Source organism: Rhinopithecus roxellana, chromosome 10, assembly GCF_007565055.1.
Source record: "Rhinopithecus roxellana isolate Shanxi Qingling chromosome 10, ASM756505v1, whole genome shotgun sequence".
In the NCBI taxonomy this organism is placed as follows: domain Eukaryota; kingdom Metazoa; phylum Chordata; class Mammalia; order Primates; family Cercopithecidae; genus Rhinopithecus; species Rhinopithecus roxellana.
The window spans coordinates 58,694,088-58,755,035 of record NC_044558.1 but is presented as its reverse complement, the minus strand read 5'-3'; the positions used below and the strand labels follow the sequence as shown (position 1 = coordinate 58,755,035).

Below are 60,948 nucleotides of genomic sequence, written 5' to 3'. Positions count from 1 at the left end.
GCTGGGAACCTTTTTCCTCAAATAGCTGCATGGTTGGATCCCTTGACTCTTCCAGGCCTTTGTTCATATGTCATCCTCTCAGCTTCTATTGGAAACTCCCTGTCCTCCCTGTACGCCTGCCCCACTTCCTTGTCTCCTTAGCATTTACAGTCATCTGAGGTCCTCTCCTTGGGTGGATTTACCTGTTGTAGTTGACTTGCCCTGGCTGAAGCAAAGCTTTAGGAGGCAGACACCACTGTGCATTTTGCTCTGTTAGGGGTCACCAGGGCTCAGAGTGGGGCACATGATGGGTATTCTGTATAGTTTCGTTGAGTGAATGGAAGAGGCTGCAAAGATTAAAAGCAGGAGGAGAAACGAACAGGGAGTATGAAGAACAGGAATTTGGACATTTGGTTTTGCAGATATTTCAGGAAAAAGAGACTCCAGGTTCCCAAATGGACAGGAATGGCCCAGGAGGGGACGGTGGTGCAGAAACTCAAGTGCTCACAGAACCAATCTGGTTTGTCCCCCAGCTCCAGCCTCTTGGGGTTTGAGCCAGGCTGCTTGAATGAAAGGGCATCCCACTCTTCTGAGGCCAGGCAAGGGGTTCCAGGAGATTGGGGCAGGGGGACCAGAGGCTGCCTGGTGGAGGTGAAAGGGGAAGGGAATGGGAAGGATGGCCTGCCTAGAGAACCCTATTGGGGACCCAGAAGATGATATCGATTTTAGAGTCAGATGGACCTGGGTGAAACTCAGATTTGTCACCAACTAGCAGTATGATCTTGAATAGTGCTATACCAAGGGCAGGGTGGTGGCCAGGTTCTGCTGCAGGTGCAGGCACTAGAGGAACTTATCTGCAGAGAACTTTAAAACCAAATACAACCAGCTTATTAACAATTTTTGGCACACATTGGCCATTCTAAATAATGTTAGTAGTCCATTCCACCACTGTGGTATACCAAAGACCTTGGGGAAATTGTTTAACCTCTAAGCCTCAGTTTCCTCACGTGTAATATGGAATATTCCCTGTTTCATAGTATGATGAGGATTGAATAGGAAGTGCCTGGGATGTGCACTGTGCAGTGCCTGGCAGCTGCTACTGTACTCCATTCCCTTCCCTTGCTCTTCCTCCCTCCCTTCCTCCCTTTTCTTCTCTGTTTTGCACAATCCTCCCTTCACTTCTACACTGTCATCCCTGTTCCCATCCACACCCACCTCCTTCCCGTTCCAGTGGCAGACACATTCATACCCCATTAGCCATTCCTGTCCCATGTCCCAGCTTCCCTCAACCCTGATCAGGCTGGGTGGGGTGGGGTTAACTGTAATTGGGACCAGTCAAGCATAGCCCTTGCTCTGTGATGAGCTGTAGCCATCAGCAATTTGCAGTTTGGAAGCAGTATTTCGCCAGACGATGCATAACACAACCCTCAGTCATTTTTTAGGGGGTGGCAGATGGGGAGAGGGGGTGGAGTTGCCCTGGCAACTCTGGGCGGGAGGTTTTGCTGCTGCAACAGTTTCTTCTTGCTGTTGTCAGTCAGCCTGAGTGTAACTCCAGAGACCTGCAGGCTGAGGCCAGGCTCCGTGGCTGCATTACTATGCCTGGTTGCTGGGTCATCAGGATGCTATCTGCGGAGCAGGGAGGAGGCAGAAATGCTGAGTAGAGGAAAGGGAGGGGAAGGGCTGCATGAGGGAGGGGGACATCCTGGTTGGCCATGCAGGTTCTGGCAACCCTGTTTGCACTGTGGCTGGGTGTGTATGTGGGAAAGGGGATGACAGGGGAAGAAGCCCAGATACTGAGAAGTCTTCAGAGGGCTTCTGTTTTGCCTGGGGACGAGTTTGTGCTGGAGAGAGGCACTGGCTGGGGAGGTTTTCATGCTGAGACCTGCTCCTGCTGGGAAAGGAAGCTTCGGAGTCCCCCAGCAGGGGTGGGTTGGGGGGCAGGGGGATGTGTGTGAAAGGCTAGGTCTACCCTTGCCAGTACCTCCTCCTCTCTCCCCTCTCAGATGAATGAACACACCTTCCCAGGGGAGATAAAGCACCCCCTTCTTGTTTTCTACCCACCCCTAACACTTCTTCTAGGAAGGATGATTTTTTCAGGTTTAATGCAATGTCTCACATTGCCCACAAGGCTGTCACCTCTCCAGAGTGAAAACGTTGCTCCTGGTAGACGTCTAGTTCAGTTTGCTTCAACACTCCTTTATTGGTTGCTAATGTGTGCCTGGTATTGCACTGAGGTGCTAGGATGGCTAGGACAGCCTCTTCCAGGTTCAGTGACCCCAAGCGCCCCTCCTTTGCTCATGGTGCCATTTCTAGAGCCATTTTCCCAATTCAAGCCCCTGCCAGGATTCTTTCTAGGTACTTGGTGACCCTGGCTGGAGCGTGGCAGTCGTGGGTGGACCTGGGACCACAGATGTGACTGGTGTGAGGAAGGGCCATTAAGGGCAGAGTCACCCAAGGGAGGGGCCAGGGGAGCAAGCAGGGGCCGTGTGGGAGGGAGAGAAACTCTGGTGAGCACTTGAGAGCTTCGGGAGGAAGAAGGCCAGGAAATGGGAGACTTTCTGTGGAGACAGGCACAGAAACACAGAGCTCCACTCCAGGTCCCCCCAGCCTCACGAGGCCTCTCTGGGCTGTTCCCCATCCTATCCTCACTGGTACATTCTGGAGGGGCTGGGGTTAGGAGACTCCAGGCCAAGCCGAGTGCAGTGAAGCTCTGGCTTCATACAGACAGTTCTCTTTCTCACCAGGGCAGGAGGCCAGGGACTGTTCCTTCTGTATCCCAGCACCCAGTGCAGGGCTGACCCCAGAAGACACTCAAGGAGGTGTTTGCTGTGTTGAATGGAATGCAGATGTCCCAGCCACCGCCAGGAGGCACTTTCGTCCCGCCTGTTTTGAATGTTTCCTCTCCTGGGGAGGAAGGGGGAATGGGGACTCAGCTACACGACGCTGGATGCTGGGGAGTCCCTGGTGGGTGTCCTGGAGGGGATGCCCTGGTCTCTGTGCTCACATCCAGGGCTGAGCGGGGGAGCACACTCCTGGGATGAGCAGTGCTTATGGGATGGCTCCAGGCAGCCTCCCTGCCCAGCAGACACTTATCAGGGGCCGGGCACTCTGGAACCAAAGTCTCAAGGGGATGGTCACCAGGCCCTGAGCCTGTCTCACTGCAGTGGACGGAGTCTTCCTTCCCTCTCCTCCTTCATTCTTATCTCAGTCCCGACACAAAGGTGGGCTGTGTCCTGGGCCTTGGGCAGCCATCTGTGAGATGGGGTGGCCAGTCTCCTTGGAATCTGTTTGCTGACTACAGGGCGGAGTGTCCCTGTGGCTCTAGGGTGCTCTGAGTTAGTCCTCAGCAGGGAGTGGAGCTGGGCCAGGGCCAGGGCCAGGGCCAGAGTGACGAGGCTTCAAGTGGGAACGAGGCTCTCAGATCCATCATTTCCTCCTCTCCTTCCCGGCATGTGGATGTGCGGCCCTGGAATCACATTCACAGGCCCCAGCCATGTGCTGCGTGCCCAGCTGGCAGCTGTGATGCCCCAGCCTGGAGCCTGCTGCCAGCATCCTGCCCAGGCAGTCCTGTGGGCCTCCAGGGCTCAGGCTTGCCTGCCTCTCCTCCTGGGAGCTTCCGGAGCCTCAGGACTAAGGCAGGACCCTCAGTTCTGTCCCCATGGCCTTCTGCTCTGCCACCATCACAACAGTCCTCACAGCTGTAATTTTGCGTCCCCGGTCTGTATTTCCTGGTAGGCTGTAAGGCCATGGGGTGTGCGGCCAGGGCCCCATTTAAAAAAATAGCCTTATTGAGATATAATTCCTATACTGTATAATTCATTCATTTAAAATGTAGGAGTCAATGGCTTTTAGAATGTGCAACCATCAGTACAGCCAATCTTAGAACATTTTCATCACCTCAGAAGAAACTTTTATTTTTTATTAAAAAAAAATGTTTTTTAAGAGACAAAGTCTTGCTCTGTCACCCAGGCTGGAGTGCAGTGGTGTGATTATAGCTCACTGTGGCCTTGAACTCCTGGGCTCAAGTGATCCTCTTGCTTCAGCCTCCCAAGTAGCTGGGACTGCAGGTGCAGCCACCACACCGGGCTGAAGAAACCTTTAGCTGTGGCTCCTATGACTCCCCTAAGCCCTGTCTTCTCCTCCTTCCAGCCCTAAGCAGCCACAGCTCTGCTTTCTCTGTGGATTTCCATATTCTGAACATTCATAGGAATGGAATTGTAAAATAGATGGCCTTTTGTGGCTGGCTTCTTGCCCTTTGCATAATGTTTCCAAGGTTCATCCATGCTGTAGCATGTATCAGCACAGGACTCCTTTATATGGCAGAGAAGATTCCATCGTGTAGGTGTGCCATATTTTGGATAGACACTGTGGCATGTCTACACAGTGTTGTTTTCACCTTTTAGTTATTAAGAATAATGTTGTGATAAATTTTCACGGGCATGTTTTTGCATGGACATAGGTTTCTGTCTCTTTCTTGGGTGTATGCCTATGAGTGACAGTGCTGACTCACCTGGTACCTCCGTGGGGACCATGCTCAGGAACTCTCAGGCTGTCTTCCACAGTGGGTGCCCCATCTTACATTGTCTACCATCGGCCCCACGTACGGTGTCTACTGCGCTTATGGGGTAAACTGGCCGTGACCAGGGCTGTCTCATTCCCCACTGTGTCTCCAGGCCCAGGGTAGCCAGCCCCATAGCAGGTGCTTGAGAGATGCAGACTGAGCCAATGAGAATGTGAAGGAATGGGTTCTGTTGACTGTGCTTGCCCACAGATCTGACTCTAGACTTCCCTTCAGTCCCTGTCCATACAGTATTCCTTGTGATCCTGTCTCTGACCCTTGCCAGGCAGTCGTGAGCTGTTTCTTGGGGCTCCCATGCTGTTTGGCACTCATTATTTATGAATCCTCCTTCCCGGAGGCTGAGCGTCCTTCCAGGGTTAAGAGGGCGTCTTAGTCATTTCTGCATCATCAGTCTCTAATGCAGGCTTGGCGCAGCATGGGTGCTCTTTGGGGAGAGTGGGGAGTCACTCCAACTCTCAGGAGAGGGAAGCCATAAGGGGGAAAGCACCCCTCCAGGAGTGGCTGTTTCAGGAGGTCAGTGAGGCAAAGAAAAGGGGACTGAGGCCTCGCAGAGGGTGGAAACGCTGCCGCCAAATCTCCAGGTCTTGGGCTCTCTAAATGGGGAGAGGAGACTAGAGTGCCCTGGTCCTCCTCAAACCATCGGTGGCCACCATCTTCACTGCTTTCCTGGAGCTGGGGGTGTCCAGGCACTGAGAATGGTTCTGGATAGGGACAGAACTCAGGGCTTGGGGGCTGCTAAGTCTAGACATGATAGAGGACCCCATGGATTTTCTCTAGGGTGTGTATAGGGCACCATGGAGTGAGGAGGCCTGTGTGCAACGGGCTCATGGTTTTTAACGTGGCAAGTGACTTGCGAACCACTGGGATGTGATGTGCAGGTTTTGAGTGTGATTTGTATGGAGCCCTATTTCTTCCACAGGCCATTTGCAAATTATTTACATGTAGTGTTTCTGTTTGTGTAATATTCTTCATTTCTGTTCCCGAACCCCCAGTCCCCAAAAGCTGCTCACCAGTTCCCCCTCAGCCTTATCACACTTTCCACAGAGCAGAGTAAATAATCCTGATTTCTATAATCCATGAACAGAGTAGGTTTATTTTGAACAGAAGCCCAGACGCTCAGGGCAGAGGCCCTGGAGCCCCAGTGGGACAGGGCTTGGCAAGAGGGACTTCTGGGAGGTGGAGTCAGCCCTCCCACTCCTCTGTCTATGAGCTCCTGAGCCCAGGGCCTCCAAGTCAGCTGGGGCAGCCACACATCACTGTCATATCAGACCCAAAGCAAGAGGAGCTAAAGGGAGGGGGAACAGGAAGGGGCTACTATGTACAGAAGGGGTTGGGTGGAGGCGGGACTGATTCCATTGACTAAATGATATCTGTTTTTGATTTTCCATCTGTCCAGTAAACATTCCATATCCCTTTGCCCTTTGTTCTAGGCATTTGCCTGACATCACCTGCTAATGTGAGCTCAGGAGAAAGATTTTTTCTCATAGTTTGAGTTCAACATACCCGAGACAGTAAATCTACTGCCCAAAGGCCACCGTTTGATTCTCTGTGCTGAGAGGACATTGGCAGGTCCTGACAGATCCTGAAATCGTGGCTCTTGACTTTGGAATTCAGAGTGGGATTTGGGGGTGTCTCTTTTTGATATTTGCAGTGGTGCATGTTTCAGGTGGTGTTAAAGGAAATTCACTCTTCTTAGGGGCATGAGAGCCTGAAGTAAGGGCAGTGTGGAGCCTGTGGTGGGAGAGGAGCTGGCTTTGTGAGGAAACTTCCATGGGATGATCCACAGAGCAGAACTGTGGTGTGTCCATTTGACCTTCTGGGGGTTATTGCCATTCTGGGGTTAGGAGCAATGCATTCTCTTTCTCTGCTGTCCATCCCCACAGTCCCGGCCTAGCTGAGGGTCTGCACACAGCTGAGTGGAAGGTGACTCATGAGGCAAAGGAGGGGTCCGAGCGGCAGCTCAGTTCCCAAGGAGGGAACACTGGAGGGGAATGTGGAGTCAATACAGGGAGGTGGGATTTTGGAACATCCTTGCCTTTAGCCCTGGTGGGAGTGTGACATCCAGGGCCATGGGGCTGGGGCCCTGTCTCCTGGATGTCTGGGATTGTGCTAACACTTGTGACTGGAGGAGCTACCCCCAGCCCCTAGTTTTGTGCTGGAGTTACGCCCGCTCCCACAGCTCAGTATCCCCTGGGGCTCGCAGGGGACATACAGTTCACCAGTGCCCACGATGCTGCAGCCCCCACTGCTCCTGAGGACGCCGGTGCTGAGGACAGGCGTGCTGACCCCACAAGGCTCGTACAGGATGGCGCCTTTGGAGCTGCTCACCGCTGTGGGAACAGGAAGGGGTGCTCAGGGTCCCACACGGTGTGGCTTTCAGTGTACTGCCCTGAAACCCCCCAGCCAGGCCGTTCTTCCCACCTGCTGCCACTCACCTCTACGGACACCCCATTCCAGCCTCCAGCTTCTGTGTCTCCCACCCTAGCCACACAAAGTATTTGCAAGGTCCCCATGCACCTCTCTCTTTTCCCTAGAGCCTGGGTGAGGCCAGGCCGGATTCAGCTTCACCCTTTCTCAGTTTCTACTGGTCCCTCCTTCCCGAGCTTGCTTCAAATCCTCTTCTTCTAGAAGAGCATCCTCTTGTCAGGGTGGTTCTTTGTGGCTTCTGGGCCCCCAAGCACTTGGACCATGCTGTTGCAAATCTGCTCCTAGTCTGACTCCCAAAATATTTGGATAGCCCTTTCCATCAGCCTGGGAGCTCACGGCAGACAGAGCTCTTCCTTTGGGGTAGGGGAGGCATCAGAGGTCTGGGAAGGGGTGGTGTGGACTGCCTGTATTGGAGTGATCAATCCCCAAGACCCCAGAGCCAGTGGGGCACAGCTCATCTACTTACAGATATTCACGGGCCCGATGCCTTCGCACAGCCTGGGGATGTGAAAAAAAAGAAGACAGGTAACTACATCAAACAGATGCAGGTAAATGCAGCATCTCCCTGCTCCTGCCCTTACTGTGGGCCATATGCTGCTGTGGGTTTTCAATGACTGGGGTGGGGGACAGGGGTGAGAGATACTAGCAGCCGCCGCCAGAGGGCTGGGTGATGGTCACACCTGGTGCCCATCTTTGCACCCCCCCCCCCCCCAGAGGAGCTCACCTGTGCTCCTCGCCCTCCAGCAGGCGCCTGTAGGTGGCGATCTCGATGTCCAGGCCCAGCTTGGAGTTCATCACCTCCTGGTACTCCTTGAGCAGGCAGGCCATGTCCTGCTTGGCCTTCTGCAGAGCCTCCTCCAGCCCTGCCAGCTTGCACTTGGCATCGTTGAGAGCCGCCTCGCCCTGCTGCTCTGCCTCGGTTATGGCACCCTCAAGCTTGCAGCGCTGTGGGAGGGGCACAGAAAAGCATCACTGGGGGCCCTGGAGCCCCAAGCCAGACTTGCAGAAGAGCAGAGAGAACATGGGGGTGGCTATGTGCCAGGCTTACATTTGCTGCAAGCTTCATCCTAGGATTGTGACATCTGGTTCCTCCAGGGAACTGGGATGGGTTTTCTGTCTAAAATACCTCCAAGAGAGCTGGGATTTTCCTCTTAAGTATGCTGAGAATTTCTGTGGGGCTACTAGGTTTTAAATGCCTAGCTGGTCTTCCCTAGCCCAGAAGAATGGAGTGGGTCTGATTTTATGAACAATTCAGAGTCACCTTGAATTTCAGGATCACAGAATCACAGTCTTGGGTCTGAAGGGACCATGGAGAACATCTTTTCTATCCTTACACCTAGTGAACCATCCTTGTTTTTCATCTTTGACGTTGGTCACCTCATTTCTGTTGGGGACCTGACTATTTCCTGTGGCTGCTCATCCTGCTGTGGGTCAGCCCTTTTGTAGAAAGGGCTTGTTTCTGCTTGAGCAAGGCAGCACAAGTTTATTCGCTCTTCAACAGCACTCACAGCAGGGCCTGAACCCGCCCTGCATGGCACAGACTGGCAGTCAGCCTAGGATGCCTCTCGCAGCGAGGAGGTCCTCCCCGGCCTCACCTGGGCTTTGACATTCTCGATTTCTTGCTGCAGCCGCTGGATCAGCTTGTTCATTTCCAGGATCTCGTTCTTACGGTTGCGGAGGTTATCACAGTGGTTCCCAGCTGTGACTCTTAGCTCCTCATACTGCCAGGACAGAGAAGTCAGAGCCACAGGCACGGTAAGGTGACATCTCCTAGCCTCCTTTCTCACTGTTCCCAGTCTTTTCTCCCATGACTTCCTAGTTCAAGTGCTCTCTGGTTCTCATACTGGTTCTGCTCCTTTACCTTCTTCCACTTCTTGGCAATTTTGGGGTCTTTATGTGGGCTGCTCCTGATTCCCATCTCACCCCATCCCCAGCTCCAGGCTTATTAGATTATTCTCCAACCTCTGAGATCCCCTCCTCTGTTTAGCTGTTCTGTGTCTGGTCCTTTTCTCTGTCTCAGAGTCCAAGTTCACCCGAGGGCTCTCTCCCTTTTAGATATGCCTCTGGACCTTGGAAGGGGTTTCTGTGCTCCACCTAGGTTGCCTAACAGACCAAGGACTGCCTATTGGGATGGGTCTGCCCATCAGGATGAAAACATTTGTATGTTTTCCCTAAAAACCATAAAAAAACAAAATGCAATTTATGTCCTACCTTGAGGTAACACTTTTTTATAAAAACCTTTGCACTCTGAATCCAATTTCTGAATAGTGTGTACAGATTACATTTGTAAGTTTTAAAAAATTAGCTGATTTTAGATTTTTCTAATAGTGGGTGGGAGTGTATTATATAGAAAATGCAAAACGAGAGATAAGCACATAATCACACTCATTGGCTCTTTTGTTATTTGGTTACAGTAGGAAAGTCTGCAGTTGCCCAATAAATATCCATTCCTCTCTTCTTAAAACAGAACCTCTGGCTGGGCACAGTGACTGGCGCCTGTAATGCCAGCATTTTGGGAGGCCGAGGCAGGCAGATCATTTGAGGTCAAGAGTTCAAGACCAGCCTGGCCAACCTGGCCAACATGGTGAAACTCCTTCGCTACTAAAAGTACACAAATTAGTTGGGCATGGTGGTGCATGCTTGTAATCCCAGCTACTTGGGAGGCTGAGGCGGGAGGATCACTTGAACTTGGGAGGCAGAGGTTGCAGTGGTGCAAGATTGCACCACTCACTGCACTCCAGCCTGGGCAATAGAGCAAGACTCCATCTCAAAAAACAAACAACAACAGCAAACAAAAAACAAACAACAGCAACAACAACAACAACAAAAACAACAAAAACCCAGAACCAGACAGAACCCTGCTTTTATTTAGGGTAACAATGAGCCCAGATAAGAGAATATTTCTCAGCTTTCCTATCAATGAGATCTATGGCCATGGCTGGGCAGGGCTTCTGGGTAAGCTCTTTAAAGGAGGGAATAACCCAGTTGGTTTTTTTCCCCTCTGTTCTCCTTGCTGCCTGGCGTAAGCATGTAAGACTGGAGGTGCTGCAGCTGTCTTGGAACGTGAGGCAACCAAGAGGATGAAGCATGTATTACAGATGGCAGAATGGTGAGCTAGAAGGATCCTGGGTCCCTGATGGTGTCACAGAACCTCTGTGTCATCCTGAGCAGTCTATTTTGTACTTCAAGCCACTTGAGAAAAAAGTAAAAATTCAATTTTAACTACTTTTTTTTTTTTTAGAATTTCTGATCCTGGTAGCCAAATGCAGTCCTTAACTAATAGAATTGTCTCTACGATTCTGACTTAGCAGGATGGGAAAATGAGGTGGTTGTAATCCTAAACCCAACCTAGCTGATGGTGGTTGCCAGGGGCAACCAGAGGACGGGCCAGCCAGAGTGAAACCTGGCCGTGGGTGGGCCACAGACGGGTTCACCAGGAGCTGACTCCAGGTCAAGGTTTCATACTTCCAACCACCATGGAGCTCCAGAAAATAGGTAGAGCATCACTTTGGGCACTCCCTGGGTAGGGGCACCTGCTGCCTTCAAAACAAAGCCAAATGACTTAGCACAGCCCTGCAGGTGTACTGTGACCTGGCCTCAAGATACCCCTCCAGCCCGGTCTCCACAGCACATGGCACTCCAGGCCCCTCACTTTCTGCTGCTGTGTCCTAGCACCCGCTGCTCAGCCTGGCACACCCTTCCCCCATCTGCCCATTGAATCTTATTTGTCCTTCAAGATTAGATCAAATGACAACATCTTTGCCTTTGCAGACACAATTTGTTCCCTCTGTCATCAAACTCCCTTTACCTGCTGCTCCACCTTTGCAATCACTTCCTGCTAGCTTGTGTTTTGGTTTGGGAAGCGCATCTTTGCTGGCCACCCTCCCTACCCTTCCCCTGGTTTATTTTCTTCCTAGCACTTGGTACCACCATCTAACAAACATCCACTGCACTTATGTGCCTTGTTTATCATCCATCCCCCTGCCCCTTCAACCCCTGGTCCCCAACTTGTCTCTGGAATGAAAGCGACATGAAGGCAAGGACTAGTGTCTATTCTGTTCCTTGCTGTGTCTCCAGCTTCTAGAACTGTGCTTGGCACGTGGTGGATGCTGAATACACATGTTGAATGAGTGGGCCAATGAGTGCATGCATGCTTGGTGCCTTTCATAGGCAGGGCAAAAGAGGCTGAGCTGATGATATTTGTTAAATCTAATTACCCTTAGGGGCCCCCTGCCCTCCAAGCAAGCCCCTAGTTATTAAGTCTGAGGCCATCTTAATCACTGTTTCTGCTCTACCATTAGTAGCCACCCCATGCCACCAGCCTCCTCCCACGCCTCGAAGCTTAGAGCCCTCTTTGCCATCACCACCAATTAGTATTTATTGAATGCTGCCTACAGGAGCACTTCCGGTGAGTCTTCAGGTACAAACAGCCAGGCGCCCTGGCACCCTGATGACAGGCCTGGGTTGTCCAGGGAAGGAGGGGTCCCCCCACGTGCTCTGCAGGGATGTGGCCTGGGGCCTGGCAGAAACAAAGCAGCTGGGCTTTATGGGATTCCCTGTGTCTGTGGCATGGCGTGGCTCTTATTAACTCCTCACCCACTTCTGCAGGGAAGGAGTCTGGGGGTCCTCCCCTCTCCTGTCTCTTTGTCACCTCTCCAGTCTCCCTGCCCCCAACCCCTGGGCCTCACCCGGCACTGGTACCAGGCCTCTGCTTCGGCTTTGCTGCGGCTGGCAACGTCGTCATACTGTGCCTTGATCTCAGCAACGATGCCATCCACGTCCAGCTCCCGGCTGTTGTCCATCTTCACAATGACCGAGGTCTCAGAGATCTGAGACTGGAGCAGGCAGATCTCCTAGGGAGAGGGCCCAGGTGAGAAGGAGTGAGCTCTCTGAGCTTCCAGGGGCAGAAGAAGGGGAGAACCAGTTCTGACCTTCCCAGAGCAGAGTGCATAGAACTCTGCTATGGCTGTTCTGGGCTTCAGTCACCAACTGACTCCTTGTCCCCACCCTCTGGTTGCCCAGAGCTTGGTGGAGACTTTCCCAGAGGGGCCTGTGAGCCATGGCCTGGATGATCCAACTTCTGTGATTCTCACTGCCTGAGAACCGTCTCTCCAGTGTGGACCTCTTCTCATGCTTGCCCTGAAATGTACCCACCGGACGGCCACTCTGCTGCCCTCTCACTCCCTTGGCTCCAGCCCAAACTAACCAAGGGCAGGGCTGTGGGTACCTCCTCATATAGGCCTTTTAGGAAGTCGATCTCCTGCACGAGTGCCTCTGCGTTGGTCTCCAGGTCAGCCTTCATCAGGAAGGCTGTGTCCACATCCTGCAGCAGAGCAGGGACAGAATGTGACCTGGCTGGGCCACCTCACAGGCAAGCTGGTGGCAGGGGGAAGGTGCGGGGCTCACCTTTCCTCACAGACCCCCCACAGGCAGTGAAGGGGTGATGGAGCCAAGATGAGAAAAAGGGGTCCCTAGTCCCGGGACTCCAGGCCTGGCTTCCTGATGGGAAAGAACCTGAAGGGGGCGGAGTTTAAATGAGCCTTGGCAACAGCCTCTCAGAGCCTGCTTTGCAGAGTCTGGGCCTGGAAATACCTGGCTACCTGTCTGAGGAACCATCGCGACTGTTGTCATATTTGGGGGCTTGCAGCACAGCTTTTGAGATTTTGTTTTGATTTGGCATTGGTGTCTGTCCCATCTCCAGCTGCTCGGGCAGGGGTAGACATGACTTTAACCCAGCTTGGGCCTGCATGAGTCGGGAAGTGGAGGCCGGGCCAATGGCTGGCCTTTTGCAAGGGGACAAGGTCAGGGGAGAGGAGGCTGGCCTTCCTCATTCTCAGGGTTAGTGGGACTGGCACAGGAGTCCGAGGGGCGAGAAACCCTTTTTCAGGGTGGGTGGGCTGCAGACACGTTTGGACTCAGTTCAGGGCTAGGTGGCCTGGGGCAAGGCATCCAGCTCAGGGGCTCTGCCTGTCTGAGCATCCTCCTCACCTTCTTCAAGGCAACAAACTCATTCTCGACACAGGGACGCAGGGAGAGCTCTTCTTCATATCTGATGGAAAGGGCAGGAAAAAAATGCTTTAGTCGGGCTTGTGGATTTTCGAAGAGATCTTGGCATCAGGCCTTTGAGGGCGACTCTGCCTGTCACTTACTGAATGCCCTGGGGAGTGCCCAGGTCCAGCCCTGTCTTGGCACCTCTAGCTCCTCCACCCACTTGAGATGGGTGAGTAGCCACTTTTCAAGCTTACTCTTCTCCCCTATTCCTCAGGAGCCTGTTCCTGCGATGAGTCCTCCTCTGGGAAGTCCTCCTTAAGGCTACCTTCATTCTATCTTGCTGCCGAGGAGGTTCACTTCACCTAGTGGCCTCCCCTGGGAAGGTGGAAGAAGGCTGTGCTGCTGGCCTGGCTGTTTTTTCTGAGTCACTGGAATTCCCGGCTGACCCGTGCATCCTCCTTGTTGGGAGGGTTCAGAGCCTGGCCTCTACCTGTGGTCCATTTGCAGAGGTAGCAATTATCCATTTTACCAGACCCACAGAGACAGCCAGGCTATTTCCTCAAGCTCCCTGGGGCTCCCCAGCCCACTCACCATTCTCCTAAGGCAGAGGGAATTGGTCAGGGGGTTCAGTTTGATGAGCAGCATCAATCCATTAAAAGCTGCTCTGCTTCATCATGCCCATCTCTATTTTTTTCCCAGCAGAACTGCTGCAGCACTGGCCCTGGACTCTGGAGCCTAGTGCCCTGGGTTTGAATCCTGGCTCTGTCCTATGCAAGCTGTAGGCAAGTTGGGTAAGTGACTTGGCCTTTCTGCCTCATTGTGCACAGCTTCATCATCCATAGATAACACTATGTCCTGCCTCACAGGGCTGTTGTGGGCTAACATGTCATATGCATTAATACCTGAAGAGCACTAGGACAGTGCCTGGCACAGGCTCTGTACTGTGAAAGTGTTTGCTATTATTCTTAAAATACCAGTTTGATCTCATCCTTCTCCGATTGTCTCATGTTTAAAAGCCAAAGTTCTCATCTTGAGCTGCAAATCCTGTCTCTTAATCTCACCTTGCTACTCACTCCTCAAGAAAGGCATTGCTTCTACTGAGAGGCTGGCCTCCACCCCTCCCACAGCCTCACTGCATCTCACCTGTCACAGTCTGCTAGAGTTGCCCCCTTCACTTGGCACGCCCTGCCTCTTCCTTGTCACCCATTCCTGTCCTTTCCCCATTTCCGAAATGGAGGATAATGCCATTGAAATGAGCCATTATCCTCCAAGGGCCAGAGTAAAGGCTACCTCCTCCAGGAAGGCTTCCTGGACTCCTGTTTTCTCCCTTTCTTGGGATTTCTCCCCCTTTTTCTCTGTTTGTGTGTAGGTGCAGGTGGTCTGTGCACACTGGACTGGGAAAGAGCTAGCCTTTCTTTTTTCCATAGCACCCACACTTTCTAGCACAGTGTCTGGCATTGAGTAGGCATGTGGTTGACACCTGCAGTGAGTGTCCCCAATGTGGTTCCACTCCACTGACCCAAACCCTTATGACCTGTTGCTCTCAGTATATTTGCCGTGTTTCTCCTCAATAAAAAGACACCTGTTTCAACTCGCCTGCCTCTAACATGCACTCCCATAGGACACTGGACTGTCACGGGGCACTGGATTCTCATGGGGCACTGGATTCCCATGGGGCACTGGGCCCAGGACCTGGTGAGACAATTTGTCTGGGCCTCAGCCTCTTGCAAGCACTTAATTACCATATGCTTATCAACCACCTACTCCAAGTTGTGAATCAGACCTGGAGCTCGTCCTCAGGGGGAGCAAGTGTAGCAGAAGAGAAAACAGGAACCCCAAAGAACTGGGAACCACAAAGAACTGGGAAGGAGCTACAGCCTGATATGCAGGGAAGGGGCAGAAGGGCTGTGCAGGAAGCCAGAGTTGGGGGTGAGAGAAAAGGTGGGCTGTGGTAGCTTGGACATGGTGCAGAGAGATGCTGTAAGGGGTGTGCCAGGCAGGAGGAGCAGCAGGAACAAAAGCCAGGAAGGAAGAGGACTGGGGATCTGTCTATGGAACAGGAAGTAGTTCAGGATCTGCAAAGGCAGAACAGGCGGTTTCAGCCGAAACCTGGAACTCCAGAAGCCACACATGAAAGAGCTTGTTTTACAGAGAGAGAGAGAGACAGTTCCTGAGGGCCTTATTTAGGTGGAGTAGTGGGGAGAGAGATGGCAATACACAGTCTCAGAGCTCCCACCGTGTGCCAAGTGGGATGCCCTGCTGACAGGATCCTACCTAACTCTTCTGCCTCCCAATGAACTAAGTTTAGGCTCCCCATTTTATAAATGGAGCCGGCCCGGACTGTTTCTGTCCCTTGCCCCAGGTCCCCCAGTAGGGTGAAAGCAGCACTGACTCACTTTTTCTTGTAGCCCTCCAGTGCATCCTGGAGGCTGCAGAGCTCTGACTCTAGCCTCACGCGGTCCCCAGACACACAATCCAGCTGCCGCCGAAGGGCGCTGATATAGCCCTCGAAGATGGGCTCGATGTTGGTCTGGCAGCACCTCTGCTGCTGCATGAAGTTCCACTTGGTCTCCAGCAGCTTGTTCTTCTGCTCCAGGTAACGGACCTGCAGCCAAGAGTGGAATGTCAACAGGCAGCAGAGATCCTGGGGACCATGGCTTAGAGAGGGCAATGGAATGAGTTTGTGCCCTCTCTCCCAACACATGACTACCAGTGCACTAGATTTGCAAAAATCAGGGTCTCTGCATAGACTGGCATCTGAGGGCATGTTTCTCTGTGTCTCCCCTGCCTGGGGGAGCCTAGTGGACTCCTGCCTTCCACTCAGAGGTTGTGTGTTGTAGTGGACAGCACTTCTCCAAGAGGCCTGGGCAATCCCTGTTTCAGCACTGCCTGCCTGCCTGTCTCTATCCTCATGACCTTGACCAAGACATCCTGTCCCTTCAAGCCTTGCTTTGCTTCCCAAAGCTCCTACTTGGGACAGTGTATGGGAAGGGACTCTGTTAACTTCACACTAATTTCAGAGGATGTGAAGATTGGGTGTCAAGGCTTTCCTTTATGACAGCCTAGGGACACTCAGTGGAAAAGTCAGATCAAGGAACTCTAAGCTCTTTTCACTTACTGTGCTGCATCCTACATGGCTGTATCTGAAAAAAAAGTCCAGGTCATGGTAACGTGGATAGCTGCTGGCCACCTCCTCCCGTTTCATGAGGTGAAAACTGAGATTAGGAGTTGAGTAAGTTGACCATGGCCACCCGGCTGGACATTGACAAAGGGAACGTCCTTGCTGTGGAATTTTCTATATTGTGCATTGTCTGTCAAGAAAACTGCAGAAGTAGCATTGCCTTACTTCTGGTCAGTGGCTACATCAACAGGAGGCTCCCAGCCTAACAGGTGGTGTGATGTTTTTGCTAATCAGGGCCCATTTGTTGGAATAAGTTTATAGCCAGAACTTAATAAGCTTTAGAAATAAAACTGTAAGTTTGACTAAACAAGTTCCTCTGTGAAGCACTTTGGCATATATTACCTCCCCTAATCTCCCACCGTCACTCCTTCCCTTCCTCACTGGGCAGCATCGTCCAGAGGCCAAGAGGTGAATGGCTTGCACAGAGATTCCAGGTATAGGAGGAGAGTCAACGCCAGTGGCCAGGGCTCCTGACCTCTGGCCCAGGACTCTTGCCCCTAAACTTTGGTGTCACTAGAAACACGAGCTCAAACTGTGGAATGAATCCTGATGCCAGGAGCCTCCCTGGGGCGTGGGATGGGCCCAGGGGCTGCTGAGGGATGGCAGGCCAGTTCAGCACCTTCTGAAGGCACGCCTTCCTAGCAGCCTTTCAGTGGCTCTGGGGTTGACAGATGTCAGACTTTCGTGACCGTCACCTTGTGCCTCTAGCTCTGACTGTCTGCTTTCCTCTCATCCCAGGCCTAAATTGATGGGAAATTCTGGGGTCACAGTGCCCATCCTCACCTTCGGGCTCAAGGGTTGTGACCCAGCTCAGGCACACAGAAGGTAGTTCTACTGTTAAAGCCTCATCAGGAAGGCATTCATTTCTCTGCCTCTCTGGTCATTCCTTTCAGTATTGCTTTAGAAGTTCCTCTTACAGTCTGACCTCAGGCAACCTTGGTGATTGGTGATTTTGTCAGATAATATTCAGAGAAAGATAATATATTTTTAAAAAGACAAGGAAGCAGAAATGTTTAGTGTGGAGTCTGATCTAACTGGCTTTCAAATGTTGGTGGTCATGGAATGTGAGAGAGGCCACTGGACAAACTGAGGCTTCCTCAATGTCAGTCTCCTCCTGGTTCCCTTGGATCAGAACGAGACCAGACCTCAGATCTGCAGTGGGTCATCCCATGGCCCTGGGCTACTGCCCCCTTACCTTGTTGATGAAAGATGCGAAGCGGTTATTGAGGCACTTGATCTGCTCCTTCTCATCCCTCTTTACCCTCTGCACGGTCGGGTCAATGTCCAGCGCCAGTGGGACCAGCAGGCTCTCATTGATGGTGACAGGGGTGATGCAGGCAGAAGGCCCACAGGTGGCCCCCAGTCGGTACCCGAAGCCAGGCAGGGTACCTCCACACCTGGAGGCTACCCGGGGCCTCCCAAAGCCCACATTGCACAGGCTCCGTGAGCCGAGGCAGCCCAGAGCTCGGAGGCCCCCACCACCCCCGGGCCGGCATGGCCCCTTGCTCACTGCATAGTGAGTGACCATCCGGGGCATGACAGCTGAGTATGAGCTGAAACTCTGACTGCCACACCTGGAGCCTGGCTGGAAGGAGTGGTACGACATGGCAGGAGAGAGAGGCAGAGAAATGGGGCCCTGGAGGAAAGAACAGGGGGCACGATGATCAAGTCATGGCTCAGCTTCCCCCCTTTTATCTGGTGGGGGGATGGAGGGCTAAACTGGGCCAAACCCCAAATCACCATTAAACTAGGTTTATGAGTTTGGGATATTGGCAGCGCTAAGTAGTAAGGTGGATAATTAGGGTAGCGAAGAGCAAAGAGAAGGGGCCAATGGTCAGTGCTGGTGGGCCCTATAAAAATCCTATTTGTCCTCCTTCCTTGATTGTGGGGGTGATGAAAGGGGCCAACCAGGCAGATATGTTCCATGTATCCAGTGGCTCAGCCTCAAGGAAAGAGAGAGCTGGGACTATGTCATTTCATAGGAGGGAGGTGTGCCTTGAATTATACACCTCGGCTTCCGTGGGATTACAGGGCAAGTCCCATACACTTGAGGATGCTCTGGCTGTGTCCCCAAGGCTGCTTCTAGTCTTTTTTGCAGATCCTCCCAACCCAAGTGTCCTCTCTGGGCTCCTAGGTGAGTCAGGAAGTTCCCAGGAGGAAGGCTTTTGGGGTGGGAGAAGCCTCCCTACAACAGGCCAGACTTTAACCCTCCTGAGCTCTAGCTCAGTGACCCACTGTCCCATGGGGATCTTGAAGGTAGACAGGCTCCAGGTGTAGATGCTTCTCTACAGGGCCCATCAATCCACAAAGGCTGTAGGGAACTCGAGAGGAGAGGCCTGGTGCTTGAGAAGGGCAGAGGAAGGGACGCTCTCCCCAACGCTTCTGGGGTCTGCAAAAGGCATGATTTCAGCATCAGGTCTCAGCTTCCATGTGGCTGTTCCTTTCCCCTTCTGCCCAACCCAGCCTGAGTGCCCCTGAGGTCAACAGAGCCAGCTTTGGCCTGAGAATGTCTCTGGGGAGAGTTGTTGCCTTTGGGAATTTTCAGGTGGATGTGGGATTCAGGCTTTCTTTCCAGCAGCAGGTCACAGACACAGATCTTTGGAGATGTCTGAAGTCCCCGCCTCACTTTCTTTCCTCCTCCTTTCCATCAATTTCATCAGTGAAACTTTTGCCATGGCCAACTGGCCTTTCCCTTCCACACTGAGACTCCTTACCAGGCCAAAATCAAGCCAATAATAATAATAATAATAACAACAATAAACATTTATTGGGCATTTACCATGTGCTGGGACCACTCCGTACTCTTTACATCCATGGTCTCATTTAATTCCCTGACCACACCATGAGGTAGTTACTAAGCCACAGACAGGAAAATGGGGAGCAGAGCAGTTAAGAGCAGCATCCCCAAGTCACACAGCTTGTGGCTGATCAGCTGGGAGTCCATCCTGTTCCTTCTGACATCACCCTGCCATGCTGCTCCAGAGCAGGGAAGTCCTAGTGAGGAATTGGGAATCTGCTGCCCATAACACATTCTGTCGTCCCTCTCCATCAACCTTCCAACCTGTGGATTAGGACACTGGGACTCAAAGGTTTCTTGAGCCTCAGAAATTCTCAGTCTCACTGTGACATTTCACACTCCCTGTCCCCTTTTTCATAGTCCTAACTGTGGGCCCCAGAGTAGTGGAGAGGGGAGGGGTGCAAGGCGAGACCACAGGCCACGATGGAAGGCAGAGGGTTGGGTGAGGGGGTTCAATTGCAGGGTGTCAGGGGAAGAAGACCACACTCTGCCCTGGACTGAGTCCACAGAGAGGGCCCAGGATGGTGTGAATGTCGATGGAGACACTCAGAGGCCCCACCAGACAGCAGATTCCCACTAGGGCGGGTGAGGGAGACAGTGGGCAGCACCGGAGGGCAGGGGTCACTGCAGCAGTGGACACAGCAGAGTCTCATGTCCAGGCCAGAGGAGGGCTTCAGTGAGCATGTTGGGTTCCTGGAGCCCAGGACCAGAGCTCAGGAGCAGTGGCCAGGGTGGTTCCTTGGATTCATTGTGGGTGGAAGGCAACTATTCCCTGAGCCCCCCGAGTCCAGGGTTGCCCTCTGAGTGTGAGCTAGGACAGGACTCAGTCAAGACCTAGAGAGCTTGGTGGCATTTTATGAAAGTGGGTTCAGGAACTAGGGGGCATAAGGGAACAGGCAGTTGAGAAGGGTGTGATTTTCTTCGGAAGCAGTGAACTCCGTCTTCACTTTGGCAGTGCAGTAGACAATCTCTACCTGCCTTTGGAATGTGTTTTGGCAGGTGTTGGTGGGGGTTGATAACTTTTCAAATTAAATACAGAAACCACCCTGTGAAGGCCTCAAAGAAGAACCCCATGCCTACCCCTTCCCCATTTCCAAGCCACCTCCTCCTGTGTCCTTCTGGGGCTCAGCAATGTGTCCCCTCAGAGTGAGGAAAACCACTAAAGAAAGAGCCACCTCTCCTCTGAGTGCACTATCCTGGGCCTCTGCTGTGGGGCAGGGAATGTGGTGTCCTGGCTTAAGGAGCTTCAGTGTCAGCCACGGCTGAAGACATGGAACAGAGATGTTCAGAGACAGGAAGATAGAAAAAGGGAGGTCGGAAGAGAAAGAGCAGGCAATATTAATAGATTGTCAAATGGAAAGAGTGGGAGAGGAAGAAGGGTGAAAAATACAGGACAGGAGGAGAAAAGGGGATTGAGAGAGAGGAGGTGCGGGGGGCGGCAGTGGGGAAAGGTGAGGAGAAAAAGAAGTGAGGGTGAAAGGTGAAAAAGGCAAGGTTAAAAGGAAGGAAAACTTTCCAGAAGAGAGATGTGGCTAGCACAAGAGAAGAGAAACAGTCCTGAGCCTGGAGGATTATTTTGCAGGAATCTCACAGGGCAGTTCTTAATGCAGGAGAATTAAAATAGGCTTTTCATGATGTATTTCTCGCAAACATATTGGGCTGAGCTGCCTTCCCACACCCTCACATGAACCTGCTTCCCTCCCACCCCTCTGTCATCGGGGCATTTCTGTTTAGGAACAGCAAGTCTAATATTGACTTAAATAAAGCAGACTTGAAAAATTTGGCTGTGAACTCTCATTCATTGCAGCTCTGGGCCATGGAGGGCTTTTGAATTCTTGATAACATCTTTCCATTCTATTATGAATAAACAAGAGTTGATCATATTTTGAAGGCTGTTGATTTCTCACTCAAATATTCTGCTGGTGGGAGTTGTCAGGGGACTTGACTGGGGCCAGGGCAGGGGGAAGAAAGGAGGTGAGGAGGTGGTGTGTGTGACAGGGTTTGCAAGACATGTCCTGGCCTGAGCGGGAAAAGTGTTCCATCTGCAATGAGAAATGTGCGTGGAAACTTGGGCCTGCACTGCACTTGACCTCTCTAGGGCACCATGGTCAGTTCTGAGGTCCTGGAAAGGACTGCATAAGAGGCCTTGTCTTGTGGTTGCTGTGGGTCTGGCTCAGACAGGAGGGGGAAGACCCTATTGCGCCCCCTATTCTGGAAGTTTCTTAAGGGCAAAGTGCTAGCCCAGGTCCTGGCACAGAGCAGTTGAGTCAGCGTTGGTTGGAATGGATGCCTGTGGACCCTGCAGGGCTCTGAGATGGGGAGTGGGTGGGGTACCTCTGTGGGGACCTTCTGGAGGCAGAGGGATGGACAGGATGACCTCACAAGCCACTCCTGCTGCCTGTGCCTCCTGCTATTGATTTTGTGTGTAGGATGTCAGCAAAGCATCAAGCCTTGGGACTGGGAAGCTTGAAGGCTTGAGGGGAGTGGCAGTGGAGGCAGGTGGGGTGTGTGGTTCCCATGACTTCTTCGTGGACCATCTCTTGGAGAAAATGAATATGGTGGAGCTGATGCCACTGCTCCTGTTGTTGTGGCAGAGGCCACTACTGCGGCCACCCCCACCCACACAGAGGACACTGCCCCCACTGGAGCCTGTGCCCCTGAAGGAAGAGACCTCAGCTGTGGAGAGAGGGCACAGGGTATGTTGGCAGGCTTTTCCCATTTCCCATGACGCCTTTCTTGGGTGTCATCCCCATGCCTGCGCCCCTCCTGCAGTGCCTTGTTCCAGGCAACCCTCCCTCCCCTGAGAGCCTTGGGGAACACCTAAGCCAGTGTGAGACAGGGTGGGCATGGACTCACCACCCTATCATACGCTACCTCCTCATGAACCTCTGCAGAGGGCATCGCCATGCTCAAGGCACATTCACAGCTGTGACCATGTGGATCTCAATGGGGCTGAGAGGACACTATTACTACAATCACTCCCATTTTGTAGAGGAAAAAATGAGGTGCAAAGAGATCAAGTGGCATACCCAAGTCCACGCCCACCAGAAGCCAAGGCTTTTAGCTCCTGTGCTCGGTTCATTCCCTTGTCTTGTAGGAGGCTCTCACATTGGATGGAAGAGGAGGCCTTGTATTCTGGAAGGGAGCCATAGACTCCTGTGTTGAAAGAGGCCCGAAGGCCACCTGGACAAGCCTCCCCCAGTACCAGAACCCCTCAATGACATTGCCAAGATGCAATTGTTCAGCTTCTGCTTCAATATTTTCAGCAACAGGGGCTCCCTACTTGGATGCATCTTTGCAAGCCAGGTAAACATTTGGAAATGTCTCATTGATTTCCCCTCTTGGCGTCTGTTTTTCCTGGTGAAGCATTCCTACCTCTCTGATGAGTTGGTTCCAGGCTCTTCCCAATCCTGGCAGGTCAACCTCTGTAATGTGATCTGACCCACACGAGTCTTAAGGGGATTCTACTCCCATGACCAGGAGTCAATGCTCCCATTAATGCCGCCTACGATGCTGAGCTTTTACACACAGCCCCAGAGCCCTGGTGGGTCACTCTGTGAGGTCATTCCTGCTCTCCCTCCTGTGAATTGAGGCCACGCTAGATCAGTCACTGTTCTATTTGTTGAATTAATATGCTTCAATTCTAAATATAGGTCTTTACATTTAATCTGTTTAATAGCCTCTCCTTATATGTGTTAGTTTGAGTTCCTGATAGCACTAGCTGAGAAATCAGGCATTCAGACTAGGCACCCATGATTATTTGAATAATCTTGTCCCATCACTGGGATCTTCTGGGACCAGCCCTGGGGGTGAGGGGTCACCTGCAGATTAATCTCCACAATTTTTGTGGAGATTAAGCCAGAGTGAGGATTAAGTTGTTGAGTTCCTTAGTGACATGGAATGTGCCCCTTTTGAGTTCTCTTGACTTCACGGGGAAGAAGGGCACAAAAAGAGTCTCCGTAGAGCCTCCAAAAGGGTCTTCATGACATCCCTGCCCTTACCTGTTCATCTTTGACCCACCAGACCCTCATGAGTGATGCTCTCAGCTTCCATTGTGCCCCCTACTTTTCTACCATTCCAAGACATTGACTCATGGGTGCTCACGGCTCTGACATCTTCAGTGAGTCTGTGACCACTGGGAAGCGAAAGAGACATTTTGTTTACTCAGAGGTTAAGGGGCCCTGAGTTCTTCGTATTTAAAGTTATCAGCACAGAGTGCTTACATGTATCAGGCACTGTGCTTGGCAAACTCTCCCCTCAGCTCGTTAGCCTTGGGAAGCTCATGTGCGTCAGTGAGGGAAATCCAGGAGATAGAGCAAGCCACAAATACAGAGAGAAATGAGAAGAGGCAGCTGTGACAGGGAGGTAGTGTGAGACTGTCAGCTTGTCGGGCAATTTCAGAGCCCCTGAGGCTTGTCCCAAGCATAGTTGCATTTGTTACAGGACTTGGGAGGAAAGGGTCTTGCTTAGAGTCCTTTCCTTGATCCCTTTGACCCTCACCCCTGCCCTGGGTCCAACAGCTGCAGGATGCAGTAAGATCCTCTATGAACTTTAGGTTGAAAATATGAAAGAATTCCCTGAAGTGGATTTAATGCAAAGGAGGTTGGAGCTTCATCATCTTTAAAAATAAGATCGATTTCTGTCCCCCTTGGATAATTTGAGACTTCGCCCCCTTGGATAATTTGAGACTTAGAATGGAGAAAATGATGTTCTGAGGTTCTTTTCTTTTCTTTTCTTTTCTTTTTTGAGATGGAGTTTTGCTCTGTCTCCCAGGTTGGAGTGCAGTGGCTCACTGCAAACCTCACCTCCCAGGTTCAAGCTATTCTCCTGCCTCAGCCTCCTGAGTAGCTGGGATTATAGGTGTGCACAACCACGCCCCACTAATTTCTGTATTTTTAGCGGAGATGGGGTTTCACCATGTTGGTCAGGCTGGTCTCGAACTCCTGACCTCAGGTGATCCGCCCGCCTCGGCCTCCCAAAGTGCTGGGATTACAGCTGTGAGCCACTGCATCCAGCCCTCTGAGGTTCTTTTCAATGCTGAGCTTTTCTAGATTGAGAGTAAGTAAAGCAAACTAAAGTTTTGCCATTTACTCCTCTAGAAGAAAATGCCTTTTTCGCATCCTTCAATCCAATCAAGTTGACAATATTAACCATTGCACTAGGTGAATGAATATTTATATTCCTGGAAGGCCCCTCGTCTGGGAGGCTCCTCTCTGCAGGAGCTGAGTGAGGCCCAGATGCAAGTCCACCTGGAGGCAGGAGCATGGATGGGAGGACACCTGGGAACTCAGCCCTACCTGCTTCTACAAGTTATCAATCTCATAGCGCAGCCTCTGCATTAACAGTTCAGCTCAGAGATCTCCATCTTGGTGGTATGGAGGTCATCCTGTGCAGGCTAGCAGAGTGCTGTAGCTCCTTGTACTAGGAGGGAGGAGAAGCAGACCTCGGATGGGGGATGCGTGCAGTGGGCAGGGACAGCCAGGCCAGGGAAGAGAAGGCTGTGGCTTCCCATAGCCCCATAGGCTTTCATGTGTGTCTGACAGCCTCCCTGCTGGGCCGCCTCTGGCCCAATCAAATTCATCTGCATTTTCTCTTGGCTCTGTCCCTCACTTTCAATGCCCACTGGCTTCACCCTACAGCTAGACAGCTGTGACTGTGTTCTTTCCCTTCTTCCTGTACCTGGTCTTTCTTCCCTCTCCCTTGACACCATGTATCTCACCCTCCCAGACTCAGTATCATGCAGGGTGCCAATCACTTTTCCTTTGTTTGTATTTTCCTTGGCATTGCAACTTATCATCCCAATGACTCCCAGGGCAGAATGTTTGCTCTCATCTGGAAAATCCCATTCTGTGACTTAGATCAAGCCTTTGTCCTCCAGCCCCTGGGCCCCAGCCATTCCTCCTTTCTTCTCTGGATCCAGAAGCCTCCTCCACAAGGAGTTAAACTTTCCTCTTGTCCCCACCCTCCCTCTCTCTTCCTCCTGTTGGCACTGATGGCTGGAACTGTCCAGCTGTCCCTTGTCTTTCTGATACAGGGCATTGGTGTTTCCATCTTCCTCTTGGCAGAGGGACTGACCACTTCTTGCCTTTAACTGGCTGTTCCCCAGGTCCTGACATGCTTCCCCCAGGTAACACAGCGTGAGCCCCAAGCTGCACTTTGATCCCTTGACCCTATCAGACTGGGACATCTGAGAGGACATGGCTCTTAACTTGTTTGTCTTTGAAATCTCAGTTTTTTTGTGCTTGTTTAATGAACTTGACCTTGATGTCTCACTTTGGTTTAGTACCAAATGCAGCCTTGGCCCTGCTGTTGTTGGTGATGTCTTCATGCTGGGCTTTGACTTCAATGATGATGCTATTCAGGTCCAAGTTGCAGTTGTCCATCAACAGGAGGACCACAGAGGTTTCAGAGATCTGGGCCTGAAGCTGAGCCAGCTTTTGTGGTTGGGTTCAAATGAGAGAGATGAGGCAGAGTGTGCATGTGCATGTGTGCATGTGTGTATGTGTGTATGTGTGCATGTGTATCCGTGTATGCATGCATGTATATGTATGTGTGTGCATGCACGTGGGTGTGTGAGCATGTGTATGCATGTGTGTGTGTCGGGGGCATGTTTTGGGAGGCTGTGACTTGCCCCCTAGAACAGACCTTGGCATTAAGGGTCTTGCACGGTTGGGATGGAGTGGCCTGTGTAGGCTGAAAGGGCTGGGAAGAACATTAGGGAGGCTGTTGAGTTTATAGCTGTTCTTTGTCATCAGCTCTTCTGTGTGGAGGGAGCAGCAGCACATGTAACTCTAGCCAGAATTCTCCAGAAGCCACTCTTGTTGTCACAGGAGCACACCATGTTGTGACCTGTCAGTATCACAGATGTCTCATGTTCTGAGAAAATATAGCCCTTCACACCAAATAAAGAAAATATCTTGTGAAAGAAAACTGAGTCAGAAGGAGCCAGAAAACTTGACTACTTCTCAGTTGTGTTTCCCAATTTGGCTCCTCCCTGCTCCTCAGGGATAGGATGAGAAATGGAAATCAGCTGGAAATTGCAGAAAGGGCACCCAACTGACAAATTCAAGTCTTGTATCTGCCAATCACGTTTAAATAGCATCCTGGATCTCAGCAAGGCTCATCATAATACTGGCCTTGTATGAATTTGTGAAGATTAAATGACATCCAGATAAGATGGTCTGGAAACAGTAAACCCACAATTAATTTGTTAATGATCCCTTTTCAGGATCATCTAACTCAGTAGTTCTCAGAATGTGACCTCAAACCAGCAGCATCAGCATCACTGGAAACTTGATTGAAATGCAACACTGTGGGCCCAGCCCAGACTTACTAAATCAGAATTGGTGTTTAGCAAAACTACTAGAAGATTCTGATGCTCTTTAAAATTTGAGAATCAGTAGGCCAAAGCAGAAGTCTAAGTAAAAATATTCCTTTGCTCTCTTTATTAATGACTGATTCATACGTTCCCTGTTTCAACAAATTATTATTTTGTTATTGTGCTGCAGCTAGTTTTTCCCAAATGGTTTTTCCTGGCTGTGGATATAGTTTGAAGGTCTCGGCCCTCAGGCTCGCTAGCTGTGGGCTAGTTCAGAATTGGGAGCCAATACCACCCTAGTTGTCAGCATTGAAGAGAACAAGCAGAGAGGGGGCTGGTTATCCCCCTGTCAGCTGTAAGGTGGAATTGGAGCCCACCCAAACAATCAGAGCTGAAGCCCCAGGTCCTGGAACAATGCGACCAGCTTCTGTTGGGCATTACGTGTGTGTGACCCCTGTGGGCATATCACCTGTTCTTACCAGGCCTACCTGGAGGCACTCCACTCACTCTATACCCCACCTCGACACTGCTGGCCCTATCTTCACCACTCTCCCCTCTGCCCTAGTCACACTGTCCTCCTCCTGGCATTCCTGGATCACACCAGGGGGAATTTATACTTCCCATTCCCTCTTGCTGGAGCACTGCCCCCGCCCACCACACTTCCTGGCTGACATCCTCAATTCCTTCAAGTTTCTTGTCCAACGTCACCCGCCCACTGCATATGATTGCTTTCTACTGTCATTTGTCTTCATTGCCTCTGTAGCACCTGAAATGGTACAGTGATTTATCTCTGTTGTGCCTTTCTCCTGCACTATACTGTAAGCTTCAAGAACTTACAGGCTCCAGGCTCCGTTGTGTTTGCTCAGTACTGTGCCTGCAGCTCTGTGGAGGACACAAATGGAGAGCCAGGCAATTGTGTTGCTTGCTTCCAGAATCACCTGAGGGCTCACTAATTGCCACTTGATTTGTGTAATTGCATCACCGGGCAGTTGCTCTAGGAAGAGCAGCAGGTAAATTTGGGCAGGGCAGGATGAGCCAAGTTGCTCAGAAAGTTCTACGGAAATCCATATTTTAATGACAGGTGGCCCATTTTTCTGCCTGCCCAACAGAACATGCTTGATCCAAATGGTTAAGGCTGAATTTTTCATCTCTCCTGACCTGCCGGCCGCTCTATGGAACCTCATTTTCTCCTGTGGTAGGAGAAGCGGCATCCGCCTTGCAATATGCAGATGGGATAAGGAGCAGAGAGAAGACCAGGGAAGGAGCCCACAGACTCTGTGCCCAGCTGGGGCTCCAACCTCCAGCCCCCAGTCCTTCTGTTGGAGGGGGCACCGGGCACTCTCATTACCTTGTAGAAAGTGCTCAGGAAGTTGGTTTCATTCCATCAGGGCATCCACTTTGGCCTCCAGCCCCGCCTTGTTTATGTAGGCAGCATCCATGTTCCACAGAACACGCTATCACTCTGGGCCTTACCCTTCCAGGGATGACCAGCCCCCTCTGTCTATGAATTAGGTGGAAGAGCTTCAGTTCCCAAGGTCAGAACATCTGTCTACTCCAGGCCATGGAGTAGAACTTGGCAGGGAGGGAGGGAGTAGAACTTCCAAACTGTGTGAAGACCTGGGCCTTCAGGGGTGCCCACCTGCTCATTAGCTCTGGTGCCACATGGAAAGATCTCCTGCGTCACCTCACATGGTGAGGACTACCCTGTCCTGGCCCCGGCCACCAGGCAGGAAGGCCCAGAACTCCGTGGAGCTGCTTCAGGAATGCCCTGTCCTCCTAAGCCTGACTGGGTGCCTGGAGACCCAGCCCAGGACAAGGCCCATTTTGCTTCCCGTCTCCACACTGGACTCTACACGGGGTAGGGGCTGGTGTTGGGATTTGCAGCTCAGACTCTGGAGTCCTGGGTCCTGACTCACTCCTGATTATCTAGGTAGCCCTGGGCAAGTGTCTTTACCTCTCCGAATTGTAGTTTTCCCACGGTTAAAGTAAGACCTACTTCTAGGCTTGCTGTGCAATTAAATAAGGCCTTGTATGAGGCCACTGGGAGCTGGGCAGGAGGAACTCTCTCCACTCACCTTGAGCACCACAAACTCATTCTCTGCCTCAGTGCACCTGCTGAGTTCTTCTTCATACCTGTGGGAAGGATCAATAAGTGGTTTGGGGTTGGAGTGGGTGCTGGGAGTTAGGTCACAACAGTGGGGTGGAGGTGGGCAGACAATGGCGGGTCTGCAGAGCAGCCTTCGCAAATGCTCCACTGTAGCCTGGCTCTCCTATGACACACATGGCCCCAAATCCCAAATCAAACAAACCACCAAACAAAACCCAAAACCAAAACAACAACAAAACAGATCCCCTCTCATTCTTTCTGCATTCTTTCTGAGGTTTCTTTTCTGACAGCTCGGCGCCTTGGAGTATTTGGGTTTCCTAAAGGGCATATACATTTCCTTTTTTTTTTTTTTTTTTTTTAATGGTCTTGCTCCAACCTAGGGCAGGAAGGAGAGGAACTGGGAGAAAGGTCAGAGGCCGGCAGCCCCTCACCCCACAACACCGGCATTTCCCTCACTCTGTTCAGGCACACTAAACTGTGGCCTAAGAAGTAGAGACTTCAGGCCCATAGGAACCCTCTCTTCCAAAGTTTTCTCATTCTTCAATTTGCCTGTAGGCAGCAACCCTGCCCTGTCTGTCCCCCAGGGGCACGCGGAGGTGCCCCCCTGCTCACTGAGCTCTGGGAATGAAGTTTCGCTTCTATTCCAGGTGAACCATTCCCACCCAACCTACCTGGGTGCCTCAGCACACCCCACCCTCGTGGTGCTAGACAGCTGTGGTTTTGATCTCAGCTGCTCTACCCATCAGTCATATGACCTCTCAGAGGATCTTTCTCTGAGATGTAATGGAAAGTTGTCATTCTTTTAAAACCAGAGTCCCATCACATGACTTACATGAAGCAGGATCTTCCTGGCTTTCATATTTCCTCTGCTGCTCCATAGGATCTGAGAAAATCTCTTGCCTGCCATTGAAATTTCAATATTGTACTTTCTCTCAGTGTTCTCTGGGAAAAGCAATTTGGTTTTTCTTATTGTTTCCTTGAGTTGCCTTTTAAAGAACTCTGAATGTCTCTTCTTTACCTAACTCCATACAACTGTCCTCATCTTCCATGCAGCCCAGCTCACAGTCCCTCTGCTGAAGGGCAAGCATCACCTGGCCCTGCACGGGCCACTTTGATGCCACAGGGACATTGCCTGGCCGTTGACCAGGAGCATACTCTTCAACAGATGCCCTGCCATGTCCCTGCCCTTTGCCTTCTTCCTTTTCAACCCTAAGCTTTAGCCTTCTCCTCCAGGAAGCCTTCTTGGATTGAAACACTGTTAGTCCATGCTTGCATACACGTTATAAATTACCCATCTGCACTTGCTTCTCTTGTCTGCGTCTGTATCACTACACATACATCCCTAATCATAAATACAATAAACATAGCTAACACTTATTAACAACTTCCTATGTGCCAGGCACTGTGAACCCTACCAAGCACCTTACATGCAAGTTTTGATTTAATAATCTCATGCTCGTGCTCTTGTGGGATGGGTACTATTGATGTTTCTTTTAACAGATAAAGAACCTGGGGCTTAGAGAGGTTAAATAGTTTTCTTTTTTTTTTCTTTTTTTTAAATTTTTTTTTTATTATACATTAAGTTCTAGGGTACATGTGCATAACGTGCAGGTTTGTTACATATGTATACTTGAGCCATGTTGGTGTGCTGCACCCATCAACTCGTCAGCACCCATCAATTCATCATTTATATCAGGTATAACTCCCAATGCAATCCCTCCCCCCTCCCCCCTCCCCATGATAGGCCCCGGTGTGTGATGTTCCCCTTCCCGAGTCCAAGTGATCTCATTGTTCAGTTCCCACCTATGAGTGAGAACATGTGGTGTTTGGTTTTCTGTTCTTGTGATAGTTTGCTAAGAATGATGGTTTCCAGCTGCATCCATGTCCCTACAAAGGACGCAAACTCATCCTTTTTTATGGCTGCATAGTATTCCATGGTGTATATGTGCCACATTTTCTGAATCCAGTCTGTCACTGATGGACATTTGGGTTGATTCCAAGTCTTTGCTATTGTGAATAGTGCCACAATAAACATACGTGTGCATGTGTCTTTGTAGTAGAATAATTTGTAATCCTTTGGGTATATACCCAGTAGTGGGATGGCTGGGTCATATGGTACATCTAGTTCTAGATCCTTGAGGAATTGCCATACTGTTTTCCATAATGGTTGAACTAGTTTACAATCCCACCAACAGTGTAAAAGTGTTCCTATTTCTCCACATCCTCTCCAACACCTGTTGTTTCCTGACTTTTTAATGATTGCCATTCTAACTGGTGTGAGATGGTATCTCATTGTGGTTTTGATTTGCATTTCTCTGATGGCCAGTGATGATGAGCATTTTTTCATGTGTCTGTTGGCTGTATGAATGTCTTCTTTTGAGAAATGTCTGTTTATATCCTTTGCCCACTTTTTGATGGGGTTGTATGTTTTTTTCTTGTAAATTTGTTTGAGTTCTTTGTAGATTCTGGATATCAGCCCTTTGTCAGATGAGTAGATTGCAAAAATTTTCTCCCATTCTATAGGTTGCCTGTTCACTCTGATGGTAGTTTCTTTTGCTGTGCAGAAGCTCTTTAGTTTAATTAGATCCCATTTGTCAATTTTGGCTTTTGCTGCCGTTGCTTTTGGTGTTTTAGACATGAAGTCCTTGCCCATGCCTATGTCCTGAATGGTATTACCCAGGTTTTCTTCTAGGGTTTTTATGGTATTAGGTCTAACATTTAAGTCTCTAATCCATCTTGAATTAATCTTCATACAAGGAGTAAGGAAACGATCCAGTTTCAGCTTTCTACTTATGGCTAGCCAATTTTCCCAGCACCATTTATTAAATAGGGAATCCTTTCCCCATTTCTTGTTTCTCTCAGGTTTGTCAAAGATCAGATGGCTGTAGATGTGTAGTATTATTTCTGAGGACTCTGTTCTGTTCCATTGGTCTATATCTCTGTTTTGGTACCAGTACCATGCTGTTTTGGTGACTGTAGCCTTGTAGTATAGTTTGAAGTCAGGTAGCGTGACGCCTCCAGCTTTGTCCTTTTGACTTAGGATTGTCTTGGCAATGTGGGCTCTTTTTTGGTTCCATATGAACTTTAAAGCAGTTTTTTCCAATTCTGTGAAGAAACTCATTGGTAGCTTGATGGGGATGGCATTGAATCTATAAATAACCTTGGGCAGTATGGCCATTTTCACGATATTGATTCTTCCTATCCATGAGCATGGTATGTTCTTCCATTTGTTTGTGTCCTCTTTGATTTCACTGAGCAGTGGTTTGTAGTTCTCCTTGAAGAGGTCCTTTACATCCCTGGTACGTTGGATTCCTAGGTATTTTATTCTCTTTGAAGCAATTGTGAATGGAAGTTCATTCATGATTTGGCTCTCTGTTTGTCTGTTACTGGTGTATAAGAATGCTTGTGATTTTTGCACATTAATTTTGTATCCTGAGACTTTGCTGAAGTTGCTTATCAGCTTAAGGAGATTTTGGGCTGAGACAATGGGGTTTTCTAAATATACAATCATGTCATCTGCAAACAGGGACAATTTGACTTCTTCTTTTCCTAACTGAATACCCTTGATTTCTTTCTCTTGCCTGATGGCCCTAGCCAGAACTTCCAACACTATGTTGAATAGGAGTGGTGAGAGAGGGCATCCCTGTCTTGTGCCAGTTTTCAAAGGGAATTTTTCCAGTTTTTGCCCATTCAGTATGATACTAGCTGTGGGTTTGTCATAAATAGCTCTTATTATTTTGAGGTACATTCCATCAATACCGAATTTATTGAGCGTTTTTAGCATGAAGGGCTGTTGAATTTTGTCAAAAGCCTTTTCTGCATCTATTGAGATAATCATGTGGTTCTTGTCTTTGGTTCTGTTTATATGCTGGATTACGTTTATTGATTTGCGAATGTTGAACAAGCCTTGCATCCCAGGATGAAGCCCACTTGATCATGGTGGATAAGCTTTTTGATGTGCTGCTGAATCCGATTTGCCAGTATTTTATTGAGGATTTTTGCATCGATGTTCATCAGGGATATTGGTCTAAAATTCTCTTTTTTTGTTGTGTCTCTGCCAGGCTTTGGTATCAGGATGATGTCGGCCTCATAAAATGAGTTAGGGAGGATTCCCTCTTTTTCTATTGATTGGAATAGTTTCAGAAGGAATGGTACCAACTCCTCCTTGTACCTCTGGTAGAATTCAGCTGTGAATCCATCTGGTCCTGGACTTTTTTTGGTTGGTAGGCTATTAATTATTGCCTCAATTACAGAGCCTGCTATTGGTCTATTCAGGGATTCAACTTCTTCCTGGTTTAGTCTTGGAAGAGTGTAAGTGTCCAGGAAATTATCCATTTCTTCTAGATTTTCTAGTTGATTTGCGTAGAGGTGTTTATAGTATTCTCTGATGGTAGTTTGTATTTCTGTGGGGTTGGTGGTGATATCCCCTTTATCATTTTTTATTGCATCTATTTGATTCCTCTCTCTTTTCTTCTTTATTAGTCTTGCTAGCGGTCTGTCAATTTTGTTGATCTTTTCAAAAAACCAACTCCTGGATTCATTGATTTTTTGGAGGGTTTTTTGTGTCTCTATCTCCTTCTGTTCTGCTCTGATCTTAGTTATTTCTTGCCTTCTGCTAGCTTTTGAATGTGTTTGCTCTTGCCTCTCTAGTTCTTTTAATTGTGATGTTAGAGTGTCAATTTTAGATCTTTCCTGCTTTCTCTTGTGGGCATTTAGTGCTATAAATTTCCCTCTACACACTGCTTTAAATGTGTCCCAGAGATTCTGGTATGTTGTATCTTTGTTCTCATTGGTTTCAAAGAACATCTTTATTTCTGCCTTCATTTCGTTATGTACCCAGTAGTCATTCAGGAGCAGGTTGTTCAGTTTCCATGTAGTTGAGCGGTTTTGATTGAGTTTCTTAGTCCTGAGTTCTAGTTTGATTGTACTGTGGTCTGAGAGACAGTTTGTTATAATTTCTGTTCTTGTACATTTGCTGAGGAGTGCTTTACTTCCAATTATGTGGTCAATTTTGGAATAAGTGCGATGTGGTGCTGAGAAGAATGTATATTCTGTTGATTTGGGATGGAGAGTTCTATAGATGTCTATTAGGTCCGCTTGGTGCAGAGATGAGTTCAATTCCTGGATATCCTTGTTAACTTTCTGTCTTGTTGATCTGTCTAATGTTGACAGTGGAGTGTTGAAGTCTCCCATTATTATTGTATGGGAGTCTAAGTCTCTTTGTAAGTCTCTAAGGACTTGCTTTATGAATCTGGGTGCTCCTGTATTGGGTGCATATATATTTAGGATAGTTAGCTCTTCCTGTTGAATTGATCCCTTTACCATTATGTAATGGCCTTTTTTGTCTCTTTTGATCTTTGATGGTTTAAAGTCTGTTTTATCAGAGACTAGTATTGCAACCCCTGCTTTTTTTTGTTCTCCATTTGCTTGGTAGATCTTCCTCCATCCCTTTATTTTGAGCCTATGTATGTCTCTGCATGTGAGATGGGTCTCCTGAATACAGCAGACTGTTGGGTCTTGACTCTTTATCCAGTTTGCCAGTCTGTGTCTTTTAATTGGAGCATTTAGTCCATTTACATTTAAGGTTAATATTGTTATGTGTGAACCTGATCCTGCCATTATGATATTAACCGGTTATTTTGCTCGTTAGTTGATGCAGTTTCTTCCTAGCCTCGATGGTCTTCACATTTTGGCGTGTTTTTGCAATGGCTGGTACCGGTTGTTCCTTTCCATGTTTAGGGCTTCCTTCAGGGTCTCTTGTAAGGCAGGCCTGGTAGTGACAAAATCTCTAAGCATTTGCTTATCTGTAAAGGATTTTATTTCTCCTTCACTTATGAAACTTAGTTTGGCTGGATATGAAATTCTGGGTTTAAAATTCTTTTCTTTAAGAATGTTGAATATTGGCCCCCACTCTCTTCTGGCTTGTAGAGTTTCTGCTGAGAGATCTGCTGTTAGTCTGATGGGCTTCCCTTTGTGGGTAACCCGACCTTTCTCTCTGGCTGCCCTTAAGATTCTTTCCTTCATTTCAACTTTGGTGAATCTGGCAATTATGTGTCTTGGAGTTTCTCTTCTCGAGGAGTATCTTTGTGGCATTCTCTGTATTTCCTGAATTTGAATGTTGGCCTGCCCTACTAGGTTGGGGAAGTTCTCCTGGATGATATCCTGAAGAGTGTTTTCCAACTTGGTTCCATTTTCCCCCTCACTTTCAGGCACCCCAATCAGACGTAGATTTGGTCTTTTTACATAATCCCATACTTCTTGCAGGCTTTGTTCATTTCTTTTTCTTCTTTTTTCTTTTGGTTTCTCTTCTCGCTTCATTTCATTCATTTGATCCTCAATCGCGGATACTCTTTCTTCCAGTTGATCGAGTCAGTTACTGAAGCTTGTGCATTTGTCACGTATTTCTCGTGTCATGGTTTTCATCTCTGTCATTTCGTTTATGACCTTCTCTGCATTAATTAATCTAGCTGTCAATTCTTCCACTCTTTTTTCAAGATTTTTAGTTTCTTTGTGCTGGGTACGTAATTCCTCCTTTAGCTCTGAGAAGTTTGATGGACTGAAGCCTTCTTCTCTCATCTCGTCAAAGTCATTCTCTGACCAGCTTTGATCCGTTGCTGGCGATGGGCTGCACTCCTTTGCAGGGGAGATGTGCTCTTATGTTTTGAATTTCCAGCTTTTCTGCCCTGCTTTTTCCCCATCTTTGTGGTTTTATCTGCCTCTGGTCTTTGATGATGGTGACGTACTGATGGGGTTTTGGTATAGGTGTCCTTCCTGTTTGATAGTTTTCCTTCTAACAGTCAGGACCCTCAGCTGTAGGTCTGTTGGAGATTGCTTGAGGTCCACTTCAGACCCTGTTTGCCTGGGTATCAGCAGCAGAGGTTGGAGAAGATAGAATATTGCTGAACAGCGAGTGTATCTGTCTGATTCTTACTTTGGAAGCTTCCTCTCAGGGGTGTACTCCACCCTGTGAGATGTGGGGTGTCAGACTGCCCCTAGGGAGGGATGTCTCCCAGTTAGGCTACTCAGGGGTCAGGGACCCACTCGAGCAGGCAGTCTGTCCCTTCTCAGATCTCAACCTCCATGTTGGGAGATCCACTGCTCTCTGCAAAGCTGTCAGACAGAGTCGTTTGAGTCTGCAGAGGTTGCTGCTGCTTTTGTTGTTGTTGTTGTTAACTGTGCCCTGTCCCCAGAGGTGGAGACTACAGAGATAGGCAGCCTTCCTTGAGCTGCTGTGAGCTCCACCCATTTCGAGCTTCCCAGCGGCTTTGTTTACCTACTTAAGCCTCAGCAATGGCGGGCGCCCCTCCCCCAGCCTCGCTGCTGACTTGTGGTTAGATCGCAGACTGCTGTGTTAGCAATGAGAGAGGCTCCGTGGGCGTGGGACCCTCCCGGCCAGGTGTGGGATATATTCTTCTGGTGTGCCCGTTTGCTTAAAGCACAGTATTGGGGTGGGAGTCACCCGATTTTCCAGGTGTTGTGTGTCTCAGTTCCCCTGGCTAGGAAAAGGGATTCCCTTCCCCCTTGCGCTTCCCAGGTGAGGCGATGCCTCGCCCTGCTTCAGCTCTCGCTGGTCGGGCTGCAGCAGCTGACCAGCATTGATTGTCTGGCACTCCCTAGTGAGATGACCCCAGTACCTCAGTTGAAAATGCAGAAATCACCCGTGTTCTGTGTCGCTCGCGCTGGGAGTTGGAGACTGGAGCTGTTCCTATTCAGCCATCTTGCTCCGCCCCAAATAGTTTTCTTAAGGTCATTCAGCCATTAAGTGGTTGAGCCAAGATCCTAAAACCACTGATTCTGAAGTCTATAGTGCTGTCCAGCAGAACTTTCCATGATGACAGAATTGCTCTGTATCTGTGTTCATTACAGGATCCATTAGCCACGTGTGGCCATTGAACACCTGAAATGTGGCATGTGTGACTAAGGAACTAAATTTTAAATATTATTTAATTTTAATTAATTTAAATTTAAATCCTCACGTGTGGCTTCTGGCTCCTGGCTACTATGCTGGATAGCACAACCCTAAAACCTGAACTTGTGCTATAGTATACAAGCAGTGTTAACCAAAACTCAGGATCCAGTTACTAATTTTGGCTGGACCAAGATAACTAAAAATAATTGGAACCAGAAAAATAAGAAATAAAAATAAGCAAAAGCAATAAAATCAATAAATTTGTATCTATAGGCATTAGCATTTGAGCATCTCATTATGTTTAGTGGTGTGTGTGTATGTGTGTGTGTGTGTGTGTATGTGTGTGGTCCTGGGAGAAGGCAGCAAAGGTGTGTGGTCCTGGGAGAAGACAGGCTCTTAGCCACACATTGGGGACACTCCTGTAGCCTCTTGTCTGAACTCCCTTCTCTATTCCTAGGTCTTGGGCTCTGAACCCAAAACCACTTTTTGTTCTCCAGCTTCGTGGTCTGGATTGGAGTGAATATGTGAACACTGTGCAAATTAGCAGTGAGATTTACTTGCATTCATGTGAGAGTGAGATTCTCTGGGATTCATTCTTAACTCCCAAGTTGCCACTTTGTGTCTTCTTTGGTATGCTATCTCAGAACCTTACTTTCCTCATCTGCAGAGTTGGAAGAATGTTGTGTGTATCATGCTTTTTGTACTTATGTTAGGTATCATCATCTATAATCCCAGCCCTTCACTAAAGCCTCGGCATTCTTGGCCACAGGGTGGGTCCCGGCTCTCTTGATACTTTTGTTTATTTCTGATTCCACCTCTGTGCCCTAAGTGTGTTCCATTTCTCCACTGGACTGGACATTTCTGCAGAGCAGAGGCTGTTTCTCCTGCCCCCTCTGACCTCCCCTGGAGCCCCAGGGCAGGGCCCTGGCCCAGGCACTGGCTGAGAGTCTGCTCACTTGTTCTTGAAGTCCCCTACCACGTCCTGGATGTTCTTTAACTCCACATCCAGCCTCCCCTACCCTCCACCCAGGCAGTCCAGCTGCTGCCTCATGTTGTTGATGTGGGCAACAAACATGGGCTCAAAATTGGCCCTGACGATTTTTTGGTCTTGCAGGAAGCTCCATTTAGTCACCAGGACTTTGTTCTCCTGTTCCAGAAACCACACCTGCCCCAGCCAGCGGTAAGAGACTGAGAGAGCTTCCATGCAGGAGCCTCCCAGAAGGCTCTGGGATATGGGATCCCTAACAGTCCAGGGAGGTTCTGCACAACCTGGACCTCAGAGTCCAGGCAGCAGCCTCTTTCTCCTCTTCCTCAGCCTGGAAGGAGCCTGGAACGTAGAGAGCCAAGCAGATGTTGGGGCAATGGGCTTGGGAGACAAATGGTTTGGTTTGGAGAGGGAAGAAGCAGGAAGGGTCAGAGGGTCTGGCACCAACCAGGTGCATGTGTGGTAATCCAAGAAAAGAACACTCCACCATCATGTTACCAGGTAAAGTTTTGAATTCCATTAAATGGGCAGGAGGTCCTTGGCAGAAAGTTTAATATGTCCATTTTCTTTCTCACATGATCTCTCTAGACCTAGAATCTGGACTCAATTGCCTATATACTCTGGGAATGCTGCAATGGGTCACACTGGAGTTGAATTGCGAGGACCTGGGTATGTCCCCAGCCATGTCCATCATGAGCCATGTGGCCTTGGGCCAGCCCCCACGCCCCTTCCTCTCTCTGCTCTCTCGAGTCCTTTGTGGTCTTGTGCAGCCAATTTGGGTTTCTTGAGTAACCCTCATCTCACCTCAATGTGGGAGACAGACTTGGGAAATACACACAATTTTCCCCCTTAAACAAAGTTCCCAGGACAAGGTATGGGGATTGGGGTCTGGAGCAGACCTGGGGCAGGCCTGGGGGTTTTCGGGCCCCCTATCCACACAGGCTCTTAGCCACACATTGCGGACACTCCTGTAGCCTCTCATCTGAACTCCCTTCTCTATTCCCAGGTCTTGGGCTCTGAACCCAAAACCACTAAATTATGCTCCTCCCATTCTATTCACTTATGATTTCTAAAAATTCGTTTATTGGAGATTCAGTCTGTGCCGCACCACACGGCAGGTCAGCTGCAAGCATGATTTCATTTGATTCTCATAATAACTTTGTGAGGGTGGATGATAAAAATAACAATTTTGAATATTTTTTGGGCAGCCACTATGGGTAGCTGGTTTCCATGTATCTTCTTTAATCTGAAATAGCACTACAGGGGTCATTGTTATGATTCTTGCTTGACAAAGGAGGTGATTGAGGCACAGTGTAGTTAGGCACCTTGGCTGAGTTCACGTAACTAGTGAGCACTGAGGCCATTGTCAGAACCCTGACTCCCGGTCCCATGCCCTGAATCATTGCACCCCACACAGATGGGAAAATCAGGCTCAGAGAGGAGAGGCATTTTGGCCAGTGGAGAAAGCCTCAAGATGTCACTCCGAATTCCTGTCCCTCTACTTCTGTCCTCTCTCAGTCTGAACTTGCCTTTACCCCAACACTGGGGATTTCACAATTGTTCTCAGTGTCATTTCCCTCCTTCCTGCCACCCTCCCCCTCTCATCCATTCCAAATTTTAGCCCCTGATTTTACACTCATCTTCCTTCCTGATTCATGGCCTCCCTCTCCCCCCACTTCACTTCCTGCTCCTTCACCCCGGACAAAGGTGTTTTAGAACCCTGGCTCCCAAGTAGCTCACATCAGTCCTGAGCTTAGTCCTGAGCATTGAACCCACTCCCTCCAAGCCCACATCGACTGCCCCACTCTGGGTGAGCCCACTGGGCTATGCCCCAGCTCAGGCCTGATGGGAGGGGTCCAGGAGACTGTAAACTCAGGAATGTGGGAGCTTCCTGGATGTCTCACTGCTGCCTGCAATTATGGGCTAAATGGCTCCTCTCCTTGGTGAAAGCGTTGCTCCCAGGGCTGCCTTTTAACTCTTCTTCGTGGCCTGTTATTTATCTGCTAGGTCTGCAAGTTTGAAGCTGTCAGGGAACAATCAGCCCCTCTGCTGGGCCACCCACCCGGCATCAGTATTCTGGAACACTGGTTTGGAACAGGGACGGCACCAACAGAGCAGGGAGGCCGGTCTGGGCTTCTCCCAGTAGCTCCAGCTCCCCAAACAATGCATGCCAAGGAGAGGGAAAAGGAAGTCTGGCCAGCCCTGCACTCCCTGCTCCTCTGCAGCTGGCCCTCCCTTCCTGCCAGCCAGCCTTCTTAGCTCAGAGGGAAGGGGCGAGGGCTGATGCCTCTGAGCACTGCTTGTGTGAGGCCTGTTCTGGGAGCAGGCCTGGGGGAGGAGGAGAATTACTTTGGGTCAGTCACCATTCCAAACAGAGGGCCAGACAACAAACAGGCGACACATGCATTTAATAGACACATTGCAGGGAGGGAACAGAAGGAGCGCTGACTCCCAACAGGATGCTTATAAACATGATGAGACAGATGGGTGACAACCTGGCATTGAGACAGACTCCCCAACCTCTGCATCTGGAGGGAGGGAGGGAGGTGGAGCTGGAGGAGGACTTTCCAGTTGCCTGGGCCTCACAAGATAGGCTGAATGAGAGCCTCGGGAGAGAGCAGGTTTTGGTTTTACATGTGTAGCAGACAGGTGCTGCCGGCAGTCTGGGCACTGTCAGGAGGGAGAGGCTAGCTTACGCCTGGGAATGGGGTGTAGCCAGTACTGCAGGCTCCCAGTAGCACAGGTGCACCTTACGAGGAGAGAGGAAGGAGGAGGACCCAGGTGTCCAGGTGTGACTGCAAACAGGCCTCAAGGCAGGGGAGAGGGAGCCATGCGGCTCTCTTAGTGCTTGTAGCTCTTCCGGCTGGAGGATGTGGTAGAGACAAACTTGACACTAGAACCACTGCCCCCTAGGCCCCGGTTGCTGGTGGCACTGAAACCAGAACCTCCCAGGCCTGCACCCAGGCTATGCCCGCCACTGGTGGTGAAGGAGTAGCCGCTGCCCCCACCGAGGCCCAGGCTTCCACCTCCAATGCCGCTGCCGCTTCCATAGCCACTGGAAAGAGTGGAGCTGACCACAGCTGCCGGGAAGAAAGGAGGTGTGGTCAGATCAAGTGCAGGAGAGAAGACAGTGGGAGTGTCAGGGCCTGTGCCCTGGAGTCCTTGGGTGGGGAGGGGTGGTCTCATTAGCCAGCAGTTTGCCTCCTTCCAATATCCCCTGCTTAGTGAGATCACTGCCATATGCCTTGGCCTGTGTTCCTGAGCTGCAGCTCCAGGCAGACTCTCAGGCTGGAATGGCTTCCTCCTCCCCTTCCAGAATCTACTGGAGCCCTCTCCTCCTGGAAGCAGCTCCAGTCCACCTGCTTTCCCTTTGATCCTCCTGCTGTGCCGTCTGGGCCTGTCTCCCCTCCGGGCCTGACTCCAGAGTTTCTCTTCCTTCTGGACGCTCACTGGGGGAGGGGCACAGTCCTCTTCCCTCAGGGTCCCCCAGTCCCACACTCAGAATCACAGAGTGGAGGCTGGAATATTCTTGATGGATCAAGTGACAAATTAACCTGTTGGCCAGTCAACTGTGACCCCGTTCTCCTCCCAACCTATTCTTCTCCTAATTTATAACTCATCCCCTTACACATTCTAACACCCTACTTAGGGTTCTGCAGAAGGAAAATCAAATTTAAAAAAAGACTCCGTTACAGGATGAATTGTGTCTTTCAAAAACCTATGGTGAAGTGTTAACACCAGCATCCGTGAATGCAGCCTTATTTGGAAATGGGATTGTTGCAGGTACAACTAAGTTAAGATAAAGTCTGTAGGGTGGGCCCTGGTCTAACATGACTGGTGTTCATACAGAAAGAAGGAAGACATTCATCTGAAGCCACAGACACACAGGGACACGGTCATACAATCACAGAGACAGAGAGTGGAGGGATGCAGCCACAAGCCAAGGAATACTGAGGATGAATGGCCATTGCCAGAGCTAGGAGGAGGCTGGAGGGGGGCTGGGCCACCACGTTCCAGGACACCATCTGGTTTGGAGAGGGGATAGCGCCACCCTGCATGACATACAGAGCAGGAGGCTGGCCTGGGCTCCAAGTTTCAGAGGGAGCAGGGCCCTGCTAACCCCTAATTTCAGCCTCCGGAACTGTGAGACAAGACATTTCTGTTGCTTTAAGCTACCTGACTGGTGGTACTTTGCTGCAGCAGACCTGGAAAACTAATACAGACAATTAGGTGTTTTCAAAAGAAAAGGAGCTTCGAGGTTATGCTTGAAGGTCTGTCCCCAAAATTAGCTTAGAGGGTCTCCGGCACCACTAGACAAGGACATCAGGGAAGGACACCTGGGTGGTTCAGATGGCTTTGCCTTCTAGAATCATTGGCTAATATAATCAATTGCTCTTATGAATGCCCATCAAGAAAACCAAACCCAAACTCATTTGTAGAGGGTGAGTTGTAAGAGTCATTTCTGTTGCCCTCATGATGCCAGCACTGAGCTCTGTGAATGACCACTTCTCTCACCAGCACAGGGCCATGCCAGCTTGTTAATAACTCTCCTGTTTTAGAGCTACTGTACCCAACTGTCATATTTTATGCTGCCCTCACTGCTTTGAAAACCCTTGGCATCTTTCTGCAGATATGCTCTGCAGAACTGAGCCAAGCAGTGGAGCTTCTTCCAAAACGGTTTGGGAGAGAAGCTGCCTAGTTGGCAATGCTCTTGTCTGCAGCATAAAGGTTCCCTTTAAAGGTCCAAGCCAGACCAAGAATTGTCATAAATCCTGTCTACATCAAATGCTCACTTCTGTGCTGGGTTTGCAGCCCCAACAAAAAAGGCAGGGAATTCTGGCAGGTAGGAGATGTGGCCAGGATCTTTTAAACCCACTCAGAACAATGACAACAAATCTCCCATCACCCCTTCTGTGACACCCTCACTCTCAAAGGGGAAAGAACTGTGACATCAAAGACTCTGCTAATATGGCTTGCTTTGTAAGGGACTCAAAACCTCCAACCTTCTCCAAATGAACTCTGTCTGTGAGGTTCCTTCTAACCCCTCATATCTTCACCCTCCTGCAGGCCCACCATGTCCCCATCCCCTCCACCACACACACTTCAAATGGCACAAGAAGTATGTCATACTCACAAATGTTAACTGGAGAAACTCCCTCTCCACTCAACCTGATTGGGAAGAGCGGGGAGAAGAAAGGTTACCAATGTGGCTAGCAGCTTACGGGCCTTTACAATGACACTTTTGTAATTGTTTTCAAAGCATTTAAACATACTTTATTATTTTTATTGCAGAAGTAATGCAGGTTGAAATTACTTGAGAACTAGTAGTATTAAAGATAATATTAATAACCTAATGAATAAAATAAGGTGGAATTTGAGGTTCATAGGAGCAAAAATCTATAATCTCAGAAATACATTTTTTGGTTTCAACTAGTTAGATGCCTTAAGGAAATTAAAAGTAATCATACACTGGCATCAACTGGATAGGAAGGGCCTGTCCTATAATAAGATTTGTCTCTCAACAAGGGTCCATTGTCAAGCACTGAGCCAGGGCAGAGCTTATTATACATAAGTGCGGAGAGGAGTCTGAGTCATAAAAATAACAGTAGTAATATCAGTTTATTATTATGTTAGTAACCAAGTAACTTTGCTTTAGCATCTTCAGGACAGAACTGGCATTCATTCATAAACACATACTGAGAATCTTAACAAGAGCTAACAGTTGTTGAGTATCTGTTACCTGTATCACACCACTCAGTTCTCTCAACAACCCCATGAGGTAGGTATTATTCACTCACTTTTATAGAGGGAGAAATGGAAGCTCAGACAAGTTAACTAACTTGCCCATAGTCACAAAACTGGATTTGAAGCCAGATTCATCTGACAACAAAACCTATGTCATTGGCCACAAAACTGAATGATAGCTAACATTTATTTAACACACTGTGTACCATGCACTGTTCTAAGAGCTTTGTGTGTATTCACCTGTTTGAACCCTTTTAATAATGTGAGAATTTAGAACTATTGTTATTCACATTTTATTGGGTGAGAACACTGAGACGTGGAGAGGTTAAGTAATCTGCTCTTGGCTACACAGCTTCTAACTGGTAGAGCACAAAACTCTCATGAAGCTTTGCAGATCATGTAATCTGACCTTTTCATTTTATCATTGAAGAAATTGAGGGCCAGAGAAGGGAGACTGACTTTCCCAAGGTTATGTAGCTACTTAGTGGTAGATCTGTAAGCCCAAATCCTAGGACTGTTTGTTTTCAGCCTATGGCCTTTTAGACCACATTTTGAGAGCTGCCATGTAATCAGATGTCTCCTTAGTTACTTAGATCTGATCAGGTTTTAGGTTTCTATGTGGGTACTAATTGTAGTTGCACCTCAAATGATTTGCTAGCCTGGAAGGAAATTAAAATTACTTTTTTTTTTTTGCCAGAGCCCAATTCTGAACTGCATTTTCTTCCAGGAGAAGAAGGGACTGCAACAGCCTGAGCCCCTAGGAATGCCCAGGAAGCTGGGGGAGCTCAACTTGCTTTGAGGATGAAGTTGGTGCATCTATCTCACCTGCACTCCTCGCCCTCCAGCAGCTTGCGGTAGGTGGCGATCTCCACGTCCAGTGCCAGCTTGATGTTCATCAGCTCCTGGTACTCACGCAGGAGCCGAGCCATATCCTGCTTGGCCTTCTGCAGAGCCTCCTCAAGGTCCACCAACTTGGCCCGTGCATCCTTGAGAGCCAGTTCTCCACGCTGTTCTGCATCGGCAATGGCTGTTTGCAAGCTGGAGCACTGTAAGGACAGGAGGAAGCCGTGAATCCTGCTGACAGCCCATGGAGGTGTGATGCTTCTTGGGGAGGAGTTCTTAAAGATGGCAGAATGGCCCAGAAGAAATGAGCATTTGAGGAGCTCTTGGCCCTGCCAAAACTTTACCTGCTTCTTGACGCTGTCGATCTCAGCTCTCAGCCTCTGGATCATGCGGTTCATTTCAGAGATCTCTTGTTTGGTGTTTCGAAGGTCATCCCCATGTCTGCCTGCTGTAACCTGCAGCTCCTCATACTGAGAGAACCAGAGCAAACCCAGTCACTGAGTCAAATGCCTGGCCCGGACACTCGCTGTGCACACAGACTCACCCTGGGTGCCACAAGCAGGCTCATTTATTCCTGGTCATTCACTCCTTCCCCTTGAAGCTTACAGTTTATTTGGGGACATAGACATTAACTGAATCAGCATATTATCAAATGTATAGTTCCACACTGAGATAAGTGCCCTTAGGAAATGAACAGGGTCCTGGGAGAGTGTAGTGAAGGGATCTGACCTAGAGTTGGAAGTGGGGAGTGGTGGTCAGGGAAGTCTCTCCAGAGATGGAGATGCCTGAGCTGTGGTCTGAAGGATGAGAAGGAGGGACCTAAGTGACCAGCTGTGGGGGAGAATATTCCAGACAAAAGAAACAGCCTGCATGAAGGCTCTGGGTCAGGGAAGGAACATGGTGAGTTCTAGGAGTGAGATGGTGATTTGGTCACTATCCCTGGGGAGTTCCTGGTCACAAAGCATGCATCCAGACCAACTGTGCCCATGAATTTTGGTAGCCCTCCAAACACCAGTGCTGGGGAAACAGGGAGGAGATATGGGGGAATGGTGTGGGATGGTACAGAGGCTGTGGAAGGCACAATTTTGAAGTCTTTGTAAAAGTATTCCCAATCTCAGGTAGTTCTCAACCTAATGGTGCATAACGAGGACACAGGGCACATGAATTTAAGAGCAATAATTACACCCTGTCTCCTGCAGCAGACTGAAGTGAAATCTATACCCTTCCCTGACACAAGGAGATACCCTGCCCGAGTCAAGATCTGTGAGGTTCTTGAAAGTGCTGACGAGCTCAGCTTCCTGTTTCTAGATATACACGATTAAATGGAGCAACAACCCAACAACACGAGGAATTGTTTGCTATCGATTTCAACCACTTCACCTTGGGGTTAAGTGCATCACGTTTCCTCTCACCGTCAAGGCGCTGCCTCTGCGCTGTGGACCCCTGGCCCCTGCTACCCACCTTCCTTTCCACCACACTCCTGACCAGACGAGACTGAGGCAGTGCATGGAGCAGGCAAACAGTAGGAACCAGCTTGTAGGTGAGCAGCTGCCCCAAGAGGGGTCTGGATTTGGCAGGGAGCTGGTATCATGGGTCAACTGTACCCTTCCAAAGCCAAACGTCTTTGTGGCTGTCTGAGCTCTGGGAAGTAGCTGTTTGTGTTTATCCCAGCCTTCCTCTTCCTGACATAAACTCCCTTGCTTGTTTCTGCCTGCCAGCACCTTGTTCAGCCTTAAATCTCTCCTCACTCCTCGGCAATCTTTTGTCCCTCACGGCTTCCCAAGCGGACAAAGCTCTCACGTCTTCCTGGAAGCTTTTTATTCATGCTATCTTTTCCCTTCCATGATTGTCTATTCACTTCATGGCCTCCCAGAGCTTGGGTTCTCTGTTTGCAGTTTATTCATTTGCAACCCTGTAACCTTGATTGGCATACATCAGGAGCTCAGAAAATATATCCAGAATTAATAAGCCTTTTAGAAATTGCTTCATGACTGTGTCTCAGTTGTCCTGGTGTCTCACTCTGCTCCCACCCAGATCTTGAGGAATATGGGGCCGGTGGAAGTCCTGAGCTCCCAGCATTGGGTTGACCACGTATTAGTGTGTCTGGTTGGGTTTCCACATGCATTTCAAGCTAAGTTTTCATAGCATCAAAGATATGCCTGCTAAGTTGAAATAAACAAATGTGCTCACACTCTTCCTGAGGCCGAGTCAAATGATAATGTGGAGCCTCAGAGAACACTAACCCTGGAGCCTATCATGGAGGTGTCCATGCTCACCTTGGTCTGGTACCAGGACTCAGCCTCGGCCCGGCTGCGGTTGGCAATGTCCTCGTATTGCGCTTTGACCTCGGCGATGATACTGTCCAGGTCCAGGTTGCGGTTGTTGTCCATGGACAGCACCACGGACGTGTCACTGACCTGGGTCTGCAACTGGGACAGCTCCTGCAGGGCAGTAAACTCAGCATCACCAAGGCATAAGAAGAAGGATCTTAAATCTTCATGGTTAACTACCCATCTAGGTCAGGAATCCTTTCCTTGGTATTCCTGGAAGATTCTCCCTAGGTATTCCCATTCATCCCAAAAGATCAGTGTGGTAAAGGTCTTTCCCAGCCTTGCTTCTCAAGGCTCCCATCTGTGTGCTTTCCCTAGGCATAAGGTTGGGTAAGCATCCTCTGAATTGGAATTGCATAGATTTGAATGTGACATGTGTCTGTTCAGTCTGCCAGCATAAAAGCCTTCTTCAAGAGCATCAGGGAACATCTGGGACCCTGCTTCCCCCTGCGCAGTGTGACTCCATCACTTTCCACCTCTCTCTCTTTCCACAGACCCAGGTCTCTGCCTTCAGAGGGTTAGTGCCCAGAACGAGGCATCTTCAAAGGGCAGGAAGCCCCCTGACCAATGAGCTGAGGGGTAGCTTGCTTGCTTTTTTTTTTTTTTTTTAAATACTTTTCAGGGAAGGGGAAGGGAACAGGTATGTCTTGATTCCTTGCGAAAGTTACCCAGTGACCTAGAATTTGGGAATCAGTACTCTCTCCTTGCTAGATGTTGTCTTGCCATGGGATGAGGGAGTTCGGAGGAGAAGCATCAGAGCTGGGGTAGTTTAGTATGATAAGGCTCCAAGCGGTTCTCCCTGGTCCCCCTACCCCCAAGCCCCAGCTTGAAGTATCCAGGCAAGATGCTGGGCAAAGGCACTGAGTAAATGAATGACACAATGCACCATCCTTTTCTTTCCAGGCCCCAGACCTAGGAGGGACAGAAATACTTGCAGACTCTTACTGCATCAAAGACTGAGTGGAGGAAGTTGATCTCCTCAGGCAGAGATTTGACCTTGGCCTCCAGCTCCACCTTGTTCATGTAGGCAGCATCTATGTCCTGGAACGACAGCACAGGATGCTCCTTTGAGTCTGCAGCCCCAAGCACTTAGCCCAAAAGAAGCCGAGTAGATTTCTCCCTAGCCCATCTAGTTTGGATTTTAGAAAACTCTGGGTCTGGGGGATTTGGGGTTGGGGATGGGTGATTACTGAGAACTGGGGCTTGAATCCCTGAGCTCATAGAAACCCAAGTAGGGCTAATGGGGCCATCAACATAGAGGGAGCATGTTAGGAGATTTGAACCCTGCAGATATTCTCATGGTTGATGTGACATTTCTTGGGTGGCCCAAGGGTCAGAGGTCAGGTTACTCCACACTCCAGATTCCGTTTTAAACCTTCTCCTTTGAGAGACATCCCCACTCACTTTTTTCAGGGCTACAAATTCATTCTCAGCAGCCGTGCGCTTGTTAATTTCATCTTCGTACCTATAAGGACAGAGGAGGGGGTGTGCTGTTGAGTAAGTTTGCATTGAACTCTTCCTGGGCTGGTGTAGCAAGAGTTAAGAGCCCTCGAATCATTTCCAGCTCTTCCGCTGACCTGGGCGTGACTTTGGGTGATTCACCTAACCTCTATTTCTCCCTCCATAAAAGGGGGATAATTTCTTCTGCTAGTTTTTAATAAAGTTTTCTAAGAGTAGAAGGTGAGCATGGAACTTAAAGGAATAGAAAAATATACTTAGGCAATTCCGTCTTTTGATAGATGTGCAATGCCAATCTTTAAAATGTTTTTCCACCTCAAGTGTCTGCTGAAATCGTGGAGTAAACTTTATCTGTTCAGCAGGCTCTTTCAGGTACATTTTGATGTATTTTCACTGAACCTCAGGGTGGCCCCCGAGAACCGTGCTTTTTGTAACTAGGGGTAGCTCAAGCTCAGAAATAAGGGCAAGCTGGCTAACGGGTTAGCCTGGGCCAAATCCCTTTCCACTGGATACCTCACCTACTGCAGCCTGGATGATGTGCAGTCAAAAGTTGCCCCCCACAAGGAAGGTCAGATTGCCTCCTTTAAACTCTTCCTTGCTACCTCTCTTCACTCCACAGTGAATGCCATCCTGGAAATGCAAACCATCCCAGTAATTAAGCCCATGTCCAGTGGAATTAAACAATATGCTGACTGTGAAATTACATTATGATTTCTAGAGTGAGTAGCAATGTTTTGTCGGATGATGCTGATATCCCTTTGTAGTCATGTGGACAAAAGGAAGAGGATCTTCATCAATAGTGATGCCGAGATGAAGGTCCTTGTGTTACCCCACACAGTGTTGTCTCCACCTTGCGGGATAACAGCTACAGTTCCAAAGCTCCCAGCTGATACCAGCATTTCCTCCTTTGCACTTCTCTGGTCCTCATACAAAGGAGCTTTAGGATGGCTGTGTGTGGCCAGAAGCCAGTGTCCCACTTACCTGACTTTGAAATCTTCCACAACATCCTGCATGTTCCTCAGTTCAGCTTCAAGCCTGCCCCTCTCGGTGGTGAGGCTTTCCAGCTGCCGTCGGAGCTCACTGATATAGGAATCAAAGAGGGGCTCTAGGTTCTGCCTCACGGTCCTGGAGCTCTGCTCCTGCAGGAGGGCCCACTTGGTCTCCAGGACCTTGTTTTGCTGCTCCAAGAACCTCACCTGGAGGGAAGAAGAGAGAATGAAACCTTGAGAAGTTGGAGAGGCAGAGTCAGACACTCCTATTAATAAGGGAGAGAAGAAAAAGATATATTTTTTTCATGTGGCACCCATTGACAATAACGTAACTGACAACTCCAACCCAGAAGGAGGCAGTCCATGGAGCTACCAGAAAGTTCCCTAGGGCTTGCGTAGGATTCGGGTGGTGGGGCCTAGAGGCTTCTGTTGGCTGCTTTTGGGTTAAATTTCTCAACACCACCTACTCTGGGTTAGGGTAGTTTGCTGAGCAGCAACTCTCCTGTAGAGAATCAACTAAACTCTTCCCTTGGTGTTGACTGAACCAGCCTGCGTGGTTCTGAAAGAGAGGAAACTTTTACCAAGTCCTGTGGGGCAAGCTGGCCTGACTTGGAAGGGCCTCAGCCCCTGGGAGGCCTTGCTGAACAGTGCTCATTCCCACCATGGAGTCGTTTCATTATTGCTCTCCCACCATGGGATGGCCCTTCCAAGAGTTTATTCGATCCCAAACCCAAGGGGGTGGATGAAGCCCCTGCTCACCTTGTCGATGAAGGAGGCGAACTTGTTGTTGAGGGTCTTGATCTGCTCGCGCTCCTCGGCCCGCACCCGCTGGATGGTGGGGTCAATTTGCAGGTTGAGAGGAGTCAGGAGACTCTGGTTGACGGTGACCTCTTGGATGCCTCCAGGGGGACACACAGGGAAGCTGGGGCCACTGAAGCCTCCTCCAACTCCACCCCCATAGCCAAATCCACTGTTGACTCCAAACCCACTGCTGGCCCTGCCACCAAAGCCACTTCGGAAGCTGCTGCCACACCCACCGATGGAGACCCGCTTGGCACCCCCCAGGTTGTAGAGGCTGCGGCTTCCAAAGCTGGCCCCAGCACTGCTGATCCTTCCCAGGCCCCCACTCCCTGCTGCAGAGCGGGCCACAGAGACAGAGCTGAAGCGAGAGCGGCCAGTTGCTGGGGTGGTGGCCGAGGTGGTGCTGAAGCCCCTGCCACTGCCAGACTGGAAGGTGATGGAGGACTGCCGAGACATGGTGGGTGAGGAAGTCTGGTGAGAAGGCACCTGAGGTGGGCTGGTGCAGGCAGTGGAGAAGACAGGTGGCTGGGGAGCCCTGAGCCCATGACTTTTATGAGCATCCCTCGGGGGCGGGGCACTGCTAATGGAGAGGGCCTTCTGATGGCATCCCCTGGGCATCCGCCAACCCTTAGCTCACACTTGACATCCCTTGGGAAATGGTGTAAGGGCCACTTGCTGGTTCCCTGGCACCCCCTCCCCACAATGTGCAAACTCCTTTCCAGTTGCAACTTGATCAGTAGATGAGTAAGAAGCAAGTTAATTGCTTTCCGTCATGTGCTAATGATGCATCTTGTAAAGGACTCAGCAAACACTGCCTCATTTCTAAACCGCTTTCTTAGGCCTGGGACCAACTCCTTCCTGTCCAAACATCTTGTGTTAATACAAGCCACTGTGCTTCACTGTTTCCTTGGGGTACTTTCTATTCCCTAAGCATTTTCTCAGCAGCTACTGCCTGGTTCCCCAAGCCCCATCAAGCTATCTTTCCAGACCTTGAAGGTCCTGCTCTGTAATCATCTTCCTTAGTAATCCATCCCACTTTGATGGCCCCTTTATTCTGCTCTTAAGCTTCCGTATCTATTGTGTAGGTCACACACCTCGTTTTCTGGAGCGTGTGTGTGCCTGTGCCCTGCCCACTGCAATATAATGTGACACTCAAGGCCAGCTAGTGCTCTGTCTCCTGGGGACAGAGGTTGTGAGAGGAGGAAGACTTGGGTTTGAATCTCAGACCTGCTCATAGCTGTGGGACCTTGAGCAAGCCATGAAACTTTTCTGTGCCTCAACTTGCATGTCTGTAAAATGGGGTTTGTGACGAATATTCACATGTGAAAACTTTTGCAAGGCCTGGTACATGTAAGTGCTGAGTCAGTGTCTGCTGAGGCTTCCCTGCTTCTGATACAATGAAGTAATATTAAGGAAGAGCCAAACATGTGTCCATCCTGTGACTAGTCCTGTGGGAATTCAAAAGAAGCACAATGCACATTATTTACCTTCAACAAGTTCATGGTTCTGTCGGGAAGATAAAACTGTATAAGATGGTGTACCATGAAGCATTACCTCCAAGCTGCATTTGAGGCTGCCTATCCTAGAAGTCTCCCAGGCAGGTCCCTCCTCCTCCTGAGGACCAAGAATTCCTAGCTCTCCAGTCCTTCATCAAAAGAGCTCCAACAGCTGCACCTAGCAGAGGATTTGTTATTTCCCTGTTTCTCCTGTTAACCTTGCAGACTGTCCCCTACATTTTCCATTAGTCTACAAACTGCAAAGAACACTTCAAGGCACCTCATCCCTCTGTTCTGCAGCTCATTGCCCCATCTCTACCATGGGAAGAGTCAGACCAAAACATTGCTGAATCTTCTTCCTTTTTTTTTTTCTTCCTTGAGACAGGGTCTCACTCTGTCACCTAGGCTGGAGTGCAGTGGCTCCATCTTGGCTCACTGCCACCTCCACCTCCTGGGCTCAAGTGATCCTCCCACCTCCGCTTCCTGAGTAGCTGGGACTATAGGCATGCTCCACCACGCCCATCTTTTTTTTTTTTTTTTTTTTTTTTACTATTTTGCTCAGGCTGGTCTTGAACTCCTAAACTCAAGTCATCCATCCTCCTTGGCCTCCCAAAGTACTGAGATTACAGGCGTGAGCCACCGCACCTGGCCTGTATCTTCTTTTATCTTGCTGCCTGCTTTCTTCTTGCTGTGGTTTTGAAAGCTGGGAGAGTAAGAGAGGAATTAATCAGCATTCAGTCTCCATTTCGTGGATGAGGGCATTGAGCCCAGAATGGTTAACTAGCCAGACAGACCCACAAGAAGCAGAGCCAGATTCCATGGTCTTTCCACACAGGTGTCCTTTTAGGGGCACACCGGTAACCGACCCTTTGGCAGACGTTCTCATCTGCCTGGAATGGCAGCTTGGCACTCGGAGCGGCAGTTCTTTGTTCTCTAAGCTGTTTCCTCCTTGGGACTGAGGCCAGGGAGAGTCCTCTCCCCCATCTAGAGATTATTTGGGAGTCTCAGTTTGCACAGGAAAGATATGAATCATAGCTTGTGTTGATACAGGCCAGGAAGAGCAGAGGAGTTCCCTCACCTGGTTCCATTGCCAACCCCAGCCAGGGTGGTGCATGGTTCTCAAGTGGAAAGAATAATTATGTTTGTTTTCTGTACTCTTCATTGCATGATAATCTGGCCCCCAGAAGAAAGGACACTTGTTTCCTGAGCTGTGCTGAGCAAATGCTTGCAGAGCTTTCCACAAAACAAAGGCCTTGGAGGGTCCGGGTGTGGGGAGTGGCTGGGCCAGCATGTCCACGGGAAGGGAGGTCCCCAGCCTTCTCTCACCATGCTTCCCACATGGGAAGCTGGCTTCAGGCTGCCTTCCCTCCCAGCCATTCCTTTCTTTCCCATGTTCCCTGCTGGGGCCCTCTTCCCAGGCACTTCATCTCTTTCTGTTTCCGTTCTGGTTTTTCTCAGCCATCACCTCTTGCCTGGGGCTGCTCATTTATTCTTTTCCTCCTTCCCCCTCTAGTTTTCCCAAGACTGTTGTTTCTGAAGCTAGATGGTCTTATTCACAGGCTTTGCCAAGTTACACTGAGATAGAGAGATCGTTCACCTCCCTTCCTCCTCCATTCCCTCTTTTGTGACCTTTGACCTGCACAGTGACCTTTATCCTGGTGGTCAATATCTAGACGAGTGGCTGGGACACCTGGCCTCCTGGACAACTTGTGTCACCACCCTTTTAAAAATCTCAAAACTCTCCGGGCGCGGTGGCTCAAGCCTGTAATCCCAGCACTTTGGGAGGCCGAGATGGGCGGATCACGAGGTCAGGAGATCGAGACCATCCTGGCTAACACGGTGAAACCCTGTCTCTACTAAAAATACAAAAACTAGCTGGGCGAGGTGGCGGGCGCCTGTAGTCCCAGCTACTCGGGAGGCTGAGGCAGGAGAATGGCATAAACCCGGGAGGCGGAGCTTGCAGTGAGCTGAGATCTGGCCACTGCACTCCAGTCCAGGCGACAGAGTGAGACTCCGCCTCAAAAAAAAAAAAAAATCTCAAAACTCATAGATTGTTAACACCTTCTTCGTTTTCTGCCATTTTTGTTTTGTTTTTAACCTCTTTGTAATTCTGCTTACAACTTATCCCTAAGAAGTCATCGAAGATGCACTGGGCCTAGCACTACCCCTTAACGCTGTTTCCCCGGAGTGCCTGCGTCTGGCATGCCCTTTGATATCTTGGTTTTCTGGTGTTATGAGTGTTAGTCCACTTTTGAGGGTTGGGCGTTTTCCTCCCAGCTCCGACTAGCCTCCTAACCACCCCAGATAGAATTGTGGCAGAAATTCGTGTGATTCAGACTGTCTAATTTAAAGAAGAACTACACATTCCTTTCTGTTCTCCAGTCTTTCTGCAGCCCTCTCCAACTCTGTGTTATTGGGTCTATCTGAGACAAGTTTTCTTGAGTTTGGAGGAGTGCTAGATTCAAAGGCCATAGTGTGTGCTCTGGTGCCTGAAGCTGGGAGAGGCAAACTCTTCAATTTCCCTGTTCTCTGCCCGTCCTTCTCAGGTGATCTCTGTCATCCTGGGAGGAACACTAAGGTCCTTGGCAGGTGGTGAATCCCAGGAGGCAGGGCCAGTTGGCGATAGGGGCTGTGGAGGAGGAGAGGAAGTGGGTGGGAGATGCCTCTTCCACAGATGAGGAGTGGCGAATGCATCAGGGAACTTTGGCTTCCAGCCAGGCCAGGGCCAGGGCAGGGCTGGCAGGGCTAAAGACCATGGGGCAGCAGGGGTTACCTCCCTGGAGCAGACTGGACTGAATCATAGAGCCAGGGCCCTGGGCATAGCATCTGAGGACCTAGGCCACAGCCACCTACCCCCAATTCCTTGACTGCTGGATTTCCCAGACTTCTCCTACTCTCTGTGGAGTCCCGGGTTTAGTGAGTAACTATTTATTAGCATCTATAATATGCCAGGCACTTGCTGTTCTAGCACAGGAGATACAGCAGTGAAGAAAGCAGCCACAACTCCCTTCCCTCCTGGAGCTTATATGGAAAGAGGAGGGGAGCAGAGGTAATTTGGAGGGGCAGACAAAATCCGGGTCTCCCAGTTGACACTCCCAGAGGCCGAGTGTGGAGAAGCTAATTCTGTTGTGGACACTCCAGGGGCCGAGTGTGGAGAAGCTAATTCTGTTGTGGACACTCCAGGGGCCAAGTGTGGAGAAGGTAATTCTGTTGTGATGGCATCTGAGACATGCTGGCCAGAAATGCTTTGCCATCTTCACCATTTGTGCTGGGGTGGCCGTACTTCCTCAATGTTTGGTGTGTCTAACAGGCACTGCCCAGCCTGCCTCAGATCCTCCACCTCACAGCCCCCTTTGTGCCTGTAGTCAGCAGCAATAATTGCTCCCCAAAGGGCACTAAAGGTGCCAGCTGATCTGAACAAACTGCCAAGGTCCAGGACTTGGGATATCTGCTTGCAAATGGCCACACTCACCTGATCCGCTCCTGTCCACTGCCAGTGTGGGCAACATGGCAAAACCCATCTCTACAAAAAATACAAACTCAACAGTCACTTCACATGGGCCCAAATTTGATGGGCAGATGCAGAGCCTGTGCAGGTAGGCAGACAGCCTCCCCTCTCAGTCCATTTCAGCAGGAAAGTGGTGTGCTCTTTTTATTCAACCTCAGGCTTAAGAAAGTGTGATGAGACTATCCTGTCCCTCCACAATCCAGCCCTTCAGACACACCCAGCAGATGTGCACATACAAGGTAGACACACAGACACACATGTCCTCAGTGCATTCACAAAACAGCAATCTGCCCACTAGTGTAGTGCTGCCTGGGTGTGTCAGGATACAGAAGAGAAGAAGCAGAATTAGTCTTTAAAGGCTGGAGGAGCCCTAGAGATGAGGAAACTGGGGTCAGAGAGGGGAGAACTGTTGAAGGCCACACAGCTGTTTGGTAGCTGGGCCAGAACTCCTGATCCCTTCTGCTGCCCCACATTAGCCCCGAGGCTTCTCCATGTTAGAGAGCACAGCAAGAACCCTCCCTGTTGCCTGAGAGGCACAGGTGGGGCCCTCCTGGAGGGAGGATGTTGGTGAGATGCCAGCCTCTCAGAGGCCCTCCCAGGGAACCCCGACTGAAGGAGACTGGAGAATTCCAGGTGTATCTTGGCTGTTCATCGCCAACCTTTTTTTTTTTTGAGACAGGGTCTGGAGTGCTGTAGCACAATCACGGCTCACTGCAGCCTCAACCTCCCAGGCTCAAGTTATCCTCTTACCTTGGCTTCCCAAAGTGCTGGGACTACAAGTATGAGCCACTGTGCTTGGCTCCTTCAGCTACTTCAATTGCCTCGTTTGTTCCCAGGGTTAGGACGCTTCCTCCACCAAGTCTCTCTGTGATTTGTACTGGGGAGAAGCTGCCACACAGGGAAACTGCAGGGAGGGAAAGTGGGGAGAAACAGGGTGCCGCTCCAGCTCTTTCTCAGGGTGGGGACCCAGAGGCCCTGTCTGAACTGAGGAGTGCGGGACCTAGAAACCAGCCTGGTGAACACTGGCATGGAGCTCCAGCCTGTGGGTGTGGGTTCACGGGCTGGTGATCCTGGCACTCTGTGGAGTGCTGCTGAAACCTCCTCAGTGTCTTGTCACTGGGTCTGGAGGTTGCTGTGGAGGATTGGGGGTGTTTGTCACCTGACACCTGATGGGAAGTCTGAGCTGAAAGTGGCAGCCTCACCCTCGTGCTGGGGTTGGCACTGCCTCATTGTCTCTTGGACACTGAAAACTTGGACATCCTGAAAACTCTTCTGTCTTTCTTGCTTGCCAGCCCCCTTCCCTCTCCCAGTTACATCTGAGGGACATATCTGACCTGAGCCTTCAAACAAGCTGCCTTTGCTCAGCATTTATTCTTTCAAGAAATATTTGTTGGGGACCTATGACACGTGAGGCACTGGGATACAGCAGTGAGGGAGGCACAGTCCCTGCATGGTGACAAGGAGGTGGGTCATTAAGAGAGGGTGTCACTTTAGGGGTAGGTGCAAGGTGTGCACGGGGAGCTCATAATACCTGGGAGGCCATCTCCCCATCGGTGGCCAGGCTGTGGCCATGTGGCCTAGTGGCCAGACCTTTGCTCTTCACTGCAACTCTGAAAGAGCTCAGGAAGCACACTTCATACAGGTCCCATATTTCATGGATGAGGAGTGTGAGGCCCAGAGCCTGACAGGAAGCTTAGAGTAAAACTGCAATAGGACAGTTGTCTCCTGTACCCTAGAACAGTGTTTGCTCCATACCACACTGATCTGTGTGCTGGAGCAGATGGTAAGTGTTTTCCATGAGTTCCACCCACTAGGGGCTTGCTGGGCTGTGGGGAAGATAGAACTGACACGTGTGAAACAGGCATCATGTAAAATGGTATATAACAGAATTTAAAAATATAGGCCAGGTGCAGTGGCTCATGCTTGTAATTCCAGCACTTTGGGAGGCCGAGGTGGGCAGGTAGCTTGAGCCTGGGAGTTTGAGACCAGCGTGGGCAACATGGCAAAATCCATCTCTACAAAAAATACAAAAATTAGCTGGGTGTGGTGGTGTGCACCTGTGGTCCCAGTTACGCAGGAGGCTGAAGCGGGAGGATGGCTTGAGCCTGGGAGGTGAAGGCTGCAGTGAGTTGTGATTGTGCTACTGCACTCTATCCCAGGTGATAGAGTGAAACCCTGTCTCAAAAATAAAAAAAAATAAACCGATGAAATTCAGACTGTGAGTGGTGCAGTCTCTGGATGGACCTCGAGTGCTTCAGAGGACCCTTGCTCTCCTGCTGGCTCCAGATGCCCCATCTCAGGCACACACAGGAGCATGGTGGGAAGCAGCGCCAAGCACAGGAGGGGAGGCCGAGGCAGCTGGCAGGGTCTAAACATTTCCCACGGATAAATCAGAGTAGATCCACCCACACACACTTCAGATGGGATTGCTGAATGCATTCCCGCCTTGTCTCTGTAAAGCTGTGTCTGACATGAGGCATCCAGGTGATGCATTGTTTGCTTGTGTGTTTCTATAAATGAGAGCTTCTGTAGCCGTGGAGCTGTGTTTTCCATGATCCTGAGAGGGCAGTCCCTTGGGCACCCAGTCTTGGCCTAGGAATTCCTGCCTCATTCTGAGGTGCATGACGCCCAGCTGACCTATAGGCATTAAATCAGCACACACTGATGATGAGTATGGTGACAGTGACAATGAGGTCAGGAAACCGAGAGCCATTATGCTAGGAGTGACTGACTCACTGTAAGTGGAGAACAGAAACCTCTTCCTGCTCTGCTTTAAGAGGGGTAGATATTTGAAAGCCCCGATGCAGAGGAATGAAAAATTAGGGCCCATGACTCATTCTTGCCAAAGAATTAGTCTCTTTGAAGGAGGACTCAGCAGAGGGCTCTTCTGATCAGCCAGCTCTCTGTGTGTATGTTCAAAGTGCAATTGATTGACATGTCACTTGCAGGAGGGCTTCCAGGGTGTAAAACCAGATATGTTACTGGGATGTCATGAGTAAGATAGTTCCCACAGAACAGACCAGGGCTGTGTCTGTAATGCAGGTTACATCTGAGCAGCCAGGACACCACTTTCCTCCCTTCCCAGAAGAGGGTAAAATGGCCCAGAAGCACCACAGGCAGACGCCGGGATGACCTCTGCATGATCCTACCTGTGGGTATTCTGGCTGTGCTCCCATCTGGCGGTGAGGGAGAGGAATTCCTTTTAAAGGACATGCTTGAAAGTGCTTTTCATTCACCCCCTCCAGCGCTGGCTTATTAAGCAAGAGTTAGTCAACTTGGGGTGACCCCAGAGACTAATGAAAATGACCAATGAATTGGGAAACAGAGGTGGGAGCAAAGGGGAAAGGAAGTATGACAGGAGACCAATGTGTTTCTTTGTTGCTGCTGCTCTTACCATCAGCGAGTAAACTTAATCGGCAAGAAGGATTCCATTAAGGGCTTCTAGATTCTAATGGTGAACAGAAAAATACGCTTCTAAGGGAAGTTGTAGAGATTTCTGTAAATTCTTCCTGGAATGATTTAGGGCATGTGATTCTGCAATAAACGGAGATTTAAAAAAAAAATCTCTAAGATAAACACCTATACTCTCTACCCCGATAATACTCTTTAGACATTGTGGTATTTTACAGATTTAGGATGGAAATAGGGTTTCCCTGCATCTTTCAAAATTTCCCCCGGAAGAGACATGCCCACAGAGCCCCTCTGAAGTTGGACCTGCCATTGCTCATGTTCCTTCATTCTTTGCATCCATTGCCCATGCCTCTTGATTTATGTGGAGTGTGTGTGCGTGTTCATGCATATAGTTCTGGCTCTGCCAGGTAAGAGGGATTTTCAAAGGTAAGCACATAAGTCAGTTGAATTCAATGTGCATCTAATAATGTACCTACCCTCCTTTAATTTGTTCTGAAGTATTCAGGACCCTGCTATGCCACAGGTAATCTTAAGCTATATTGCTGAGTGACTTTGCTGGGTTTTTGAGTGACCTAAGGCACCTACGAACAAATAATGAACTTTTGAAGACATTTTCCGAGGCAAAGGTAACACAGGCTAAAGACAGTTACATTTCACTCATCACTTTCTCATTACCATGAAATGAACAAGAAGTCAGAGTAGGGGAAATAAAGCTTCAGAGACTAGCATAGGTTCCCAGGAGGAGGAAAGACAAAAACAAAGCTTGGAGGGAGTCCAGAGCTGGGGGAGGAGAGAACAGTCAGCTGAGCCAGCTTGGGGGAAAAGCAGGCATTCCTCTTTTTCCCAATGTGGGTTGGAATTTCCAGGTTAAAAGGCGATCATTGCTCTGGCTGATGTCACTATCCAGCAGTTGCTAGTTTAGGTAAGGAGCCAGCCTCTGCATCTGCTCTTAGCACCCAGAGCAGTAGCTCCTTCACTAGAGGGCAAGCAAAGCAAGGAAAGACTGGAGTGGTGGGGAATGCGGTCAGTCTCATCTTGTTCATGCTGGCAGCACTCTCCCTCCCTCCTGGGACCAGAGCGGGAGGCGATGGAGCCAGATTCCCTGAGTAAGACCACACCTCCCTAGCGTTGCAGAAGAGCCAAGTTCCTAAAATCAGGCAGGTTGTTCCTTGAATCCTGGCTCTGCCTCTCTGCCTCTTACTCACCAAGTTACTTAACTTTTCTGAGGCTTTGTTTCCTCATCTTTAAAATGAAGATAAAGTTTAGCAAGGCTGTTCGTTACAAGATCAAGGTATGTAAATCAATTATTTTCATACATTACCTTTCAGTAGTTGAAAACATGGTGGAGAGAAAGGAGTTCTAACTCATAACATAAAAACTCTGAGATACCTAGGGATACCTAACAACAACAACAAAATGCACAAGAATAACCAGAAAATATTGAAGACAAACAATGAGTAGGACTTGCTGTATCAGAAACCAACATGTAAGTAACAGAATGAACATCACCAAGATGGCAGAATAGAAGGTAACCTGCTCATATCTCCCCCCACAACAACAAGAATTCTGCACCCAATCACAGTCCAAAGTCTCTCTGCAGGAGCCTCAGGGTTCAGACATCATTGCACATCCTTGAGCATCGAGGATGTTCACAGAAAAGACCTCACCAAACAGACAAAATAAGGAACCAGAGACTGACCCTAAAGTAACAGAGAAACCAGCATTAATACAAAGGTTTAGTAATCACAGTGGTGTGATCAAAGTGATCAATGAAATAGAAGAGGATGGGGGAAAAAGTAGGATGTTGATCTTTATGTAGCAGAAAAGTATGAAAATGAAAATAGCCATTACCCAAATTCACACTCCTCAGAATTAATGACTATTAATATTTTGTCCTATTTGCTTTTGTCCTTTTTTTCCATGTTAACATCTTTCGATAAACTGTAGACATAATAAATACAATGTACTTTAAACACAATCCACAGCTCAAGCTTCTGGCAAGATGGTGAACCAGCTGGGGCTGTTATCTCCCTCCCACAGGATGAATCCTGAGAAACTATAGAAACGCATGACAGGCACAGATACTAGGAACTATGAACCAAGACTTCACAAATGAAGACACCCAAGTCTGTTTTGAGCTGATATGGGTTGGGGCAGGTGAGTAGAGCTAAGGTCTGAGGTAATAATGAGGGGGTGATTTGGAGGAAGGGTCTTAAGCTTGGTCCTTGCCTTTTGTCTGCCCCTTATAGGAGAAATCCAAAGCAGCAGCTCAATTACCTGTGTCCTTGTCTGTGGTTCAACATAAAGGAGGTTGACTTCATAGTCAGGGTTGCTAGATTTAGCAAATAAAAATACAGGATGTGTAGTTCAGATTGAATTTCAGATCAACTACAAATTTCTTTTTAGTTTAAGTGTGTTTCATATACTATTTGGGACATACTTAGACTACAAATTTTTGTTGTTTATCTGTAGTTCAACTTTAACTGGGATTTGGGTTGCGATGGTTCATGCCTATAATTCCAACACTTTGGGAGGTTGAAGTGGAAGGATCACTTGAGCCCAGGAGTTTGAGACTGGCCTGGGCAAATAGTGAGACCCTATCTCTACAAAAATTACAAAAAAGGAGAAATTAACTAGGCATGGTGGTGCATGCCTGTGGTCACAGGTACTCAAGAGGCAGGCGGGTCACTTGAGCCTGGGAAGTCCAGTCAGCAGGGAGCCATGATTGCACTACTGTACTCTAGCCTGGGTGTTAGAATGAGACTCTGTCTACAAACAAAACACAACAAAATTAACTGGGCTTCTTCTATTTGTCTGGACAACCCTATTCACAGATGACTCGAATGCCTGCTCCAAGTCTCAAGCCAGCCGGCATCTAGTGGGCCTCACAGAGTTGATAAGCATCTGGACTACACCTGAGGGTAGTGAGGGACCCTGCCAGTAGCCTGCTGTCCTGGAGCTTTTCACCCGAGGAGGGAGAATGACTTTGCCTGGCACACTGGGAAGTTGTCCTAACAACTTTTGGGACTTGTACAACGTGGCAGTTCCTACGCTCTGCTTCCACCATGCCTTTGACTTCAAACCCTAGACTGCA

General features: G+C 49.4%; 2 protein-coding genes across 2 annotated transcripts; both read right to left on the bottom strand.

Annotated features, from left to right (window-relative positions):
* Positions 1-5,616: 5,616 nt before the first annotated feature.
* Positions 5,617-17,873, bottom strand: KRT82 (keratin 82). Its single transcript, XM_010373978.2, has 9 exons — positions 17,353-17,873; positions 15,373-15,581; positions 12,974-13,034; positions 12,213-12,308; positions 11,674-11,838; positions 8,581-8,706; positions 7,710-7,930; positions 7,452-7,483; positions 5,617-6,888 (listed from the first exon to the last, which is right to left on the bottom strand). The coding sequence occupies exons 1-9, from the start codon at positions 17,761-17,763 to the stop codon at positions 6,668-6,670; spliced, it is 1,542 nt and encodes a 513-aa protein (XP_010372280.2). The 5' UTR covers positions 17,764-17,873; the 3' UTR covers positions 5,617-6,667.
* A 21,791-nt stretch (positions 17,874-39,664) lies between these two features.
* Positions 39,665-50,116, bottom strand: KRT75 (keratin 75). The gene is made up of 9 exons (XM_010373977.2): positions 49,398-50,116; positions 48,631-48,845; positions 47,596-47,656; positions 47,137-47,232; positions 46,138-46,302; positions 44,206-44,331; positions 43,844-44,064; positions 42,408-42,442; positions 39,665-40,353 (listed from the first exon to the last, which is right to left on the bottom strand). The coding sequence occupies exons 1-9, from the start codon at positions 50,055-50,057 to the stop codon at positions 40,115-40,117; spliced, it is 1,818 nt and encodes a 605-aa protein (XP_010372279.1). The 5' UTR covers positions 50,058-50,116; the 3' UTR covers positions 39,665-40,114.
* Between the last annotated feature and the right edge of the window lie 10,832 nt (positions 50,117-60,948).

Coding starts and splice junctions, on each gene's coding strand:
- KRT82 (XM_010373978.2), bottom strand. CDS start 17,763: ATGTCGTACCACTCCTTCCAGCCAGGCTCCAGGTGTGGCAGTCAGAGT. Junction 12,309..12,973: donor AGTTTGTTGCCTTGAAGAAG/GTGAGGAGGATG, acceptor GCTCTGCTGCAG/GATGTGGACACAGCCTTCCT. Junction 11,839..12,212: donor TAAAAGGCCTATATGAGGAG/GTACCCACAGCC, acceptor CCCTCTCCCTAG/GAGATCTGCCTGCTCCAGTC.
- KRT75 (XM_010373977.2), bottom strand. CDS start 50,057: ATGCCCAGGGGATGCCATCAGAAGGCCCTCTCCATTAGCAGTGCCCCG. Junction 48,846..49,397: donor TCGCCTCCTTCATCGACAAG/GTGAGCAGGGGC, acceptor TCTTCCCTCCAG/GTGAGGTTCTTGGAGCAGCA. Junction 47,657..48,630: donor GTGGAAGATTTCAAAGTCAG/GTAAGTGGGACA, acceptor CTGTCCTTATAG/GTACGAAGATGAAATTAACA.